This window comes from Hyperolius riggenbachi, chromosome 1, assembly GCF_040937935.1.
Source record: "Hyperolius riggenbachi isolate aHypRig1 chromosome 1, aHypRig1.pri, whole genome shotgun sequence".
Classification (NCBI taxonomy): Eukaryota; Metazoa; Chordata; class Amphibia; order Anura; family Hyperoliidae; genus Hyperolius; species Hyperolius riggenbachi.
In genome coordinates this window covers 445,821,142-445,893,230 of record NC_090646.1, presented here as the reverse complement: position 1 = coordinate 445,893,230, position 72,089 = coordinate 445,821,142, and the positions used below count along the sequence as shown (strand labels likewise).

At 44.8% G+C, this 72,089-nt stretch overlaps 2 protein-coding genes across 2 annotated transcripts; both read left to right on the top strand.

Annotated features, from left to right (window-relative positions):
- Positions 1-3,543: 3,543 nt before the first annotated feature.
- On the top strand, positions 3,544-21,809 carry MLEC (malectin). Its single transcript, XM_068271465.1, has 5 exons — positions 3,544-3,932; positions 17,036-17,214; positions 17,359-17,535; positions 18,579-18,636; positions 21,518-21,809. The coding sequence occupies exons 1-5, from the start codon at positions 3,743-3,745 to the stop codon at positions 21,742-21,744; spliced, it is 831 nt and encodes a 276-aa protein (XP_068127566.1). The 5' UTR covers positions 3,544-3,742; the 3' UTR covers positions 21,745-21,809.
- Positions 21,810-46,205: 24,396 nt separating this feature from the next.
- UNC119B (unc-119 lipid binding chaperone B) lies at positions 46,206-65,026 on the top strand. Its single transcript, XM_068271464.1, has 5 exons — positions 46,206-46,458; positions 46,557-46,667; positions 61,244-61,352; positions 63,296-63,468; positions 64,615-65,026. Exons 1-5 carry the CDS (start codon positions 46,251-46,253, stop codon positions 64,725-64,727), a joined length of 714 nt encoding a protein of 237 aa, XP_068127565.1. The 5' UTR covers positions 46,206-46,250; the 3' UTR covers positions 64,728-65,026.
- Positions 65,027-72,089: the final 7,063 nt, after the last annotated feature.

The following is a 72,089-nucleotide window of genomic DNA, read 5'->3' as shown; positions in this document are numbered from 1 at the left end:
ATAATTACGCAAACCCCACTTTTGCAGTTATTAATTTGTAAAAAAAAAAAAGTGTTTGGAATCATGTATTATTTTCGTTCCACTTCTCATGTGTACACCACTTTGTATTGGCCTTTACGTGGAATTCCATAGTTACATAGTTATTTTGGTTGAAAAAAGACATACGTCCATCGAGTTCAACCAGTACAAAGTACAACTCCAGCCCGTCCCCCACATACCCCTGTTGATCCAGAGGAAGGCGAAAAAACCCCCACAAGGCATGGTCCAATTAGCCCCAAAAGGGAAAAATTCCTTCCTGACTCCAGATGGCAATCAGATAAATCCCTGGATCAACATCATTAGGCATAACCTAGTAATTATAGCCATGGATGTCTTTCAACGCAAGGAAAGCATCTAAGCCCCCTTTAAATGCAGGTATAGAGTTTGCCATAACGACTTCCTGTGGCAATGCATTCCACATCTTAATCACTCTTACTGTAAAGAACCCTTTCCTAAATAAATGGCTAAAACGTTTTTCCTCCATGCACAGATCATGTCCTCTAGTCCTTTGAGAAGGCCTAGGGACAAAAAGCTCATCCGCCAAGCTATTATATTGCCCTCTGATGTATTTATACATGTTAATTAGATCTCCTCTAAGGCGTCTTTTCTCTAGACTAAATAAACCCAGTTTAGCTAACCTTTCCTGGTAAGCGAGACCTTCCATCCCACGTATGAATTTTGTAGCTCGTCTCTGCACCTGCTCTAAAACTGCAATATCTTTTTTGTAATGTGGTGCCCAGAACTGAATTCCATATTCCAGATGTGGCCTTACTAGAGAGTTAAACAGGGGCAATATTATGCTAGCATCTCGAGTTTTTATTTCCCTTTTAATGCATCCCAAAATTTTGTTCGCTTTAGCTGCAGCGGCTTGGCATTGAGTACGATTATTTAACTTGTTGTCGATGAGTACTCCTAAGTCCTTCTCCAAGTTTGATGTCCCCAACTGTATCCCATTTATTTTGTATGGTGCTAGACCATTGGTACGACCAAAATGCATGAATTTACATTTGTCAACATTGAACTTCATCTGCCATGTATGTGCCCATATAGCCATCCTATCCAGATCCTGTTGCAATATGACACCATCTTCCTGAGAGTTGATGATTCTGCACAATTTTGTATCATCTGCAAAAATAGCAACATTGCTCACTACTGCATCTACTAGGTCATTAATAAATAAATTGAAGAGCAGTGGACCCAGTACAGACCCCTGTGGGACCCCACTGCTAACAGTCTCCCATTTTGAGTACGATCCATTGACCACAACTCTTTGTTTTCTGTCCATTAGCCAGTTCCCTATCCATGCACACAAACTCTTCCCCAGTCCTTGCATCCTCAACTTTTGCACCAGACTTCTGTGGGGAACAGTGTCGAAGGCCTTTGCAAACTCCAAGTATATCACATCTACAGCATTCCCAATATCCATATTAGCATTCACTACCTCATAAAAGCTGAGCATGTTAGTCAAACAGGACCTGTCTTTAGTAAACCCATGTTGATGCTGAGAAATAAGATTATTTTCTACTATGAAGTCATGTATAGTATCTCTTAGTAACCCCTCAAATAGTTTGCATACAACTGATGTTAAGCTTACAGGTCTATAATTTCCTGGATCAGATTTTTTGCCCTTCTTAAATAATGGAAAAACGTGGGCTGTACGCCAATCCACTGGGACTCTGCCAGTTGCAAGAGAGTCACAAAAGATAAGATAAAGGGGCTTAGCTATAACTGAACTTAATTCTCTTAGGACCCGAGGATGCATGCCATCCGGGCCAGGTGCCGTCTACTTTTAATTTATTTAGTCTTGCCTTTACTTCTTCCTGCGTTAAGTATTTAATATTACAGTTAGAAGATTGAGACTCTTCTGCCTCTGTAATTTGCAACAGTGCTGTTTCCTTTGTGAAGACAGAAGCAAAGAAAGCATTTAATAACTCTGCCTTACCTTGGTCATCCACCATTGAGTTCCCACCCTCATCCTTTAGGATTCCTATACAGTCAACCTTTCTTTTTTTAGAGTTGATGTACTTGTAAAACTTTTTTGGGTTAGATTTGATATCCCTAGCGATTTGATTTTCAGCTTCGATCTTTGCCAGCCTAATTTCTTTTTTACAATTTGTATTGCACTCCTTATAATTGCTTAGTGCAGCCTCGGTCCCCTCCTGTTTTAGGACCTTATAGGCATTCCTTTGCCTCTTCATTTTATCCCTAACCTTTCTATTCATCCATAGAGGCCTTTTTTTATTCCTAGACATTTTGTTTCCATATGGGATATACATACTACAATATTGATTGAGAATAAGTTTAAAAGCTTGCCATTTCCCTTCAGTGTCCTCCCTTTGTAGTACATTATCCCAGTTCACCAAACTTAGTGCCTGCCTAATTTGATTGAACTTTGCTTTTCTAAAATTCATAGTTTTAGTGGTCCCGCTGCCCCGTGGCCTATCAGTCACCAGATCAAACGTTATCATGTTGTGATCACTATTTCCCAATAAAACTGATTCATGTTTGTGGCAGTAACATGACAAAATGTTGAAAACTTCAAGGGGGCTGAATACTTTTGCAAACCACTGTATATATATTCACATTACAGGGACCTCTCTTGATAATTTTTTTCCATAGGCTCAACCACAAACCAAGCAGCTTGTGGTTGGTCTACTTTTTTGGGTAGATTTTCGAAGCTGCAATGGTTTTCCTATCTTAGGCACTGCTCCTTTCCTCCCATCTGCTGGATACACATTTTGTGAAAGCCTCCTCTCCACCTACTATTTAAATACTGAAAACACATTAGTGTCCTCAGTAGAGATGTGTATTTACATACATATATATGTACATCAGTCCTGAAAGAAGAGATGAGAAAGAAGGAGGGACGATAGCCTTTGCCACAACCTTTGCCAAAAAAAACCCCAAAAAACATTTATCCATTAGCAGGCTGTTAAATTCAGCACGCCCAAAATGCACCCTCTCTTCCCAGTTAGATTAAATACACGGATTCCAATCCACAGGCTGAAGCCATGGCTTGCAGCTGTCAAGGTCCCTCTACTGGAGAAGCACATGGTACACGTGTATGTACACACTCAGGGCCGTCGTCATGGTGACTGGCTTCCTGATTGCCAGCACACAACTTGTCCCACAATGCCTGGCGGGAGGTCGTGCTGGAGCTTTCTGATTGGCTGAGCAGATTGAGAGTTGGGTTCTTGATACTCCTTTAATTTTAGCTCCATACACGGCCAATTCATTACGGCAAGGTGCTATGTCTGTAGCCTGAGTTCTACAAGGCGATAAAGTTTCGGACACGCTGGTTCCACCCGGAAGCTCCATTCACTTCCGTCAGCCAACAACCGGACCAACCGGTTAACTCGACTCAAACTAACTTTCCATCCGTGTCCCGCCCCAGTGCTCAGCATTTCCTATGTATTGGGCATATTTGCTATTTATTACTCAAAGACCAGCCCGCGCTCTCTTTTCCGGCCAATCAGCTGCTGACAAAAGATATCGTGTCACGACGAGCTCCGGGATTGGCTGGAGACCGGCAGCAGCAAGTTTGGACGTCGCTTTGGAGAGAGTGAATGAAATGTGCGGGTTGCTGGTGGCAGGGGCGGGCGGTGTAGCCGCCTGGGTTCGGTGAGAGGAAAGAAGAGGCCGCGCTGTCACTGTCCGGGCTACGCGTTACTCCTGGGTCAGGCGTAAGGTGTCACCCGGAAACATGCCTGTTCCTCTGACATTGCGGGGCCCAAGCGCCGCTATGCTTTTCTCATTGCTGGCTCTGGTCACCGCACAGGCTGCTGGCCTCGGGGACAAGGTGATCTGGGCTGTGAACGCTGGAGGCGATGCCCATGTAGACGTGCACGGCATCCATTACCGGAAGGACCCGCTGGAGGGCAGAGTGGGAAGAGGTGAGTGAAGGAAGGCCGTTGATGGCAGTTCACATCTGGACAGGTAGCTGATTCTTCCCTTTGCATACTTGCACGAGCTGTCAGAGATCAGGCAGCCCCAGCTGTAGAAGTCATCCTGCACAACTGAAGGTGCAGGAGACTTATGAGAGTGAAAATTTGCTTCGAGCTTGCGTGACAGTAGACGTATGGGAACCTGAAGTGAAAGACATATGGTGGCTCACTTTTTTTTTCTTTCCCTTTAAATAATTCCAGCCTGACTGTCATATTGATCTATTGGCATCAATAGATTCTGAAACCAGCATGTGGCTTCAGCCAGAGCACCTGATCCCCATGCTTGTTCATACTCAAAAATATTATGCCTGGTACACACCATGCAATTTCCTGTCAGATAAATGGGTCAAATTGATTATTTCCAACAGGTCCGCTCTGATTTTTGATCAATTCTATACAAAATCGATCAGAAATCAGATTGGACTTGTTGGAAATAATCGATTCAACCGATCTGACAGGAAATTGCAGTGTGTACTGGGCATTAGAGGGACAGGGTCAGCCGGACATCCAGACATGGCCTCAATTCACTAAGGTTAACTCCTGTCTTTAATAACTCTTCAGAGCTGTTTTACAGTTATCACAATTACATCACCATGGCGATAACTGTAAAACAGCTCAGAAGAGTTATTAAAGACAGGAGTTAAAGTTAGTGAATTGAGGCCCATTGGTTGGAGATTTGCACAGTTAAAAAAAAAAAAAATCAACTTTCAGATCCCTCTGGCTTCAAGTTACATTTAATTTTGCTCAAAATTGAAAAACCGTTAGGAAGAGCAGGCCATTTGCTCCCTTGCTGTCCTTCCAGGCCGCCTTGTTCCTTTACTAGCTGGCCTGGTAAACCCACAAGGCGGTTTCAGTCTTTGCATGAGCAGTTCGTCTGCTGTGTGTTCTTCTATGGCGGGGAGCTGCCTGTGCCATAGTACTGCGCATGTGCAGAATGTTCCCGGCCACATGGGCCGTGCGGTCAATTGCGACTTCTCAGAAGTACTGGGTCGTCAAGTGGGGATCAGTGCAGCCCAGGAAGGACGGCGAGGGAGCCAAAACAATGGAACCCTACCACATTAGTCGACCTTGGCAAAACTTGGGTGACAGCTGTATGCACGCCTCTGGCCGAGAACAGTTTACCATTTGTACAAGGGTTTAGTGTGAACGAAGAGCCACATTTAGGGCCAGTTTCTACTAGGGCTTAAATTGTCCCGAGTCTTCAGCGTGTCCCCACAGGTGATTTACACTGGGAGACGCTGCCTATGTGGCCAATGACTTGCCGTCCAGATAGCATGCCATTGCAAATCTGGACAGCATTCTGCAGATTTCTGCAGCATGCACCCGAGTCCCTAGCCATTGCATGGCACAGCTACGCGATCTGGATGCTTGCATGACTTTTAAGTTCTGGCATGCATCCTGCAAGATGCACGCAGACTAGTAGACTAGTGGAAACCAGCTTTGATTAGTATCTTCCTAATATAATTAGCCGTTTGCAAACACTTGGTTCTTGAAGTATTCCAGTTAACTATAGGAACTTACAGATCCCGTAGTGTAAAAAAAACCCAAAAAAACTTGGTTGTGAAATTTGAATAAACAGATGATCTATTAAAAAAAACAAACTGTGTTCGTTAAGGTACAGAAAGCATAGCTGAGCAAATGGGCAGCACGGTGGCGTAGTGGTTAGCTCTCTCGCCTTGCAGCGCTGGGTCCCTGGTTTGAATCCCAGCCAGGGCACTATCTGCAAAGAGTTTGTATGTTCCCCTCGTGTCTGCATGGGTTTCCTCCCACATTTCAAAAACATGAGGATAAGTTAATTGGCTCTCCCTAAAATTTGCCCTAGACTACAGTACTTACACTACATAATATAGACATATGGCAATGGTAGGGATTAGAATGTGAGCTCCTTTGAGGGACAGTTAGTGACACACGCATACGCACGCGGGCGCGCAAACGTATTCGTCCCCCTTGAAGTTTTCCACATTTTGTCATATTACTGCCACAAACATGAATCAATTTTATTGGAATTCCACATGAAAGACCAACACAAAGTGGTGTACACATGAGAAGTGGAACGAAAATCATACATGATTCCAAACATTTTTTACAAATAAATAACTGCAAAGTGGTGTGTGCACAATTATTTGGCCCCCTTTGATCTGAGTGCAGTCAGTTGCCTATAGACATTGCCTGATGAGTGCTAATGACTTAAATAGAGTGCACCTGTGTGTAATCTAATGTCAGTACAAATTCAGCTGCTCTGAGGGCCTCAGAGGTTGTCTAAGAGAATATTGGGAGCGACAACACCGTGAAGTCCAAAGAACACACAAGACAGGTGAGGGATCAAGTTATTGAGAAATTTAAAGCAGGCTAAGGCTACAAAAAGATTTCCAAAGCCTTGAACATCCCATGGAGCACTGTTCAAGCGATCATTCAGAAATGGAAGGAGTATGGCACAACTGTAAACCTACCATGACAAGGCCATCCACCTAAACTCACAGGCCGAACAAGGAGAGCGCTGATCAGAAATGCAGTCAAGTGGCCCATGGTGACTCTGGACGAGCTGCAGAGATCTACAGCTCAGGTGGGAGACTCTGTCCATAAGACAACTATTAGTCATGCACTGTACAAAGTTGGCCTTTATGGAAGAGTGGCAAGAAGAAAGGCATTGTTAACAGAAAGCATAAGAAGTCCCGTTTGCAGTTTGCCACAAGCCATGTGGGGGACACAGCAACCATGTGCAAGAAGGTGCTCTGGTCAGATGAGACCAAAATGGAACATTTTGGCCAAAATGCAAAATGCTATGTGTGGCGGAAAACTAACACTGCACATCACTCTGAACACACCATCCCCACTGTCAAATCTGGTGGTGGCGGCATCATGCTCGGGGGGTGCATCTCTTCAGCAGGGACAGGGAAGCTGGTCAGAGTTGATGGGAAGATGGATGGAGCCAAATACAGGCCAAACTTGGAAGAAAACCTCTTGGAGACTGCAAAAGACTTGAGACTGTGGCGGAGGTTCACCTTCCAGCAGGACAATGACCCTAAACCTAAAGTCAGGGCAACAATGGAATGGTTTAAAAGAAAACATATTTGTGTTAGAATGGCCCAGTCAAAGTCCAGATCTAAATCCAATCGAGAATCTGTGTCAAAATCTGAAAACATCTGTTTACAAATGCTGTCCATCTAATCTGACTGAGCAGGAGCTGTGTTGCAAAGAATGGGCAAGGATTTCAGTCTCTAGATGTGCAAAGCTGGTAGAGACATACCCTAAAAGACTGGCAGCTGTAATTCGAGCTGCACGGTTTTTCGGTTCAAAACCGAAACCGCGGTTCGTGTCAAGACGATCTGGTGATCGTCAGTATCCTCGGTTTTTCTGAGTGCCCGCCCTCTGCCTGCACGCTTGTCTGGTCCGCCTTCCGCTGTGCGCCGATTGGCCAGAGCCGCCAGAAGCGGTGAATATGTATTATGGTTAATGAGCGGGGGGGGGGGGGGGGCGGGTGCACTCGAGCGAGCGGCACACAGCTTTACCAATCGCTGGATAGCGATGGAATAACGGCAGCGGTAGGCGGAGCTGTAAGCTCTGTACAGCTCCGCCTACCGCTGCCGTCATTCTATCGCTATCCAGCGATTGGTAAAGCTGTGTGTGCCGCTCGCTCGAGTGGACCCGCCACTCCGCTCATTAACCATAATACATATTCACTGCTTCTGGCGGCTCTGGCCAATCGGCGCACAGCGGAAGGCGGGCCAGACAAGCGTGCAGGCAGCGGGCGGGCACTCTGAAAACTGCAGATAGTGACGATAACTATATCGTCTTCACGTGAACCATCCCCCCCCCCCTCCCCCCCCCCCCCCCCTTGCTGCCCTCACATGAACCGCTGCCCGGCTCTTAAAAAGGAACTCCAGTGAACACTGCTGACAGGTGATGTAGCTGCTGCATGGTTTTACTGTTGGCAGGTGATGTAGCTGCTGCATGGTTTTTGACAGTTGGAAACAGGTGTAACAGCTATTTCCCACAATGCAGCAAGGTTCAGACAGGAAACTGCCAAGAGTACGTACTTTTCTTGTGGGAGGGGTTTCACCACAATATCAGCCATATAGAGCCCCCCCGATGATCCATTTGTGATGGGTTATCAGCTACTGATTGGGATAAAGTTCAATTCTTGGTCGGAGTTTCTCTTAAAGCAATCGACCGCCCGCAGTATCTGGCTAAACTATACTGGGGGCATAGTGAATTTAGTCCCAAAGCTCGATTTGAAAAAAAAAAATCGTGAAAAAAATCGAAATCGCAATTTTTGAGAGAAAAATCGCAATTTCAATTTTTACCTAAAATCGTGCAGCCCTAGCTGTAATTGCAGCAAAAAGTGGTTCTACAAAGTATTGACTCAAGGGGCCGAATAATTACGCACACCCCACTTTGCAGTTATTTGTAAAAAATTGCTATGCTATGATTAAGGGCCTGAATGGCTCGAAACATGTCAGCTCTCTGATGCTTGTCCTAATGTCTATATGTCCGAATAAAGTTTGGAACCTTGGACTGGTGCGGACCTTCCGTTTTTTCTATTTGTAAAAAATGTTTGGAATGATGTATGACTTTCGAAACACACACACGCACGCGCACACACACACACCGCTACGTAATATGTCAGTGCTATATAAATACTTAATAATAACATGCCATAAATATCTGCATGGAGTTTGTCAACGATGGACAGATAGGACTCATGCCAGAATCCTTCTCCTGGTCTTCAGTTAGCTTTTAATACAATACCATATGCCCACACTTCAGAAGGATCTGGCAACACTGGGGGTCCACCCAACCTTGCTCCTCTGGATTCTGGACTTCCTAACAGTGTATATACACCACAAGAGGTCAGTGCTCACAGCTCTATCAATCTAGCATAAATTAGGTAAAAGCAGTATTTAACCAGTTCGCCTCCTCTATAAATCACATAAAATACAACACAAGAGGTAGCGCTCACAGTAATATCACCATAGAATTCCTATACAGACACAGATCACAGAATCCTAAAAAACAATCAATTTTAAGTCTCTAAATAAAACTGCGTCTCCTTATTGGTTAAATCTTGCTGTCCAGGTGGTCAGAGGAACCTGCTTTTCTTTAAACATGGACCGCCACCAACACCCTTTGTGTGTCACTCACCGCAATGTAAGACCAACAAATTGGTCTATATGCACCTTGGGACAGTTCCCGGGTTGTCCCCCACCTCTCAGGCAGAATGACACCTCTGTTCTTCCTCCACAATGTCCTATAGACCACTCAGTTCTTGCCAAGTTACCTCAATGGAAGAGACTCCACATAGCATAATACCGTTTTAAAATATTTATTGATAAAAATCAGATGCACTCACATATCCACAGCAGATACAGCGCTCAGAGTAATTTATGAACGGGCTCTCTCCCGTAATGGTGGCCGGGTTTGCAGGCTCCAGAACCCGTATGTCTCACTAGACCTCCGCCACGCGCTCGGTGGCCGGTGGATGACGTCCTAGTCTCGCCTCCAGGAGCACCGTTGTGTGCGCGTATCCCACTTCCGCATCAAGCTTCCTAACAAAACAGGTCCCAAATAGTCAAGCAGGGAGTCATCTCCTCAAAACAAAGGTCTACCAACACCACAAGGCTGCGTCCTGTCTCCAATGCTGTTCTCCCTGTACACAAACGACTGCAGATCCACAGTAGACTCTGTCACCACCTCTTTTGGTGCTTAGTCTCCACAGTCTGTTACTGTTAAGGTGGCCATACACTGGTCGATTTGCCATCAGATTCGACCAACAGATAGATCCCTCTCTGATCGAATCTGATCAGAGCGGGATCGTATGGCTGCCTTTACTGCAAACAGATTGTGAACCGATTTCAGCCTGAAACCGTTCACAATCTGTTGTGGTGGTGCTGCTGCCCCCGCCCGCCCGCATACATTACCTGCTCCGCCGGCGCGACTCCAGTCCCCCGGTCACCGCTGCTCTGTCTGCGCTCTGGTCTCCAGGTCCGGCATACCTCACTTCTTCTAGTCCGGCAGGAAGTTTAAACAGTAGAGGGCGCTCTACTGTTTAAACTTCCTGCCGGGCTAGAAGAAGTGAGGCATGCCGGACCTGGAGACCAGAGCGCAGACAGAGCAGCGGTGACCGGGAGACTGGAGTCGCGCCGGCGGAGCAGGTAATGTATGCGGGCTCTATTGGGTCGGTCGTCGGGCACTTGAACGCCGCTAGCGATGCGCTCTTTACCCGCGGGCGATCGACGGTTATTTTCCACACGGCACGATCGACGGGATCGGACGAAATTCGGCGTGTAGCGTGAACGATTGGCAGCAGATTCGATCCCAGTGATCGAATCTGCTGTCGAAACGGGCGCAAATCGGGCCAGTGTATGGCCAGCTTTATTGTCTTATTGTGCTATTGTCTTCATGTCTTGCATTGTATATTGTAAATATGATGTGCTGGGCTATGTATGTGCCAAACCCAATTCCAGGTATGACCCAGTCATGCTTGGCAAAATAAACTACTGATTCTGAAAAACAGAAACCTGAAGTCACATAAAAAAGCTGTATGCTTTAGGCCTCTTTCACACTGAATGCTGAAAAATAACTGCGTTTTAACTGATGGTTGTACCATAGCAGTGCATTGTGAAAAGCTTTAAAGGACCTCTGTCGCGAAAATCTTAAAATTTGAAATATATGTAAACCTATACAATTAAGAAGTATGTTTCTTCCTGAGTAAAATAAGCCATACATTTTCTCCTATGTTCTCTCCTGTCACTTACAGTAGGTAGTAGAAATCTGTCAGAACTGACAGGTTTTGGACTAGCTCATCTCTTCATGGGGGCTTCACAGGAATTTCTTTATTTTCAAAATGCACTTCGTCAATAGCAGTTGCTCCGTCCAACTGCCAAAAAGAAGTGTATGGTGAGCAGGGAGGCTGGGCAGCATCTTTGTATAAATCTTTTTCAGGGAATGTCTTTATAAAGGATAAAAGCCTTGCTGAGAATCCCCTATGGAGAGATGGACTAGCCCAAAACCTGCTGGTAATGTCAGATTTCTACTACTTACTGTAACTTGCCAGCAACATAGCAGAAAGGTAATTTGTCTCATTTTACTCAGGAAGAAACACACTTCTTATTTGTATGTTTTAAGATTTCCGCAACAGTTCCTCTTTAAGTTAAACTGTATATAATGTGAACTGACCCATAAGGAAACACGGACGCTGGACTGCACGTCAGTTGTCTATTAACCCCCTTGCCGGTCCAAGTCCTGCGGCAAGGGGGCAGCAGAGCACTTTTTTTTTTTTTTTTGATCATGTAGCGAGCCCAGGGCTGCTGGTTGCTGTCACCTATAGTAGGTAGTAGAAATCTGACAGAAGCTATAGGTTTTGGACTAGTCCATTTCCTTATAGGGGATTCTCAGCAAGTCTTTTATTCTTTATAAAGATCTTCCATAAAAAGGATTTAAACAATGACGGTGGTCAGCTTCCCTGCTGGCTACACAAGTTTTTTTGGCAGTTGGACAGAGCAACTGCCATTCACAAAGTTTTTTTTTTTTTTTTTTAATAAATCCCTGAGGCAGGGGTCACACTTACCGGCTTTCGTACGCGTTTTCTGCACAGATAAACTGACTTCAACTGAGAACTCATTTTAATCAATGAGCTAGGTCACACTTTAATGCAGAGTTCGCATGCAAAAAAAAACCTGACATCTTGTGCAATTTGTCAGTTTTCTCTATAAATTACATTAGCTGTTGTAAGGTAGAGGTCACACTTGTCTTTCAGTTTTCTGAAAGGTGTAGAAACTGAAAGACAAGTGTGACCCCTGGCTCAGAATCATCTATGAAGAGATGGACTTGTCCAAAACCTGTTACTTCTCTCAGATTTCTACTACTTACTGTAAGTGACAGCAACAAAGGAGAAAATTAATTTATGGCTCATTTTACTTGAAAAAAATTACTTACTTGTATATGCTTGCACATATTTTAAAATTTTTCGCTATAGTCCCCCTTTAAGTTATAACTGACAGCAACTGATCTGTGTTAATGAACCCTAACTCAGTAGGGTGAAGGAAGCCTTTGGATGGTTTAGGCAGGGAACACAGTTGACTGTTTTCGTGCGCGGTTTCTGCACAGAAAAACTGAGAACTCATGTTAATCAATGTGCTAGTGCACACTTACTGTGTTGTTCGCACGCAGAAAAAAAAAACTGACATTCTGCATCCTGATTCTGCACATTTTGTCAGTTTTTTTTTTTTTAATCAATTACATCAGCTGCTGTGAAAAAACGCGCGCATTTTCCTGCATGGAAACACACTTGGTGTGCAGAAAAAGTATGCAGAAAAACGTGCGCGGAAAACTGAAAGTCAAGTGTGTTCCCTGCCTCAGAGACTTCCACCGTCCTCCAAAGCATCTCTGTTCCTGTACTGGGACCGTTTTGCAGTCTTTGACATTAAAGTCAAAGATTGCTTGGGGCTGCGCACCCTTCCGTGTAGGAGCAATGCCTCTCTATGCCTGTGCACAGTATTGTCCACGCCGTTTCATGGAATCACTCCTGCACAGGTTTTGATCTCTGCATGAGGTGCTGCCGTCCGTATGCCTGTTTACACGCTGAGGGGAGCGCGACCACCAAGAGGAAGATGGAGACATCGGAGGTGTAGAGGACATTGAGTAGCCCCTGGAGCAGCCAGAGGCTTTTGCCTACTGAGAGAAGTATGAGGCAGGGATCACACTTGCATCTGCGGGAATCGCACGATTCCCAGCAAGCGTTTTGCCGCACAATTGTGCATTTTAAGGGCGTGTTTTACAGTAGCATTGATTTCAATGAGAAAATGCATGCATTGTATGGGATAGAAGAGCAGGTTGTAGTTTTTTTTTTTTTTTAATTTTATGTTAAATCACAAATGCCTTCTGAAATCACAGCAGCACCATACACTATCCTTACATGCGTTTCTGCATGCAGCAAAATGCTGCAGTTTTTCTCAAGTGGGGCCCCTGCCTCAAACCACTTATTTATTTATTTTTGTGTCTTTTTTTAGGTTGCATTCACAGTACCACTTCGCGAATCTGCGTTATAAAGTCTTATAACGCAGCTTACCGCAGTGCAATGCTATTCCTATAGGCTGTTCACTGTCCGACATTAAGGTCGCGTTGAGAAATGTTGCCTTGTGGTAACTCACTGCTTGCAGTGCGTTGCCTCTAAGCGCAGACGCGTTGAGACTTAACGTCCCATTAAAATGCAACGTCCCACTGTGAATATGCCCTGAGGATTGCTTCAAAGGACTACACACATCTTATTTTCATTGGCCAATTTTACTACTTTTTTGTAGCATGAGCCCCCCCCCCCCCCCCTTACCAGAAACTGGAATTGAAGTTCCTGTCCATGTTAATGATATGATACGTTTGATAGTATGCTCTTAACCTCCCTGGCGGTGCATTTCTGTTTGGAGTTTTGGGTCTAAAAGCAGTACTTTTTTTTTTTTTTTTTTTTTTTCCCCAAGAATTTTAGGCCTCTATAACTCACCAAAATATATCAAAATAAAAGCCTGATAGGCATTCTGCATATAAATAAAAAACTGGAACACAAAATTGTTAAAATAGTAATTTATCAATAAACTGAAAAAATAGCTAAACTGTACAAATAGGGCAGCAGATTATTATACAGTTTGTACACATACCGAATACTCCACCCGCATGTGGTAGATTTTGAAACAGGGAATGGCATAGAGGGTGACAATCACAATCGGGGCAGTAGAAGCATGATTCCTTTCAAACTATATTCCCTTTACTATCAGTCTTGGGCGACAGGCAGAGAGTAGTCAAAATCCAGGCAGAGGTCGGTGCAGGCAGAGAGCAGTCATAATCCAGGCAGAGGTTGGTGCAGGCAGAGGGCAGTCATAATCCAGGCAAGGGTCGGTGCAGGCAGAGAGCAGTCAAAATCCAGGCAAAAATCGGTAACTAAGGTAGAAGCAGTTGGGAACCAGATTGTTAACCTCCTGATCTTTCAAATGAGCTCATCTGCCATGGCAGTCAGGTGACCCGGGGAGAGATCAAACAACAACTTGTGATTAAAGACCAATGAGGAGGAATTAGAAAGGCTAAACTCTCTGTATACATGCAGGCAGCATTTCTCTGTTTACCTTCTGTCTTGTGCAGATCTGGGGGGATCAGACAGGCTAAACTCTTTATATACGTTTCTCTAGGTGCGTACACACGCATTACTAAATGCAAGGACGCGTCTGCCGGACCCTCCTGCTGGGCGGTCTTTAGCCGACAGTATGGGCGTGTGTACGCGCTGTCGGCGGACTGATAAGGCTGAACGATCCGCTCAGCGGGAGGGTGCGGCGGATCCGTCGTTGCATTTAGTAGTGCGTGTGTACGCACCTTCTATGTCTTCCTTCTGCCCTGTGCAAAAGTTCAAGGCCACTTTAATGTTGTTGTTTTTTTATGCAACCTTAATGTATTTGTAGAGTTTAGCCTGTCTAATTTTCCCCTCATTTGTGTCTAATCACAAGTTGTAATTTGATCTCTTCCCTGTGTCACATGACTGCCACGGCAGAGATGACAGATAAGGTCATTTGAAATAACAGGATGTTAATATATCTGCTTCCATGAATCAGGAAATAGAAACAGTTCAGATTTATATTAAGATTTGTATCAGCTGTAACAGATAAATATTTTTCTATCTTTTAGAGCAGAGAGGACATTCTGAGTTACGGTCCATTTTCAGTTTATTTTATTTTTTTTGTGACCTAGTGAATGGAATACAAACTGTTGCCATCTCCGCAGATGACACAATGATGTTGAATTATCAATGTTAAGCAAAATAAGGCCTGATGCAATAACATTCCCTAAATTTGCCTGCACACAGAAGCCAAATGCTTATACACTCTCTCAGTACAATCTGCACTGTTTAACTGCGAGCTGTAAGGCTACTTACACACCAGGACATTGCGTTTAGGGGACGTTATAGGCAGGGCTGTGGAGTCGGAGTCAGAGCAATTTTGGGTGCCTGGAGTCGGGAAAAAATTCACCAACTCCGACTCCTAATGAATTTAAACTGTAATTAAAATAGAAAATGTGATAAAATGTTTTATTTCTCAGATAATAGTCATCATAAATAATTTATCCGTACGGTAATAGCTGTGCTTAGTCCACAAAAATGAAATAAACCAATCAAAATTAGTTACTTGTGCTGCTTCAATAAAGCAGTCCCCGTATTTTAAAAGTCAGATGTACATATCTGATTGTGACTGTATATATGATGTGTACACAGGAAGCTCTTATATATGCTAAATAACATCTATGCTGTAAGAATAAAGCCTGATGTGTAGCCGTGTCACTAATAGAGATGGTCAATGAGATGGAAATAATTCTGCGTTTATTCTGATTTATGCAAATGTACTTTGCTCATGAAATCAAATCATTTGATATGTTGTTAAAATTTGGTTTGGTGACTACGAATTAAATGGTACCCGAGAAGGATGAAAAGAAAAGTTTTATACATATCTGGGGCTTCCTCCAGCCCCCTTCAGGCTAATCAGTCCCTCGCTGTCCACCTCCACCACCTGGATCTTCTGCTATGAGTCCTGGTAATTCAGCCAGTCAGCGCAGTCCGCCGCATGCCAGGAGCGTTCTGCACCTGCGCAATAGTGCTGCGCAGGTGTAGTACGCTCCCGGCGGCGGAGTGTGTGCATGCGCACTACACCAGACTGGCTCAAGTACCTGGACTCATAGCAGAAGATTCAGGTGGCGGAGGACAGCGAGGGACTGATTAGCCTGAAGGGGGCTGGAAGAAGCCCCAGGTATGTATAAAACTTTTTAATTTCATCTGTCTCAGGTTTACTTTGTTACACAGTAGTACTATACTCTACATATGCACTCTCCACAGAGCTGCAGGGAATCCACTGAGAACGTTGTGCACATTGAACACAGAGGTGTTGTCTATCACCCATAAACCTGGTTCAGATTGTGCATGAAGAATGTGTAAGAGGATGAATCTCCTTATTCCCCTGCAGAGTACCTGCACATCACTCTTACATGTACCCACAGTTACATTGCCTAGGGCCTGATAGATGTTCTTTGTTCCGGTCTGTACCTTTTTACAAGTACTCTTACCAAGGACTAGTTTTAGTCTATGACTAAAGGGAATAAATATGGCAGTCTTCATATCCTTCTCACTTCAGTTGTCTTTTAAAATACCTAAGCGTTGACAGTTAAGAGAAGTATTTCATGTTACATACTTTCAATCAACAAGATTGTAATATGCAAATTAGAGGAGTCTGAGTCGGTGGAATCCTAAACTGAGGAGTCGGTGGATTTTTGTACAGACTCCACAGCCCTGGTTATAGGGCACATAACGTGCCCCTAACGCAACGCCTGGTGGTGTTGGAGCAGGACGCTACCAAGAGCCGCGTTACAAGCAGCTCTTGGTGCGCCTGCTCTGTCGCAGCCAATCAGCGGCCGCTCCAAAGAGTAAACACTGCAAGTGCAGTGAATGCCAAGTAGCCATGTGCCTGGCTACGTAGCGGCCTCTCCCCGCCTCCTCTCTGCCCCTATAATTAAAAAAAACCCACCCGTACTGAGCATGTGCAAACAGTCTTACGCGGCTTAGCCGCGTATAAAGTACTGCATGCAGTATGTTGATCTTTACGTGAAGCGTTACTGTGTAACGCAATGTGGGCACTGTGAACAGCCCATTGATTTTTCATTGCTGTGCAGTGGGGGTGCGTTACAGGCTGCTCTAACGTGCGCCTGTAATGTCCCACTGTGAAAACAGCCTAAAATTGTTAAAATATGCCAAATTAACTTGTATCGTATAGTAAAAATATTGCTTGCTGTCCAACCAGACCAGAGCATCCAGAGGCTTCTCTCTACAGAGAGAGAGAGAGAGATTTATTATGATTATTTTGCTTTAAGGCGGATTTGGATGTTTGTGATGGAATATCAGGATACTTTACTTTATGTAAAGGTACATTATTTTGTGTGATTCTAGTTATTTCAGAGTGTTAGACTACCATATTTTGACTTTCTGTGCTCTCTGGGTTACTGAAGTGTAAACCTATTTTTCATTTGTTGTCTAGCATCAGACTATGGATTGAAATTGCCAATTTTGCGATCAAACCCAGAGGATCAAGTTCTATATCAGACTGAACGCTATAACGAAGATAGTTTTGGATATGAAATCCCAATTAGGGAAGAAGGAGAATATGTTCTGGTATTAAAATTTGCAGAGGTCTATTTTGCACAGTCCCAACAAAAGGTAAGAATGCAGTGTTCTCGCTTTCCCCCCTCCCCTTTAAGGTGTGACCATTTACAATTCTCTTATGAGAGCCCAGCAGATGGCATGCGGTCTGAGCAGATGAACACTAGCTGACAGTTTCTTTGTGCTCTTTGGTATCCTCAGGTGTTTGATGTGCGTGTGAATGGCCACACTGTGGTAAAAGACCTGGATATATTTGATCGTGTGGGACACAGTACAGCACATGATGAAATCATTCCCATTGTCATCAGAAAGGGTAAACTGAGCGTACAAGGGGAAGTATCCACTTTTACTGGAAAACTCAACGTCGAGTTTGTGAAGGTAAAAAAAAAATTTGACTTCTTTTTTGTTACTGAATTGTATATGTTAAATACATAAAATATAAATACAGTGTAATAATGGTGAATAAAAGAAGCCCCTTTTTATATAACATGGCTTAATAACATAATACCAATAACTTTTTTTTTTAGGCAAAAAAAAAAAAATCTCACTCACTCACTCACTCACTTACTTACTCACATGCATGTATTCTTGCCAGTATAAATGATTAGTAAAATGCATGTGTTGAAAAATTCCTGAAAAATGCATAAAAAAATATCTTCCTGATATTGATTAACATGCCCCAACTATTTCTGTATTGCTCTACCTAGTATAGATTAGCCTTCCTTGCTTCCTTTTTCATTTGTGCAGTTTAAGGGCTAGTCTGCCTGCACAACAAATTTCAAATCTCCTGACCGTTTTTTTGTGGAATTTAAAGATCACTTCTTTATTGTGATGAAGTGGTGGGAGACTGAAATCTCATCTGTGGTAAGCATTAAATATTGCATAAAGCGAATATCAAAAAAGATATAAATGGTTTCAAAGTTACTGGAAGGCTTAATTCGAAGACTTCTACTTCACTCAAAAGCTTATGGTAAAGATTGCTGATGCCTACTAAAAGTATCAGACTGTCTTGAGCTATACTAAGCTATGCAAGCAATGCATAAGATCTGCTGCATCCACCTGGGCGAGGGTTCTGCATAATAAACAGCTTAGGCTAAGGGCTGGCATACACATTACCGTACATCTTGGCCAGCGATTGGCTAATTAAAATTGAAGGGGTGTACCAGGCTTATGCCTCAGTGAGAGGGCAGGGCTACATACCAATATGCAGAAATATATAGATATACGCAACCAGGATATTTAATGTAAAAGTGGGTATCATGAATAATATGCTGCATTCTACTACATGTCATTACAGTTACTCTTTAAGAAGTACTTTACTAATGCAACATTTCTTGAGAGGTAGATTTTTCAGTCTGTATTTTACAGCCTAGCAGGATTGTGTAACTGCCTTATTATTTTTTTTTATTTTTTTTTTGTAGGGATATTATGATAATCCCAAAGTATGTGCACTGTACCTCATGAAAGGAACGACTGATGGTGAGTTGTGAGCCCTGCTGAAGACATTTGTCTCAATTCACTAAGCTTATCTCCTGTCTTTAATAACGTTTCTGAGCTGTTTCTAATGTTCTCACCTTGGCGATAAGGCATGTAGTATTCACTAAACAATTTACCTCAGGCAAACCTAAACTTAAGGTACATACAGACATCGGATTTTTCCAAACGACCGGTCGTTTGAATGTCAAATCGGGTGTGTGTACAAACGGTCGTTCCGCTGATAAGACTGGATTTGACCGATCCGCCAAGTGGATCCGTCAAAACCAGCATTATCAGCTGAACGACTGTTTGTACATGCCCGATTTGACATCCAAACGACTGGTCGTTCAGACGTTCAAATGACTGGTCATTTGGAAAAATCTGACGTGTGTACGCACCTTAAAGGTAACTCTTCTGTCTTTAAATTAAGCAGAGATCTCTAAACTAAATGTTTCAATCCTTAAAATAACTACAGAATTCTTAAGTTAAAGACAGGCTGTTAATTAACTGCATGTGAAAATACAGAGGAGGTAGCTGTACAACTGTAGTTGTAATGTTCCACACTTATCATGTGCTGGTATGTCCCAAGCGTGTACTACTCTGTACATCCCATTTGCTGCATTGCTCTCCCACTACCCCCAGTAGATGGAAACCTCTGGATGAATCAGAGGCTTCTCCAATCCTCCATCACCCCACCGCAACCCTCTGTGCAGTTGCACCAAGCCCCTCATGCATGGAGGAATAAGGCATGCACAAGCGGCTCTGTGCTACTGCAGTGCCCGCATGATCATATTTGACAAGCCCTTATCGAATATGTTTAGAGGATCAGTGATGAGGATGGGGGAAGACTCTGGATTATTCAGAAGTTTCCCACTACTGAGGTAAGTTTGTAACTCAGAGCATTACTTTTCCTTCATTTAAGCAAATTCTGCATGTATTACCTTCCTACTTCACATGTGGACTTTTCCTCTGGCTTCTTCCTCCACCCTCTCATTCGCTGCACAGCTTCTATTTACACGATCATTCCCTTGGCTAAAACAATAATGGCCTCAATACCAGTCCACTTTTAGTAGTATTTAATCCGTGTTCTCCCCGGAATTTTTTTTTTCCAGCTGGGTGGCAGAAAATGTAGCCTGGGCAGGGAAATACAGGGCTGGCACTTCCATACTGGCACCCTGGGCAATTACCTAGGGCTCCAGAGCCATCTGACAGGGGACACTGGTTCTTTGTGTCTACCATGTGATTTCTCAAACGCACACAGAGAAAAACACAGTAAGGGCTAATTCACACTACAAGAGCTTTTCTAAGCACTATGTGATTTTAAAAGCTCTTGCTAATGTTATTCTATGTGTGTGTTTACACTGGAACACTGTGATTTTTGTAAAAATCCTCCATAGCATTGCATTAGCGAGAGGTGTGTTTTTTTTTTTGTTTTTGTTTTTGTTTGTTTTTTACTTAAAGCTCTATCGCTCAAAAAGCTCTTGTAGTGTGAATCAGCCCTACCACACAGAGAAACACTCTACATGCACACAAACACAGAGAAACACACATAAGGGAACACAAACATACAACACACACAGAAATCCACTACAACAGAAATATACACTACACACATTGCACAGTAGGCTTTTCTCAGACATATAAAAATCTTATCGGTACAGCTATGACACATGGTGGCGGTGGTGCCAGCTAGAACTGCAGTGAATATTAATGAGGAGGCAGAACACACATGCTGACAACTCTACCATTGGTGTCAGCAGCGTGTCTTCTGCTGGCCTTTAGAGGATGCTGCCTGAATTAGGTTTGCAGCATATTTGATAGGAGAGCCAAGACGCAAGACAGTCGGGCGCTTACTAAAATTACCAGGTGCGGATCGCCCGGCTGATAGGGCTTGGGGAGAACACTGATTTAATAATTCCTACACTATTGGTTATTAGCCAAACTTGTTATCCAATGGGAAATCTACAGGGGCTAGACAGATTTCGGCACTGCTAATTAATGCAAAAGATGAATAAAGTCTCTTGCGTAGTCACATACACGGCGTATCAAAACTTATCTAAGGAATAGGAGCACATAACCTTACTGTCCTCCCTGGGCTACCTCTACACTGTGTATGTGACTACGCAAGAGACTTTATTCTTGTAATGAAGATCCCAGCTTTTAACTTGGCTGTAGGGAACGCATTGATAGCTGCATGATTTTTGTGAATGGATTCGCATGAGGATTTGCATGAGTGTGCGGAAGTTCATTTTGACTTTGCTGTTTTGCTTGCCACACCCCTTCCAGCACCTCCCCATTAAATCTGTAAGTGTTTAAATGTCCTAGCTCGAGGTAAGAAGCCTGGATTTTGTTGTATTTGATCCTTTGTGGCTAGGATTTTATCTAGTGCGCTATAGCTTCCCCTATTAGTGAACACACACACACACACACACACACACACCACACCACACCACACCACACCACACCACACCACACCACACCACACCACACACACACACACACACACACACACACCCACCCTTGGTGGTGTGTTCGCATGGTACAAATGTAGGTACCAGCAGCTCCCTTGCAGGATAAGGCATTACGACCTAGTCATTTGAAATATTTGTGTGTACAACATAATTTAAATGACTTATTTTTTCCAAGTTACATCATTTGATGTCACTCCTTTGTGTGTGCTGATTTTAAATCTAGCATGTGTATGGCCTATTTACTTGGATATGAGCAAAACTTTTTACCAGGTAACCTATTGGAGTTCGAAGAATGGCTCTTTATTCCTTTATGCATCTATTGTGCTTCATGCTATAAACTGTATACGCTTGTTGTTCATCTGCTGTTTGGTCAGCACATCCATGACAATTTCTTGTTTCTCTTCTGTAATTAGAGGTGCCAAAACTGCAGCCTCATCCTGGCTTGGAAAAGAAGGAAGAGGAAGAAGATGATGAAGAGGAAGAAGGTCCCAGTACAAAGAGGCAAAGCAACAAGAACCGTGTGCAGTCAGGTCCTCGCACTCCTAACCCATATGCCTCAGACAACAGCAGCCTCATGTTTCCAATCCTGGTGGCCTTTGGAGTGTTTATCCCCACACTCTTCTGCCTGTGCCGGCTATAGAAGGCTGGATGCCGATCTTTTTTTTTTTTTTTTTTTTTTTTTTTCTAGTTTGCTTTGTTTTTGTTTCCCCCCCCCCCCCCCCCCCCCAGTAATGATGAAGCAGAAAATGTCCTCTAAAATGAGGAGATAGGCGACCATAAACAAGCAGCAGGTTATTTTACAACATTATGATGACTCTGTATTTCATGGATATGGAGCAGCTGCAGCTATTTTGATGCTAGATGAATCTGCCAAACATTTGGGCATATGGTCCTGAGTGGGTTTTAATTGTTTAACACAATCTTAATGAACTGGAATCAGACTAATTAAGAGTTGTTTGGACTATTTTCACTGAGGTGAAAGAGCCCGCTGAACTATGGCTATACACGGTACAGCCTAGAAGATGCGCATGGAGCTTTTCAGGGTAACGTTTCTACTTACTTTACATTTCTTTGTGGGTTCAATTTTCTAGACCACCAGACATTGTCAGACTCTCTCCTGCCCTGATGTATGTGTGTGTTTGTGTGTGGAGGCAGGGATTTATTCCATTCTCTTCGTCCATGCTGTTAGTTTGTGATACCTTCACCACACAAGCTAGGACTGTGAGCTATGTCTTCCTCCTATACCATAAAATGGAGAATATTTGCTTTGATGAGAACGTATTTTGGTATCTGTATTTTTGATACCTACAATTTCACGATCATGAAGTGACTCATTAAGAATAGTATTGTTTCACAAACTCTAAGAGTGACCACAGGCTGGTGTGTGCAAAACGTGTTTTGTGTTCTTGAATAGGCCAGCTAAAATATTTTGACTACCTTCACACGACAGCCACTGGCTGTTTCAGTATCTGTGAGTTTATTAAGTTCCAGATTTCTTTTCCTGATGCCCTTTAAATGCCATGCTGCTGGAATACAATCCGGGAAACTGGTTTGTACAATGAAGATTACACCAGAACCTGCAGTTCTTTGTATAAACCCTCTGCAGTACTCTCCAAGAGTGCAGTTCATTTGATCTACCAGACTGCCAGTGTTCCAGATGACTGGGAATTTCCTCGCCCAAAGCTTTTTTTGAGGGCACTATTTTCATTGCTGCCTTAATTTTTTTTTTTTTTTTTTTTTTAGGTTTATTTTTTTTACTTTTTACTCATTGCCTTTTTTTTTCCCTCTTGACCTCTTTTTATGTGCTGAAGTGTTCAGAGCTATCTGGCTTGATTTTGAACCTATGTTTGAGATCTCAAAGGTTAATTACTTCTTTGGGAGAGTGTTTTTATCATAAGGATTTGATTCATAACACGTGCCAGGGTACTAAGCCATCTAGTGATTGCTAAGCAATATTTAATTAACATTGTAATGAAGGAACACTCAAGTTCATCTAAAAGCCTCTCATCTGGTACTAAAGTGCTAGAATTGGCCTATAGCCTTCAGGAGGCTGCTCATTTTATATTGTTTGCTATGATCATGCAATCCTTCAGGTTACTCATCGGTTTAGCACCAGAACTGTGGATTGTGGCAGAATGTGGATTTAAATGTCAGCCCTTCCTGATCCTTTGGATTCTGGGATACCTCTTATTGATACAGAGCCCTCTGGGGAAAATGAGTCATTTACGTATGCTGCCAAGTGATGTAGAAATTAGTCTGGGCTCCATCCATAAAATACTGCTTGATTTTTCTTTACCATTGTTATCACTCGTCTATTGGTGACCGTGCATGGAATGATCAATGAAATAGTTTGAACTAGCACAATTTGAATGACTAGCACCAGCCCATTCCACAGATCAGCACAGATTCATCTTTCTGGGATGGCTGATCAGTAAAAAAGGCCATTCAGATGTTCTTTATGTGATCAAAGTCAAAATTGTTTTCATTTATTCATTCTGCTTTGATCTGTCTTATTGTTTTGGATATATATTTCTATGTATGAGCACCATTCTTTCTACCCTACTATATTATCAGGTAGTATTTGATGCTGTATGGAGCAGCAGAATTATTTTCAGAATTATTTTGTTTTCGTTTTTACTTGCTTGATAATGGGATTGATACAGTTGGTACTATCTGTTTGTTCTGATGACTTGAATTTTATGATGGTACGGTTTATGGGCGGGGTCAGAGACCAGTAAAAGCAAAATTTCCAGTCTGACCAGTGTTGAATGTAGCACATTGGAACCCACATTCCGTGGCTTCAAAATTTATTTTCTTCATACTGTGTAGGAGATTAAAATGTACTTTGTGGTCACTGGTCACTTTTTTATTCAATGTACCAAATAAAGAAAATGGTATGGTTTCTGGGCTCCATATTATCCCATATTGATTTTCAGTTTGCGTCTTTTTTTTTTTGTTCCTCCTTTTTTCTTTCTTTCTTTCTCTTTTTTTTTTTTTCTCTTTTCCTCTAGAGGTGGGGATATAGCTCAGCTTTGAAACTGTTTTTCTTGCAATATCAAATAAAAAATGTTTTATTGCCTTTTTAATTGTTGTTTTTCTATGTTGACCAATGTGAATGCTTATATTTTCTTTTTGCAGAGCAGTTTAGGGCACCAGACAGATGCATGTGAAATTGACACCAGCAATTCCAGTGTAGACTTTGGATTTCAGCCACACTGCTTATTTTTCATAGGGCATGGGCACACTGTGATATGTTGCCATGCTGATTTCAGCAACACATTAGTGTATAATGTGCAAGGACATCCGGCCGTGCAAAGCTAGTGCTGTCTAATGGCCCTGCATTCTGACAACACACTGCTGTAGGCATTTCAGTGCACAGCAGAACACTGTCCCATTCAATGTAATAGGGGTCAGCACTGCAATAAAGAGTAACATGGGTGTTTTGTGTTCCAGTAATACACACGGGTACCTGTGTTGCTTAGCAGTGACTCTGAATGGGGTTTTGGATAACTGGTAGTGCTTGCTGGTTTCCACCACTAGACACATTTTGCTTTATTTCAACTACTTTACTTTCTCCTGCCTTTCTTTAAAGGTCTGTACACCTGCTCTACAGAAGTTACCCTGATCAAGCAACCAATGTTGTGTAAACTACTTGACCAAAACAAACTCTCTTTTCCAAGGACCTTTTCCATGCACCACTATTGTAAATTACCAACTTATTTAAATACTGTGCTTGGAAGTGACCATGCGTACATTCTGTAGAACAAAGTATAAATGACATTGAACACATTTGGCTAAAAATGCCTGATATCGGTTGTCTGACTACAGACTTTTATTTTTTTTTCATTTACAGGATTGTCACGCTATATGGCAAAATTTATCACTTGTGGGTTGCTTCAAATACTTTAGATGAGCATGTGTATGAGGATTAATTCTCCCGCCCACATCTCTACATATTGCAAGAAACAAAGGCAAACAATTTTTCAGATGCTCACATTGACTGGTGTAAGAACTACAGTATGTCCAGCTCTGTGCAACTACTAGAGATCAAATCTGAGTAGATGCAAATTTCCTATTAATGTTATATAAATTCATCCAGCTTGGAATTGGACCAATCATAATCCGCTAAAGCAGTGGCCCAGTCCCAAGCTGCATAAATGTAATGCAAATGGTTTATTTTTAGCTTGAAATTCTTAGCATTGCCTTGACCATCTCATGAAACACAGTAGGTTTTTCCACAGTCTCCACTCAGAACAGGGTAATGTTGCAAACTTTGCTTTCAGCTTCCTGTCAGTTCTAGAATTCTTGCTCACAATTGCGTTGGGAAGCTCATTTTGTAGTTTAATCTTAATAAAGTGGACCTGAACTCTTTCACTGGACAAAAGGAAAACTGAGAAATGCACTCTGTATGTATTTGGAAAGTTTAGCATGCCTATTTCCTCCTCATTTGTGTCTAATCACTAGTTGTAATTTGATCCCTCCCCTGTGTCACATGACTGCCTATGGCAGATGGGTAAGCAGATAAGTCCTTTTGAAAGCACCGGCTGTAAACAATATGTCTGCTTCCATGAATCAGGAAGTGGAAACTGTGCAGATTTGTATCAGCTGTAACAAAGAACTGTTCTTTGTTTTAAAGGACAACTGAAGGAAGAGGGATATGGATGCTGCCATATGTATTTCCTTTTAGGCTGCTTACACACTAAGACGTTACAGGCGCACGTTAGTGCGCCTGTAACGCTCCCCCAACACACAGCAATGTAACACAAGTGGGCTGTTCACACAGCCCACGTTGCGTTACATGTAACGCTGCACGTTCTGCCGAAAGTGCAGCATGCTACGGCGTTAGAGCGGCTATAGCCGCGTTAGACTGTTTGCACATGCGCAGTGGGGGGAGAGAGGAGGCGGGGAGATGCTGCTACAGTAGCCGCGCACATGGCTACTTAATATTCACTGCACTGGCGGCAGCTGATTGGCCGGCGGGTCCACGTGATGCGGAGTGTCTCGCTCCGCACCACGTGGTCCCGCCGGCCAATCAGCGACACTCTGGGAGACCTTATACGGATAGAGTCGCCTAACGCGGCTCACTCTACCGTCCTCTCCCGCACCACCATATGTTGCATTAGGTGCACGTGATGCGACCTTAACGTAGCACCTAATGCAACGTCTTGGAGTGCAAGTAGCCTTAAACAACACCAATTGCCTGGCTAGCTTGCTGATCCTCTGTCTGTAATACTTTATAACCACAGACCCAGAACAAGCATGCCGCAGATCAGGTGTTTTGGACATCGTCAGATCTGACAAAATGAGCTGCATGCTTGTTTCTGGTGTTATTCATACACTACTGCAGCCAAATAGATCAGCAGGGCTGCCAGGCAACTGATTTTGTTTATAAGGAAATAAATAGGTCAGCCTCTGTATACCTCTCACTTCAGTTGTCCTTTTAAAGGTTATTATGCTGTTGTGTATCTTTTAGAGGGGACATTCTGAGTTCAGGTCTGCTTTAAAAACACTAGGCCAGCACTGATCTAAAGTACGATCATTAACATTTTGAGAAATTTTCATTTAACCTCTTGACGACCAGCTAACGCCGATTGGCGTAAACTGGTCGTCTGCGGGTTACCATGGAAACGGCCGCTCGATCGAGCGGCCTTTCCATGTCAGTTCACGGAGGGTGTCTCCGTGAACAGCCGGAGAGCCGCCGATAGCGGCTCGCCGGCAAAATGTAAACAGGCGGGGAAGAAATCCCCGCTGTTTACATGATACGGCGCTGCTACGCAGCAGCGCCGTAAGGCAGATCGGCGATCCCCGGCCTCTGATTGGCCGGGGATCGCCGGCATATGATAGGCTGAAGCCTATCCCACAATGCGCAGGACGGATATGCAGCCCAGCAAGGGAGAGGGAGGTAAGGGGAGGGAGGGAGCGCACAAAACACTGCGGAGGGGGGCTTTGAGGAGCCCCCCCGCTACCCACTAATGGCCGGCGGCGATCAGACCCCCCCAGCAGGACATCCCCCTAGTGGGGAAAAAAGGGGGGTAGTCTGATCGCCCTGCTGCACTCCTGATCGGTGCTGCGGGCTGTAGAGCCCACGCAGCACCGATCAGTGAAAATTCCCGTGGTCAGCAAGTGGTTAAAATACAGAACACTGATACTCCTAAACCATGCCTAATAAGTGAGAACACTAACCTCGCACCCCTTTCCCTTAATCCTGTAAGTGCTTAGAATTAACCTTCCACTACTTATCATACATATTATACATATTATTGGCTTTAGTCCCAATATTTAAACCTCTCCTGCGTCAGCCATTAAATTCTTTCAGGCCAAGAGCCTACATGCAATTCATTGCTGCACTGACCATATATACTTCAAAGCCAAGCACCCAAACCAGTTACATTAGATCCACTTGCATTCAGTTAGACCGGTATGACATACACGGGTTGATTTACAGTGTGATATCTCAAGCCAATTGATTCCTCTCTGGTCACAAAGTGATTGATGTCCTATGCACGCTCTTTGGAAATGGGTGGATGCCTGAGGGCTCTTTCACATTAGCCAACTCGTGCAGGAGACGTTCTCCTGCACGCGTTGACTAGCCTGCGGCTGTCGTTGGGAATCTGCGGTGCGACGCTGAGTAGCGGCGGTACTATTAATTAACCTGACAGGAAAAGGCCGATTCCCGAGGAGAAACGGCTCCCGGGTGCGTCGTACCGCAATGCATCGAAACGCAGCGTCGGGTGTGAAAGGTAAAATGAAAGTTTATGGACTTTCCTTTTACCTTGGTTAACGCAAAGTATAGATTTTGTGTTAAAACGCTGAAAAAGGGCTCTGGTGTGAAAGAGCCTTGAAGGCTGAAGCTCTTGCTACGCATACTCTGCATTAACTCTGGCAGTAAATACTGCACTTGTCTGAAGAGCAGTGCTGCCTTATGAGTCCTGCCTTTGCCTTGAAGATAACAGAAGATCACATGCTTTAGGCCATACTGCTGTCAGGTGGCCACCAAATACTGCTGTCTCCAGGGGTGGTGTGTAGTAGTGAGTCCACCAAAAGCTGCAGTGTTAAATTGTTGCTTTTTTTTTTTCTTCTTTCTTTAAAGCCTGTACAACGCTTAAAGGGAACATAAACTGAGAAGGATATGGATTCCCCCCCCCCCTTTAAGGCCTTTTTCACACAGAAATGTTGCGTTAGAGGGGACGTTAAGGTCGCATACGTTCCCCTAACGCAACGCATGGTGGTGCTAAACACGGACACTACATAGAGTGCCATTTTTCGTTCGATACTGGTAGAACGAAAACGGCGCATGCGTCCAAAGACTGTGGAGACCACGTGATCGGAACACTCCGCATCAGTGGTCCCGCCAGCCAATCGCCGCACAAAGCAGCCGCTCCAGGAAGTAAACACTGCATGTCACACACTGCAGTGAATATTAATTAGCCATGTGGCTAGGGACAATAGCGGACTCTCCCCTCCTCCTCTGCTGCACTGAGCATGTGCAAACAGTCTAACGCGGCTAAAACCGCATATAACGCACAGCATGCTGCACTCTCTTTGAACGTACAGCGTTACACTGTAACGCAACGTGGGCACTGGGGACAGCCCATTGATTTTTCATTACTGTGAGTTGGGCTGCATTACAGGCTGCTCTAACGTGCGCCTGTAAAATCCCACTGTGAAAGCAGCCTTAAAATACTAGTTGCCTGAATCTCCTACTGATCCTGTGTCTCTAATTCTTTAGCCACAGCCCCTCAACAAGCATGCAGATCAGGTGCTCTGACTGAAGTCAGACTGGATTAGCTGCATGCTTGTTTCAGGTGTGTGATTCAGGCACTACTGCAGCCAAAGAGATCAGCAGGACTGCCAAGCAACTGGTATTGTTTAAAAGGAAACATCCATATCCCTCTCAGTTAAAGGGACACTGTAGGGGGGGTCGGGGGAAAATGAGTTGAAGTTACCCAGGGCTTTTAATGGTCCCCCACAGACATCCTGTGCCCGCGCAGCCACTCCCCAATGCTCCGGCCCCGCCTCTTGTTAACTTCTGGAATTTCAGACTTTAAAGTCTGAAAACCATTGCGCCTGCGTTGCCGTGTCCTCACTTCCGCTGATGGCACCAGGATCGTACTGCGCACGCCCAGTATGGTCTGTGCCTGCGCTCCTGGTGACATAAGTGGAAGCGAGGACACGGCAACGCAGGCGCAGTGCTTTTCAGACTTTAAAGTCTGAAATTCCAGACGTGAACCGGAGGCGGGGTCGGAGCATCGGTGAGTGGCTGCGCGGGCACAGGATGTCTGCAGGGGACCGTTAGAAGCCCCGGGTAACTTCAACTCATTTTCCCCCGACCCCCCCCCCCCCCCCCACAGTATCCCTTTAAGTGTACCCAAACCGACGTGACATGAGAAAAACAGGTGTATGCAGGGGGCAAAACATTGATAACAAGGCTGTTATACTGGTTTTATTTTGCAGTCTGAAAGAGTTAATTTTCTTGCATGGAAGTGACAGCTTCTGTCTTCTCAGTACTAAACATGGCTTATAAGAAAATCACAGCTGTGGGCTGTGATTGCTCCCCCAATGTTTATTTACTTATCTTTTAAATATTTATTTTTTCAATAAATTTAGTTGTTTTTTTTTTTTTTTACCACTCCCTCCCTCTCCCCACCAGCCAATCATTGTGATCGGCTGTCATAGGCTTCAGCCAATTGGCGTGGAGTGGTCCTGGGGCTGCTGCTGCTGCGTTCACGCCAATCGGTGTGCAGCAGTCAGCAAGAAGTTAAGGAAAACCTTAACCATGTGCTTACCATAGGAAAATAATTTCAGTTGGTAATCATGTGAAATTTTTTTTTTTGTATTTCATCTGGGAGAACATTTTATCTGTAAGTAAACTAACTTCAGTTCTTATGCTAAAGAATGCAGTAAGTATAGTATTATAAATAGTCAACTCATCCCAAAATAACTTAATAGCTCTCTTCTACCTACTCCCACCTGTCTGCACACATAGGTACGTGTTGCCTAGTTGCTCACAGTACCCGTTGTGCAGTTTCTTCACAATGATGCTACTCCCTCTGTTAGCTTTATGGTGCTGTGGGCAGTAGTTTGGCTGCTGGATGATGATGTGCCATAGGGCAGGGGTCCCCAACCACTGGGCCGCGGCCCACTGCCGGTCCTTTGGCAGTTTCCAGCTGGGCCACGGCGGGTCTGTCATCTCCCCTCCGATGTTATCGAAGATGCTGGATGAAGGAGAGCGGCGCCTGGGGGGGAATCCGGAAGCGGCCGCCGCTCATAAGGTAACAGGACAGGAGCGGCGGCCGCACGGGGGGGGGGGGGGGGGGAGATGATAGACTGGGCACTTTACTAGCTATAGCTGGGCACTATACTAGCCATGCTGGGGCACTACCTACCCATACTGGGGCACTATACTAGCCATACTGGGGCACTACCTACCCATACTGGACAATATATTAGCCATACTGGGGCACTATGCTAGCCATACTGGGGCAACTAAACTCCCTATACTGGGGCAACTATGCTAGCTATGCCGTCGCACCCCAGCCACCCCCCCCCCCCGTAACCCGCTGCGCACGACACTGTCTACTAGGTCGCGCGTGCAACCGCCGCCCCCGAGGACCCCCCCCCGGGCTGTCCAATGTACCAGTGCGAAAGCACTGTGAGGCCTCTGTAGTGACCTATGGCTCCCTCTGGCTGCTAGATGGTGCACAGCATTCATTTCACTGGAAACGTCATCCACTCTGTAATACTGAAGTGTATAAAGAGGCCTGTGGAGGATGCAGCAGCCCTTGAAGTGCACAGTCTGACAAGATTTGGTGTGGGCTAGCTGCATCTCCCCAAAAATGGCTTATGAAAAGTTATACTTTTCCTTTAGAAAACCATTTAAGTTGAAAATATGAATTTACTTTAATAAGTAAAAAAAAATAAATCTCTACTTCTGTCCTACCTTTAGGGCATAGGTATGCTAAGTGGTGTTCCTAAAATGGGTCCCCTCTTGCCAAACATTTTGCTACCCTGTAATGTAATAGATTAAAAATATAACGATCAATGATGTATGTGATATGTATTTTTTATGAAAGTAAAGTTACATGTTAAGATAAATACTAAAGAAAATTGACTTATTTTACATCTTTATGATACTGAACTTTCCCACAATGCTTTGTACAGAACATTGAACTGCCCACATCGCTTTTCCCGAACTGGTGTTCGTCTGAAGGTTTTTTTTTTTAATTGCATCATAGGGCCATTCTTAGTACAGAAAACGAAAACCTATATTCTGTATGTGGATGAAGCCCTTTTTGGGAATTAAAGGGAACCTGAAGGGAGAGGTATATGGAGGCTGCCATATTTATTTCCTTTTAAGCAATACCAGTTGCCTAGCTATCCTGTTGATCCTCTGCCTCTAATGCTAGGCATACACGGTTTGATTTTGCCGCTCTATTCCGTAGGCGATTCTCTTATCTTATGCTCGTTTCTCTTATCTTTTTGCATAGTCTTCAATGTGGAATTGAGCGGCGAAACGATCGGGCCGGAAATCGGACGTGGTGGAAATTATCTATCGAGCCATCTAAATGGCTCAGAATCGAGCCGGGTATTCCCAGCATAATACTTTTAGCGATAGACCCTGGACAAGCATGCTGCAGATCAGGTGTTTCTGACAATGGCCTCAATTCACTAAGCTTATCTCCTGTCTTTAATAATGTTTCTAGAGTTATCACCACGGTGATAGGGCATGTAGTACTCAGGAAACATTTTACCTCAGGCAAACCTAAAGTTAACTCTTCTGTCTTTTTAAGTTAAGGTGAGATCTCTAAAGTTAACTCTTCAAGCCTTAAAATAATTCCAGAATTCTAAAGTTAAAGACAGTGGGCCACATGCAGTTCACTTTTTCTCCTGCGTTTTTTTCTAGGAGAAAAATTTGTCATCTTCAATTTAAATAACCCTTTTAGAACTTTGCAATGGAAAAAGTACCATCAAAATTATTTAGAGTATTTGCTTGCTGGAGGTGTAAAAGGTATTTTATTTACATGTTGTGAAAATACCGCCTAGGAGAAAACTCAGGTGAAAAAGTGAATTGCATATGGCCCAGTTTGTCAATTACCTGCATGTGAAAATAACTACAGAGGAGGTAACTTAAGGACTGAAGAGATAAGATAACTTTCTCACTGTGAAAACTTATAGGTGCCCATACACTTACACGACTTCCTGCCGATAGACAGCAGATTTGATCACTGTGATCGAATCTGCTATGAAATCGATGCGCAAACGCTGACTGATTTCTGTCCGAAATCGATCGATCCTGTTCATCTGTCTGCGTGGAAAATTTTGCTTGATCGCTGGCGGGTCGGGAGTGCGTCGATAGCGGCGTTCGAATGTCCAATGACCGACACTAGCGGCAATACATTACCTGTTCCGCCGGCGGCTGTCCCCGCGGTCCTTTCTCAGTGCTGGGCTCCGGCTGGCTTCACTTCCTGTCGGGGGAAGTTTAAATAGAGCGCTCTCTACTGTTTAAACTTCCTCTGACAGGAAGTAAAGTGAAGCTGAAGCCCAGAGCAGAAAAGAGACAGCGGAGACCGGGGGCTAGCGCTGGCTGGATCAAGTAATGTATGCTGGGGGTGGCGGCAGCTCCACAGATTGTAAATCGATTCAAAATCTGTTTGCAGTGTAGGCAGCCAATAGATCCCTCTTTGATCAGATTCGAGCACAGAGGGATTTATCTGCTGGTCGATCTGGTGGCAATCGACCAGTGTATGGCTTGCTTAACCCTCCAGCCGCGCAGGAGGATTTCTCAGGCCCTTCTGGGCCGATTTGCATAATTCTTTAAACGGGATTTCCTGATTGCAGATTGCCGGAGGCGCTCGGAGCGGGTGAGGGGATGCCGCTGCCCTAGGATCGCTACATGATTTAAAAAAATTAAAAAATGCTGCACTGCCCCCTGGCGGTTTTTAATAGACCGCCAGGAGGGTTAACTCTACACCTTAAAGAGAACCAGATATAAAAAAGAAAAAGATTTTATACATACCTGGGGCTTCCTCCAGCCCCATAGGCCTGGATCACTCCCCCGCCGCCGTCCTCTGCTTCCTGGATCCGCGGGTACCGGGTCCCGTACTTTCAGCCAGTCGGCGGAAGCACGCGGCTAATTGGCTGCATCACAGAGGCTCCCGGCATACCCTTACGCGTGCGGCTGCATACTTTGCAGCCGCACGCGTCAGGATATGGAGGGAGCCCCTGATCATGCGGACAATTGGCCGCGTCCGCCGGAAGTGACGGGACCCGGTAGCGGCGGATCCAGGAAGCAGAGGATGGCGGCGTGGGAGCGATCCAGGCTTATGGGGCTGGAGGAAGCCCCAGGTATGTATGAAACCTTTTTCTTTTTTTTCAAGTCTCCTCCCTCTCTGGTTCCCTTTTAATAAGGTAATTTTTTTTTTTTATAGGTTTATAAGGTTTTTGTTTTTTTTCCCTTTCTCTAGCCTTATTATTTCCAGCATGATCTTAGTGAATTGAGGCTATTGTCAGATCTGACAAGATTAGCTGCATGCTTGTTTCTGGTGGAATTCAGACACTACTGCAGCCAAATGGATCCGCAGGGCTCCCAACAACTGGTATTGTTTAAAGAGAACCCGAGGTGGGTTTGAAGAATGTTATCTGCAAACAGAGGCTGGATCTGCCTATACAGCCCAGCCTCTGTTGCTATCCCAAACCCTCCTAAGGTCCCCCTGCACTCTGCAATCCCTCATAAATCACAGCCACGCTGCTGACAAACAGCTTGTCAGAGCTGGCTGTGTTTATCTTTATAGTGTCAGTCTGCTGCTCTCCCCGCCTCCTGCAAAACTCCGGTCCCCGCCTGCATCCCTTCCCTCCTTGCTGATTGGAGGGAAGGGATGGGGGCAGGGACCGGAGCTATGCAGGAGGCGGGGGAGCAGCCGAGACTGACATAACAGATGTAAACACAGCCTCATAGCACGGCTGTGATTTATGGGGGATTGCAGAGTGCAGGGGGATCTTAGGGGGGTTTGGGATAGCAACAGAGGCTGGGCTGTATAGGCAGATCCAGCCTCTGTATGCAGATAACATTCTTTAAACACACCTCGGGTTCTCTTTAAAAGAAAATAAATAATGCAGCCTCTATAACCTTCTTAATTCAGGTGTACTTTAATTTAAACCTAGGATGGAGATGGTCAGTAAAATGCTAATTTATTTCCAGTTGATGGGGATTTATGTAGCTTGGGACATGCAATTCCAAGAGCATAAAGCACTCTTTAGGGCTCTTTCACATTAGGGCAGATTTTCTGCGTTTCAACGCAAAGGGTAAAGTTTGCGTTACCCAAGGTGAAATGAAAGTCCATAGACTTTCATTTTAGCTTTCACATATAACGCAGCCTTTTTGTGCGTTGCGTTACACTGCACCCAGGCGCAGTTTTTCGGCCGACGCTAGCTTTATGCGTTACAATGTTAGTCAATGTAAAACGCACACTATGCGCGTTTTTAATCCGTTAACGCAGGCAATCAGTCCCAGAATGCAACAGAGGAACAATGTAGAAAGTTGAAAACTCAAAAAAAAAAAATTACCTGCGTTTTTCTATGTGCTGTAACGCATTGAAAACGGATTAAAAACGCACACTCACTGCAGTGCAACGCATATCAAAACGCATTAAAACGCATACAACAAAACGTATGCTTTGAGCGTTCTCCAACGCAAGCTCTGATGTGAAAGAGCCCTGAGCGTTATTTTTTTTTTTTCCTCCACATTCTCAGAACCAGTGTAACAGAATCTGCTCTATGATGTATTCTGCAAGACAAACAGCTGGTCAAAGTGTAATTTCACTGATGGACTAAGGACTCCTTATGAAATAATGCAACACTTAAAGGACTTCCGAGGCGAACAGTTTAATCCATCTTTACTTACCTGGGGCTTCTTCCCACCCCTAGAAGTCATTTGGGTCCCTCGCCACAGCTTTGGTCCTCTTTGGTTTGGCTGCGTGTAATGCTAGGAACAAACCATTCAAATTTTCTGGCATATTTACCTGCCAGATTGATTATTTCCAACATGTCCGATCTGAATTTCGATAGATTTTTTTTTGTTTTTTTTGCTTGCTTTTATAATTGTTGTTTTGTTTATCGTTTTCTGATTAACGATTAAAATATTGATAACATGAAAAATTGATTGAAATTCAGATCGGATATGTTGGAAATAATCGATCTAGCGAGGGACCCAAGGAGCTGGAAGAAACCCCAGGTAAGTAAAGATATATTAAGCTGTTTGCCTCGGGAGTCCTATCAGTCTATGTTGGCACTTTATGCATGCAAGATTGGAGCCGTCTGCTTCCTTCATCACGCTCCAGTAGCTCGTAGCATTTGGTGCATGTGCAGTTGCAATGTTTACAAACTGCAAACGTAGCGCACTACTGGGAACCGGAACTTGAACGAGGAGGTGGGCGACCCTAGGCTGCGGCGCATGGCGCTTTCAGAGGGGTACAGCTGCTAAGTGATCAGGACCGAATGACAGCATGGGACCTAAAGGACTACATGGGGATAGAAAAAGCCCCAGGTAAGGTAAACTGTGAAAATGTTTTCTACTTTAGATTTCCTTAAAATGACACCTTAAGGGCTCGATCACATGGACACTGAACCGGCGTTAACAATCGTGGCACTTATAACTCAAGCGCTGTCCATTCAAATGAATGGACAGTGCTTGGTACCTTCGTTTGTGCACACGCTGTGCATGATCCCATTGTTTCCTGTCATCTCCTATCTCATATCCATGTAGCTTCCAGGATTGCTTTCGTGTCTCCCTATGGTGGTCAAGAAGAAGCAATGCATTCGCCAGTCGAATCCTCTCCAGGAGGTGGCCGTGCATGAGTGACTCTGGACTGGGCATATGCGAGTTTTGAACCACGCATACCCAGTAAAAGGAATATTTTGTGCACAAGTGCTTTCTTTAACTGGGTGTGTGTGGTTTGGAACTCATGCATGTCCACTTCAGAATAGCTTATTTACAATCCGGTAAAATTCTGGGACACTGGGAGAAGAAAAAGACTCTTAGCAAATGAGAAATGGAAGGTTTCCTAAAGGCAACAAGCAGGCCAAACAGGACACTGAACTGTCAGAGCAAAAAAGGCCAGGCCCAACATTTCATGTACAACCAGCCTCTATCTGTTTCTGGACCTTTATCTATTGAACCCTGGAAGGTCTTTGAAACCTCAACAAGTTGCAACTTAACTTGTAATTTACTCTATTTCAAATAGAACCTGGTTGTTAGTTACATCCTCAATAAAAATGATCATCGAACATCAGGCCTCTTTTCCACGGGCTGTTGATAGGCATTGAACTGCCTCTCAAACTCTCACAACTGCTTGCTGCTGCCTGGTAACTGCTGGCTGAGCACACAGTTCAACTGCCCATGGAAAAGAGGCCTAAGGGCCTATTCACACTAGGGCGATTAGCGGCCCTTTACTGCTATTTTGGCAATAGTGCAATGGTAACTATATGGCAGTGATCTCATTGCCCTGATCGCGGGCATTTCGCGATTAGCGGCATTTGCAAACATGCTGCATGCAACATTTTGTAGCAATCCTGGAGCGATTGCAGTACAGTGCTTAAAAATGCACTGAACGCAATTTTCGGGAGTGTACAGTGATTTTACTGCGCTAATTGCAGTAAAATCACTCTCGCAAAACGGAACTGAGCACTTCTGTTTTGCTGATTTCAAGTGTGAATGGGCCCTTAGAGACCAAATTACTTATCCCAATCATATGCAATTAAAAAATGAGCTATCTGGTTACACACTTTGGGAAACGTTACCAGAAGATATCACGAATATTTATATTCCAGTTTTTTTTAAGGAATCGTCAGGCAAAAAAAAAAAAAAGTTTTTACTTACCTGGGGCTTCTACCAGCCCCATGCAGCCATCCTGTGCCCTCGTAGTCGCTCACTGCTGCTCCGGGCCCCCGCCGCCAGCTAGTTTCGTTTTTGCCAATTTCGGGGTCGGCGGGCCGCCACGTATACATTTACACACATTTCTGCTGATGCTTGAAGCTATCGTGGACATTGACATACATTTTTACACGTTAGTGGTGCAACGCGTAAAAATGTATGTGTTAAATGTCCATGATAGCTTCATGCACCAGCGGGAATGCGTGCAAATGTACGCGTGGCGGCCCGCCGACCCCGAAATTGGCAAAAAAGAAACGGGCTGGTAGAAGCCCCAGGTAAGTGAAATTTTTTTTTTTTTTTTTTTTTTTTTTGCCTGACTATTACTGATCAGTTTTTTTTTAATACTATATATTTTTTTTCCAAAGTGTGTTACTAAATAGCTATTTTCTTTTATTGCGTGGCATTGAAATGAATGTTGTTTTGATGGTACCATTCGATTAATTATTTGGTCTCATAAAGAGGAACTGAACTGAAAATGACAATGAATAAAATTGCTTATTGTTTATAACATTCATTAAAAAATTATTTAGTCAGTGTTTGAACATTGTAAAATCTTTCCTGTCTCTGATTTACATTGTGAAATATATCACTGTTGGTGACATCTTTAGTTCTTACAGGTGATCCGTGCAGACTGCATTTCTGAGAGTTCTATGCACAGAGGTAGCTATTGCTTGGCAGTTGGAAAAAGCAGTTATTTCCCACAATGCAATGAAGTTTACAGACAGCAAACTGTCAGGACCATGGTCATGATATCACACTGTGGAATGGGTTTCACCACAATCACACTGTGGGAGGGGTTTCACCATCAGCCATAGAGATGTCCCTGGTGATCTATTTAAAGGAACACTACTGCAGCCAAATACATCAGCAGGGCTCCCAACAACTGGTATTGTTTAACAGGAAATAAATAATGCAGCCTCTATAACCTTCTCAGTTCAGGTGTACTTTAATTTAAACCCAGGATGGAGATGGTCAGTAAAATGCTAATTTATATCCAGTTGATGCAAATTTTGCATTACTTATTTACTATGGGGATTTTTCCTTATGCCTCCATGTCATCACATTGGGTAGTGGCTCCGCCCCCCTACCCCACAGGACCAGTAGATATTTAAGTAGAATTGAAGGAGGTGCTCGCTGTCTGTCTTTTTTCTCTGTCCTCACCTCATAGGATCCAGAGGCTGCGTTTGCTGCAGCTATATTTTATTTTACACCTACCTGACTGTTTCCTGCAGTCTCCACACATCTGCCTCCCATGTGTGAAGGTCCCCTGTAAAGTCTATAAATTGGGCTCGTGTGGGACGTCCCCCGTTCTGCTGATCTTGGGGGGACTCGGAATCTCTGCCGCCTATACCATCTGTGGCTAAATGCCACAATATTCCCTATGGCTGGCTACCCTACCTGTTTTTTTTTAAGCCCTTTGGCTTTCCGGGCGGGTGTCCTTCCTTTCTTTCTTTCCCTCGGCGTGGCGTGCGTTCCAGCAGCCATCTGGAGCGCAGTGTGGTCGGGGGGGAGGGAAGTGCTTGCTGCCAGGCCGCTTCTGTGGGGCGGAGACATTCTCCGAACTTCCTTCCGTGCGCGTCATAGGAGAGCAAGCGTGGATTGCGTCCAGTGGAACGCATGGTCGCGTCCAGTTGACGCCTCCTCCGACGTCATGCGTAGTGTCTTCCGCTTCCGCGTGACTCAGGCCGGAAACGCTCTATTAAAGCTCAGTGTAGCGGCGTCTTCGCCGCTATACGACGTGGTAGCCGGACGTGCCGCTCCTACTCTCCTGTGGTCGCCTCCAGCACCCGGAATATTACTTTCTACAAAATATTCAGGTAACTAATACAAATGGTCAGCGGCTCTTCGGTTCTTCTGCCTTTAAGCTGTTTCGTCTTCTTCTCACTGCCTCTCATCTTTATCTTCAGCTGACGTTGCCAGCTATTTCTATGGACACCCGTTTGCCCGCCAGAGATCAGCGTCATGTTGATAGGTAGGTGTCACGCAGGTAAGTGTATCTTCTACCTGGGAGTGCTCCATTACACATAGTCATAATGTGACTGTATATTTTTCAGCCCGAAAAGAAGTAAGAAGAAGAAGAAGTCTTCAAGCAAGAAATCTTCTTCCCATCATCACTCGTCCAAAAAACACCGCTCCAGAAGTCGTTCTCCACGGCGAAGTTCAGAAAGACAACGATCCGCCAGACGTGAGAATAGATCCCCGAGACGAGAACGATCTCCAAAAAGACCACACCAGCTTGGTTGCTGGGCATGTGGCAAACAATGCATGCAGGGAAAACTTGTATGTGCGAAATGCTTTTCAGACATGCCATCGACTTCGGAGCAATCCTCCCTGGATGTCACGGGCCTCATTAGGCAAGCAGTACAAGAATCAATGGACTCATATATTGCCCAACTACCTCCAAATCAAAGTGTAACCCAGGACGTTCAACCAGGAGCAGCGGCAATGGAGGATTGTTCAATGGAGGATGTCGCAACCGGATTCGACTTCTCACTTGTGCAACCCTATGTTAAAGCCGTTAAAGAAGCAATCGAATGGGAGTCAGGGGACGAACTGACCGCCCAAGACGAAGCTTCTAAACAAAAGAAAAGATACTACAAGGGGACTGCCAACGCTAAGGAAACCTTTTCGTTTATGGCGGAGATTGAAGAGGTCATAAAGGAAGAATGGCAGAAGTTGGAGAAAAAAACACCTCTTGCAAACAGATTACAGAAAATGTACCCATTGAATGAGGCTGAAATAAAATCCCTGGACAACGCCCCAGTAGTGGACGCATCGATCATACGTCTAGCAAAACACATGACTCTCCCGTTAGACGATGCCATATCCTTCAGAGATGTCATGCAACGAAAAGCGGATTTAGACTTAAGGAAAGTTTACTTAGCAGCAGGCGGAGCTTGTAAACCAGCAGTTGCCCTAGCATCGGTGGGAAAAGCCATTCGTGTCTGGACGGACAACATTGAAACCGCATTGAATTCTGGGGCAGATAAGGACTCTATAATCTCGTCCTTAGAAGATCTGAAGATTTCGGGAGACTTTATAGGAGAGGCCTTATTTGACGTGGTTAGAAGCGCATCTCGTGCAATGCTCTACTCTGTTACGGCAAAGCGCGCTCTTTGGCTGAAATCATGGTCGGCTGACACCAACTCACGCCTAGCATGGTGCAAGATACCCTTCGATGGGAAAAGCCTCTTCGGAGAAAGAATGGATGATGCTATTAAGAAAGTCAGTGGAGGCAAGTCGGGACTTATCCCTCAGGATAGACGACCTCCTAGACAAGTACAACCGATGTCATCCTTTCAAGGCCAATCAAGATATAGGAACGCGAGATCTTATAGGCCGGGGAAAAATACCAAAAGGAACTGGCACAGTACCCAGTCGTCATTCAACAAAGGAGCAAAACCAAAGACCACCGAACCTTCACCGAATCAGAAGAAATCCTTTTGACAGTTACAGTGTCCAGGATGTCCCTGTAGGCGCCAGATTGAAAACTTTCAGCGAGATCTGGAGAGCCGAAATAAACTCACCCTGGGTGATAAGAACTGTTTCCGAAGAACATTCCTGGGCATTCAAAACCTTCCCAGAAGATACTATGGTCCCTACAAAAGTTCCAAAGTCTCAGGAGAAAAGGAACATCTTATACTCATACATAGAAGAATTGCTGATCAAGCAGGCAATATCTCTGGTACCTTCAGGACAGCAAGGTCAAGGTTTCTACTCTCCCCTATTCTTAGTAAAGAAAAAGTCGGGAAAACTACGGCCAGTTCTGGACTTGAAAAACCTAAACCAACACATACTGCTGGAAAACTTCAAGATGGAATCTCTCCAGACAATCTCGCTGGCAATCAACAAAGGAGACTGGATGATTTCAATCGATCTGGAAGATGCATATCTTCATATCCCAATCCAGGAGGATATGCAACGCTTCCTAAGATTCAATATAGATCATCATCACTTCCAGTTTCGATGTCTCCCTTTCGGCATATCCACCGCCCCAAGGACGTTCACGAAGGTTTTGGTAGCGCTGGTAGCCCTTCTCAGATCGCAGGGGTTGCGCTTATACCACTACCTAGACGATCTTCTCCTAATAGCCTCCGACCAGTCACGTCTACTTCAACACAGTACAGTCCTCCTGCAGACACTAACGAGATTTTGATGGATTATCAATCAAGCGAAGAGTCAACTCACACCTTCTCAAGACTTAAGCAGGCCATACACTGGCCCGATTTGCGCCCGTTTCGACAGCAGATTCGATCACTGGGATCGAATCTGCTGTCAATCGTTCACGCTACACGCCGAATTTCGATCCATTTCGTCCGATCCCGTCGATCGTGCCGTGCGGAAAATAACCGTCGATCGCCCGCGGGTAAAGAGCGCATCGCTAGCGGCGTTCGAGTGCCCGACGACCGACGCAATAGAGCCCGCATACATTACCTGCTCCGCCGGCGCGACTGCAGTCTCCCGTTCACCGCTGCTCTGTCTGCGCTCTGGTCTCCAGGTCCGGCATGCCTCACTTCTTCTAGCCCGGCAGGAAGTTTAAACAGTAGAGCGCCCTCTACTGTTTAAACTTCCTGCCGGGCTAGAAGAAGTGAGGCATGCCGGACCTGGAGACCAGAGCGCAGACAGAGCAGCGGTGACCGGGGGACTGGAGTCGCGCCGGCGGAGCAGGTAATGTATGCGGGCGGGCGGGGGCAGCAGCAGCAGCACCACCACAACAGATTGTGAACGGTTTCAGGCTGAAATCGGTTCACAATCTGTTTGCTGTAAAGGTGGCCATACGATCCCTCTCTGATCAGATTCGATCAGAGAGGGATCTATCTGTTGGTCGAATCTGATGGCAAATCGACCAGTGTATGGCCACCTTTAGTCTATTTGGGGGCTCGATTCCAGACCCAAATCAACACGATTTCAATTCCTCCGGAGAAGATACAGACAATCCACAACAGAATTCTGAATATGGTAATGGCCGACACATGTTCAGCGAGATTATGCCTCAGCCTTATAGGAACATTGACAGCGACCATCCCTATGCTACCATGGGCGCACTACCACACCAGAACCTTCCAGTTGGGCTTCTTGTCCCAATGGGACAAAGTGAATATGAATCAGAAAATTCTGATTTTGCCTATAATGAAGAGCAGTCTTCAGTGGTGGTTAGTGAAGGACAATATACAGTCCCAGATCAGTTTATCACCGGAAGCCCCGGTAATCATAACGACAGACGCCAGCAAACAAGGGTGGGGCGCGACTTGTCTAGGATTAGTAGCCCAGGGCCGCTGGGATCGGGAGACATCCGGGAAATCTTTGAATTTCAAGGAACTGAAGGCTGCACTGATGGCGATGCGTCATTTTCAGACCAATATTGTCAATCAGAATTGCCTGCTGAGGCTCGACAACAAGACAGCTGTCTCTTATATCCAGAATCAAGGAGGGACACGAAGCCGGTCATTATGGACTTTAACAGATTAGATCCTTCGCTGGGCGGAGAAGAACGTAATCTCTTTGAAAGCGGTTTATATACCGGGATCTTCCAATGTAGAGGCGGACTACCTGAGTCGCAGTCGGGTGGACAACAACGAGTGGTCACTCGACCCTTCCATCTTCAAACTGTTATGCCAACGTTGGCAGAAACCAGAGATAGACTTGTTTGCTTCCAGTCAGAACAGGAAGTGCGACAGATTCCTGTCCAGGTATCCCTGCAACAACACGAAGGCACTAGACGCCATATCATCCCCATGGCATTTCAAGATCGGATATGCCTTCCCTCCAATTCCACTGATTTACAAACTCTTGAAGAGACTATGCCGGGAACCAGTAACCATAATAGCAGTCATTCCGGATTGGCCACGTCGTCCATGGTACCCACTGCTTCGTCAACTGGCGGTGGAGGAACCTTTCTACCTTCCCTGCTACCGGAATCTTCTCTCTCAAGGGCCGATTGTACACCCCAATCCTGCTCGATTTACCTTAGCGGCATGGAGGTTGAACGGAGGAAGCTGGAAAAGTTAGGACATACACCACAAGTTATTGCTACTTTACTTCAAGCCAGAAGACCTTCAACCAACACGGCTTATTACAGAATTTGGAACAAATTCACAAGCTTCGCGGAATTATCTGCCTTCAATCCTTTGAATCCACAACCTAACCAAGTATTGGCTTTCTTGCAAACCGGATTGGACAAAAACCTAAGCTATAACGCAATCAAAGTACAAGTATCGGCCATATCGGCGCTCACTGATTATCGATGGGCTTTGCACCCATTAGTGAAGCAGTTTCTGCTGGCAGCAATCAAGCTGAAGCCACCAAGAAAGGTCTTATTTCCCAAATGGGACTTACCACTGGTGTTGAATCATCTTTCAAATGAGCCCTTTGAGCCGATAGAAACCTGTTCTCTATGGAATCTTACGCTAAAAACTACATTCCTAGTAGCGATAACCTCAGCCCGAAGAGTGTCGGAGATTCAGGCCTTGTCGTGCAAAGAACCTTTCATCACCTTTTTTCATGACAGGGTGTAATTAAGACCAAGGGAATCCTTCTTGCCAAAGGTTGCTACAAGTTATCACATAAATCAGGAATGGTCATTACCTTCTTTTCATAACGATGATAACGCAACCCTACACTCTCTCGATGTTTCGAGATCTCTATCTTCATATATTAAAGCAACTGAAGAGATCAGGAAAACGGATCAGCTTTTCGTTGTTCCTGCCGGCTACCGGAAGGGACAGCCAGCCTCTTCCAGAACGATAGCCTCCTGGCTAGTAAAAGTCATTCAGACAGCTTATCGGGCTATCAGCTTAGATCCACCCGACGGAATTAGGGCACATTCCACAAGAAGCATAGCATATCCACTTCCTAGGCTGCCTTTGCAAGTGTCTCCGCTCCAAAGATTTGTCAAGCGGCCAATTGGTCGACGATAAATACTTTTATTTATTTCACATTATAAAGTGGATGTTTCTGCAACAACTTCGGTTGAATTTGGGAGAGCTGTTATCTCCTCTTCTGTTTCAAGTGTTAAATAAATTTATTTTTCTGCAGCAAACTAAGTTGCTCCCTCCCTTATTTATAATAGTTAGATCCCAATGTGATGACATGGAGGCATAGGGAAAGCGGAAAATTGTATACTCACCTATCGGTAATTTTCCTTTCCTGATGCATCCATGTCAGCACATGGATCCCACCCATTATTCGGTGAGTCCTAATATATACAAAAGACAGCGAGCACCTCCTTCAATTCTACTTAAATATCTACTGGTCCTGTGGGGTAGGGGGGCGGAGCCACTACCCAATGTGCTGACATGGATGCATCAGGAAAGGAAAATTACCGATAGGTGAGTATACAATTTTCCGCTATGTAGCTCGGGACATACTGAGTCCTGCAATTCCAAGAGCACAAAGCACTCTTTAGCGTTATTTTTTTTCTCCACATTCTCAGAGCCAGTGTAACAGAATCTGCTCTATGATGTATTCTGCAAGACAAACAGCTGGTCAGAGTGTAATTTCACTGATGGACTCCTTATGAAATAATGCAACTCTTAAAGGACTCCCGAGGCGAACAGTTTAATCCATCTTTACTTACCTGGGGCTTCTTCCCACCCCTAGAAGTCATTTGGGTCCCTCGCCACAGCTTTTTTTTAAAAATAAAAATACGTGTTTTTTTTTTTAAACTACTGTAACCCCCCCTCCCTCCCCCCCCCCTCCCCCTCCGGCAGCCAATCCCTGTGATCAAACAGCCGATCACCTCTGTGCTTCAGGAGGGGACAGCTGTGTCACACGGCTGTCCGCAGTACTGTACGTGTAATTAGACAGCGGTTACGCCATCTAACAGTCTCCCAAGTGGCCGCACGGAGACTGAAGGTGGAGCTCCGCTCCGCCCACCAAGCAGGAGATGCGTGCACACCCTGCGCGCGATCTCCTGCAAAACTGAGCTCCAGGACTTTACGCCTCCTGGGGCTCTTTACGGCGGACCTCGGGCTGCCGCCGCGGCCACGCCCATCGGCGTGACGCGGTCGGCTAGTAGTTAAAGGTAGCCATACATCTGAAGATTATGGCCAGATTCGACAAAGAGACAAATTTATCTCTAAAGGTGCGTGTCAGACCCTCCCGCTGGGCAGACGTTCAGGCGACAGTAGCGCGTGTGTACGCGCTGTCGGCAGACTGATAAGGCTGTTTCTGAATGATCCGCTGAGCGGATCGTTCAGTAACAGCCTTATCAGTCTGCCGACAGTGCGTACACACACGCTACTGTCGCTGAACGTCCGCCCAGTGAAAGGGTGTGACGGACCCGTCGTTGGCGGAACTAGTGCGTATGTACGCACCTTAATCAAAACCGTGTGTGTGTGTGCGCATTTATACATTACCTGTCCCCATCGTTGGCAGAAGTAGTGCGTATGTACGCACTTTAATCAGAACCGTGTGTGTGCAGTTATAAATTACCTGTCCTGTGTCAGCCTCCGCGTGGTGTCCATCGGTCATCCGTCCATCTTCAGTGGCGGACGTCAGATGCTATGCACTGCATGTGAGTGATAGAACCCGAAGAGACAGACGGACACCATGTGGAGGCTGACGCAGGACAGATAATGTATAAATGCACACGGGGTGGACTGGCACATTTATACATTGGGGGCAGTGGCAAGAGTTTTGCTGCTCATTCCCAAATCGGTCGCCACAATCTACTAATGCCTTAAATTGGTCGCATCATTGGTCGGATCTGCATTGGGTGGGACCAATTTTCAACCATTTTGATAATCGAATTGGTTAGTCGATTGGCTGCCAAAATTGCCTTAACAGTTAAGATGCAACCAATCAGAATTCTGTTTAATTTGACAGCTAAAATCTGATTGGTTACTTCGGGCAAATGATTCCCTTTTGCTCCAGTTTTCTTGTACCTGTACGTTTAGTGGTCTGTGGGTTATTTGAATGTACCTCAAGCAGGTACCAAACAGTATTTGCGACAAATACAGGCGACGAGCTGAAGGTAGCAAAAGAGGCATAAGAGTGTGAAAAAGTTCTAGTCTCGGACTCTCGTGTCTCAACTTAGTATCTACTTTATTATTGCTTCTGGGCATGGACCCCGCCTCTCACCATTACTGGCTGTGTAGCTATTAGACACGCCCATCGTCTCTAAAATACGCTCATTATGTTACTAGGTAACAATTGTCCCGCCCACTCTCCATAGTTACCGTATTAGCGGAGGTGGCAGCAGCCATCTTCTTGTAGAAATGAGCGGGTCGAACCGAGAAGCAGCCAGGGAAGAGCGTAAGAAGGCAGGGGGTGGAGTGATCAACCGGCTGAAAGGCCGGCGTGTGCAGGCTCGGGAGGAGAGCGATGCGGAGCAGCGGGCGGTGACTCCAGTCACTGAACAGGAACTGCTGGGCCTGAAGGAGCTGAGAGCGGAGCATGTCCTAGGCCTGAGCCGGGTCACAGAGAGTGAGTAGGGGACTTCCTGCTGCGCTGACTGACTGTCCCGAGGAGACAGCTGTGTGCATCTGCTGATTATCTGTCTCTCTCTCTCACACACACATTAGATTATTTGTGTAAGCCGGAAGAAAATGTATACGGAATTGACTTCACTCGCTTCAAGATCCGGGATCTGGAGACTGGCAGCGTACTTTTTGAAATTTCCAAACCTTGCTCAGGTATGACGTGTAAAGGTGGAATGTTGTGCTCGAGCTTCTATTTGCAGGCACAGCCTGGCGTCTATCACTTTTATGCTACTGCATATCACAATAACAATGATGATCATAACTCAGTTGCTAGTGCACAGCTATAGGTTTATGGTCTCTAATATGTTCTGATTGTGGTGTGGTAAGATTACTTATTTAGTTGTGTACAACTGCATACCTCCCAACTTTTTGAGATGAGAAAAAGGGACACTTAAGCCACGCCCCTGGTCATGCCCCCACCACGTCCCTAGTCACACATACCATAAAGATTTCATAATAAAAATGTCAATTTATAATTCAAACCACACAGGTCCTTTCTATCCTGGTTAACTTTCCTTCATAGTAACATTTTAAAATTTTGTATTATATCAATTTAAAGGATGGGACTAAAGTTTAGAGTCAATTAAACACATTTTTACTATAGAAAAATGGTACTTATCCGTTAGCCGGGCGCATCCGGCAGGTGGCGCTAATTACTATTCCCCCTCCAGGCTGACATGGATAGTAGGGAAAAAGGTAACTCTGGTGGAGTTTTGTCGCCACCTGCCGGATGCGCCCGGCTAACGAATAAGTACCAGAAAAATATATATTTACATAGAAAGAGGGACAAAGTACAATACAATAACATTTGTAAAGCACTTTTCTCCCATAGGACTCAAAGCGCATAGTTGTGTCCCAGATTAATACAGGGTTGCAGGCTGGATTGTGTTACAGAGGAGATAGTCAGATGTTCATGAATGCCAGACTAAAGAGGTAGGTTTTCAGTTTAGACTTAAATGCTTCCAGGGATGGAGCTGTCCTGATTTGGTGTGGCAGGGAGTTCCAAAATGTAGAGGCAGCATGACAAAAGGCTCTGTCTCCAAAGGTTTTGAGGTGGACTCTGGGGGTGACCATGGTGTTACGTCCTTTTGATCTAAGATTGTGGGGTGTGTGATGCAGTTGCAACAAGTCCTTCAGGTATCCAGGGCCCAGATTGTGCAAGGATTTGAATGTCAGTAAGCCAATCTTGAACAGAATTCTCCATTTTATCGGTAGGCAGTGGAGTGAGCTCAGGGTTGGTATTATGTGGCAATGGCGGGGTTGGCTCGTTAACAGCCTTGCGGCGGTATTCTGTACTAATTGCAGGCGGCGTAAGTCTTTCTTATGCAGGCCTGTGTAGAGGGCGTTGCAGTAGTCTAACCTTGATGTGACTAAGGCATGGACTAGGGTTGGAAGATCCTCTGAAGGAATTAGGTGTTTAATCTTTGCAATATTCCTTAAATGAAGGAATGTTTTTCACAACAGCTGAGATTTGATTCCTGAAGTTTAATTTCCCATCAATCAGTACTCCCAGGCTGCGCACACAGTCTGAGTTTTTTTCAGGTCTGAGTTCCCTATCCTTAGCAGAGTTGGTTGAGACTGGGGCTGCTTTGCTGTTGAGCCCTGGCCCTCGATAACAAGAACCTCAGTTTTGTCAGCATTAAGTTTTAGCCAATTAATATTCATCCACTCCTGAAGCTCAGCTAAGCATGAGTTTATTTGTGGAGTAGGGTCTGTGATGCCAGGTTTGAATGACAAATATAGCTGGGTGTCATCAGCATAGCAATGATATGTCAGGCCATGTTTTTGTATGATTTCTCCAAGTGGCAGCATGTATATGGTGAAAAGTAAAGGGGATAATATTGCGCCCTGAGGTACACCGTATTTTAGTGATACAGGGTTGGAGAGGAAGGGCCCTAAGGCTACCCTTTGTGTTCTGCCAGCCTGGAAGGAGTTGAACCACTGGAGAACAATGCCATCTATGCCACAGTACTCTTGTAGCCTGTTGAGCAAGATTTCATGATCGACTGTGTCAAAAGCCGCTGAGAGGTCAAGCAAAATTAGGATGGAACATTGACCCTTGTCTCTTGCAATGAGCAGATCATTGCAAATCTGGGTGAAGGCTGTTTCACAGCTGTGATATTTCCTGAAGCCAGATTGAAGAGGGTCAAGGATGTTGTTTCTGGAGAGCCTGGCTTCAAGTTGGAGGTAGACAGCCTTTTCAATAACTTTTCCAAGAAAGGGGAGGTTAGAGACAGGTCTGTAGCTGTTTAGAGCATCTGGGTCTAAGGATGGTTTCTTGAGTAGTGGCCTGACGATTGCTTCTTTCAGAGTAGAGGGAAACCACCCTTCTTATAAGGCACCGTTGACTATTTTGTGGAATACCGGTGTAAATAGTTCAGGGGATTTCAACATGAACTTAGTGGGGCCAGATTGCAGGTAGTCTGGCGAAGGTTTGAGAGGATATCCAAGATGTCTTTTTCAGTGATTACCTTAAAAACAAACCATGGTGGTAGGCTATTTTTACATCTGTTATATGGCTCTGCATGGGTTTCTGGGGCTGTGAATTGAATGGCAGATCGTATGAAGGAAACTTTGTCTGAGAAGTGGGCAAATTTTTCGCACAGTTCCTGTGAAGGTCTGATGCTGGATTTCCTGCAAGATGGATTGCAGAGACTGTCAACCGTGCGGAAGAGTTGGGCAGGTCTGTTGGCTGCATTTGCAATTTTGTGAGACAGGAATAAGGACTTCTTTTTGTGAATCGCCATTTTTGATATTTTTTCAGGTGAGCAATTAGGGCAAGTTTGTCATCAGGGGACTGGTGTTTGTGCCACCTTCGTTCCAGTTTGCGTCCCTGTTTCTTTAGTTCCCTTATAGAGTTGTCAAACCAACGAGCGTGATGTAATGGTGAGGAACGTTTAATCTTTAAGGGAGCTATGGCGTCAAAAGCGGCTGAGACATTGTGGTTATATTTAAGGACCATGGATTCAAGGCCTAAGTTGTGATCTGTCAGTCCGCCTAGATTGAGGCTGTTCTGAAGGTGTTGGGGTGTCAAACCTTTCAAGGAACGATATTTTATTAGTTCTTTCACTTGGTGTTTTGTAGCCGGTGCTGTAAAGGAGAAGTGGACAGTGTGTGGTGGTCTGACCAAACTACTGGATCAATTTCAACATTGGATATTTGGAGTTCTGAATGGAAAATGAGGTCCAAAGTGTGTCCTTTTTTGTGGGTAGGGAGGTTGACGGCTTGAGAGAAGCCAAGTTCATTCATGGAGAGAAGTAGCTTAGATCCTAATTGGGAAGAGTGTGTGAGTGTGTATCGACCCATGCGTTTAAAGTCTCCCAGAATTATCCACCTAGGGTGTTTCAGTGTTATGCAAGATACAAGTTCTGCTATTTCCTTGAGAAAAGCTGAGCCGCCATCAGGGGGTCGGTAGACAAGCAGTATGTTTATTTTTTTCCCAGCTGAGAGTTCGGCTGCCAGACATTCAAAAGAGTGGGTGGGGGGTACAGCGAGGGGTTTAATATTCAAACTGGATTTGAAGCACAGAGCTAATCCCACCTCCCTTGCGGTTTTGTCTTTCGCAGTGTAAAACTGAGTAATTGTCTGGTACCGCAGCCGCAAGAGTGGGTCCTGAGTTCTGATCCAACCATGTCTCTGTAATTAAAGCTAGATCTGAAGCCTCTATTAGATCATGAATAACTGCTGTTTTGTTGTTTATGAGGTGTTAACATCTTAGTAAGGGGGCTTTTAGGACCATTGTAGTACACACTCCAATCAGTTCTGGGTCACCATGAGCTTGCTGGTTAGTCTGTGCCTCTCGGATTCACAAGCCCTACTCCATAGAGCCAAATTAATCCATGCCATGCACTGATGAGGATCAAACAATCCGAAACAGTCTGTATGCATGTTGGATCATTATGTCTCTGTACAAATTCACAAGCTGACACATCATTGCATTCCATCGGTTCTGGAGGTGTGTTTAGCTTCTAAGGGTACAATGGTTAATTTGCATATATTCAGCAGTGTTGCTCTGTGAGACATCTCAAGCTCACTCCAACCTGAATTATCGCAAATTCTTTCTGTTTTAGGAAAGCAAACTTTGTTGTTTATGGACCTGGCATTGCAGAGTACTGCTTTAATGTTGTTTGAGGCCTGTGTTCCTAGCTCCTGGCTGGGGGTTGTAATCATGTGTGGCAGCTGTCTCTGTTATCTGGGGCCTTTACTGATACAGCTGATTTGGAGATATGTGAGGATTGCTTTGGCTTGGAGTTATTGGTGCCTGCACCTCTTCCTCTTTAACCTCCTTGCCGGTCTAAAAAATCCGGCAAGGAGGCAGCGCCGCACATTTTTTAAATTTTTTTTTTTATTATTTTTTTTTTTTTTAAATCATTTTGGCTCGCTACATGATAGCTGCTAAGCGGCGGCATCCCCCCACCCACTCCGATCGCCTTCGGCGATCAGAGTATGCAGGGAATCCCGTTGAGAACGGGATTTCCTGCAGGGCTTCCCCGGTCGCCATGGCGACGGGGCGGGATGACGTCATGGACGTCGGGACGTCATAGGGAATCCCGATCCACCCCTCAACGCTGCCTGGCACTGATTGGCCAGGCAGCGCAGGGCTCTGGGGCGGGGGGGAGCGACTCGGCGCGGCGGATCGGCGGCGAGCGGCGGCGATCGGAAGTTACAAGCAGCTAGCAAAGTGCTAGCTGCTTGTAACAAAAAAAAAATTATGCAAATCGGCCCAGCGGGGCCTGAGATATCCTCCTGCGCAGGTTACCCCGATTTTAGAGGGGTAATCAAAGCAGACTCTATTTGTAATGGCCCATACTCACGGGCAACTTTTTGGGCCTGTCGCCAGCACACGTGAGCGTGTGGGCGACAGGCCGGCGACAGCTCCTCGCCAGGTCCCTCCGCGTACACACGCGGAAGAGGGACCAGCGGCGCGACGGAAGCTGCCGCCGACGTTCAACCACCACCCCCCCACCCCCACAGTACGCGGACTAGCGACAGCAACCTCCATTCCGTCGCGCCGCTGGTCCCTCTTCCGCGTGTGTACGCGGAGGGACCTGGCGAGGAGCTGTCGCCCACACGCTCACGTGTGCTGGCGACAGGCACAAACAGTTGCCTGTGAGTATGGGCCATAAGAGTTTCTTGGGAACAGAGGTTGCAATAAAGATAAGCATCTCAGCTGAGTATTTTAATGGTGACATTTGGACAGCTGATAGACATCCTGCTGAGATCAAAGGGAAGGGGTCTTTTGCAAGCTGTACTTCTCAGAAAAAAGATGTTCCAGTTGAAACAAATTAAAAAACAGTTCCTTGTTTCAATTTAAAAAGTTTGGAATAAATGTAGAAAGAGCGATAGTCATGTAACCTACAAAGCTCACAAGGTGTTTTTGCCATTTCCGTTCCTTACAGAAAGGATCGAGCTGAGGGTTGAAGAAAATCCTGAAAGAGGGACAGGGCTCCCAAAAAGGGACTGTCCCTCCGAAAGAGGGACAGTTGGGAGCTATGCAACTGTGTTGCAAGAGTGTCCTAAAAAACCTAGGGCAGTACAGCCAATTCAAGATATTGGCTTCTGAAACTCCATAGTGCAGCTGTCAATTCATAACTCCAAGTAATTATTCAGAAGTAGTCAGGAATGTATGTGACCTGGCGGGAGCACCTCCATGCTGGCAGGTCATGGGGTAGCCCTTATCAAGAGATGGAAGCACACAGGAAGGAGTGTGCCAGCTGGATAGGCAAGTGTGACTTTGCTCTGTTGTGCTAATGCTCTGCAGGGGAACTAGGGAGAGCAGTAACGGAGACACCTGGGGGAGTGTTGATATTGATGATTTTTTTTTTTTTTTTTTTTTAATCGCTTTCATGCTGAAATCTATTAAATTGATGTGCATTATGTGGCAGCAATTTATCCTCTGATCAGATATCGATACGAGAGGGATCGATTTTATTTAATTTTTTTTGGGCATGTTAAGGTGGCCATACACTTATAGATTTGCAGCAGATTGGACCATCAGATAGATTTGTCAGATGCCTGTCAAGGTGAATCTGACAGGAATCTATCTGATGTGTGCCACACACTAGCAACAGATTTCCAATAGATTTCAGAATGAAATCTATCTAAATGCGTTATTGGACCATTAGATCCAATGCAACTCTATAGGCCATCGATCTGCTGCTAGCAGCAGATCAACCTAGATCTTCCATCCTGTCAGATCAAATCCATCGAAATCGGCCACAATCGATCGATACATTTGAAATAATCTATTTCTGATCGATTCTATAGAATCGATGGATGAAATCTTCCAGTGTATGGGCCCCTTTAGGAGATTCTGCCAGTGCATTGCAGGCTTTACACTGTGCCTTCCCCCACACTCAAAAGTGGAACTGATTTATTTAGACTTTAGCAGCAAAAACATGAGAAGTGGAACAGATGCTCCAAGAACCCACCTAAAGGAGGCCGCACACCATCCAATATTTTTTTTTTTTATCTGTTCAATTTAAAAATTGCAATCAATTTTTCTGACTGATGGTAACATTTCAAAAATACGACCAATGTACCACATACCTGTGTTCAATTTTGCCTCAATTATGATAAAAATGATTGGAAACTGAGAAAATTGCTAGGGTGTGTATATTCACCCTCCTGGCGGTCTATTAAAAACCTCCAGGGGGCAGCGCAGCCGTTTTTTAAAATTCATGTAGCGAGCCTAGGGCTCGCTACATGATAGCTGCTATGCAGCGGCATCCCCCTACCCTCTTCGATCGCCTCCGGCGATCAGGAAATCCCGTTCAAAGAACGGGATTTCCTGGTGGGCTTCCCCCGTCGCCATGACGACGGGGCGGGATGACGTCATGGAGTCCCGATCCACCCCTCAGCGCTGCCTGGCACTGATAGGCCAGGCAGGGGGGGCTCTGCAGCGATGCGGATAGCGGCGAATCGGCGCAGGGCGGCGCCGATCGGTGTGCTCACGCAGCTAGCAGAGTGCTAGCTGCGTGCAGCAAAAATAAAATTACGCAAATCGGCCCAGCAGGGCCTGAGATAACCTCCTGCGCGGCTTACCACGAACATTACCGCCAGGAAGGGTAAATTGACATTCTAACACACCATAAAATCTTTAGAAAGATTGAAGAAAAATATCTGGCATTCCGGATCAATAAAAATCAAAGAAAACTGGAAATCCGATCTGAGTTTTCAGTCGACTGACACAAAAAGCAGTCGAATTTTTCAGTTGCATTACAAAAAAAAACAAAAAAAAGATTTGGATTTTTCAGTCGCATGACAAAAAAAGCTTTCTTTTATTTTTTTCCCAGGAGATCCGATCGTTTTTATTGAATTGCCGTAAAATCGGATCATTTTATTGTGTGTGTGTGCGGCCACCTTGGCGGTTAATTTTTTTTTTTTTTTTTACCAAATGGGCAAAAATCCTTCTTTTTTTTTTTTGTTTTTGTTTTTTTTGTTTCATGTAAAGCTACCAGAGTGGTAGCTACATGAAACACCACTAGAGGGCGCATGTGTCCCTCTAGTGCGATCGTTGCCGGCACGAATAGCAAACGGGAGCGCGTATATAACGCGTTCCCCTGTTTGGCTTCTCCTGTCGCCATGGCGACGATCGGGATGACGTCATGGACGTCAGCCGACGTCCTGACATCAGGCGCACCCGATCCAGCCCATAGCGCTGCCCGGAACTCATTGGTCCGGGCAGGGCTCTGACGGGGGCCCTCTTTCGCCGCTGCGTGCGGGCGATCGCCGCAGAGCGGCGGCGATCAAGCTGTGCGCGCGGCTAGCAAAGTGCTGGCTGCGCGCACAGCACTTTGAATGGGGCGAATCGCCCCAGTAGAGCCGGAGAAATCCTCCTGCGCGGCATAGCCCGAGCTCTGCTCGGGCTTACCGCCAGGGAGGTGAAAGAGAATCTGAAGCCAGATTAAAAATGGCTTTTTAGCTTGTATTCAGCAGGAGCATGTTTGCCCCTGCTAAAACGCCGCTATCCCAGGGCATAACGAGGGGTCTTTACCCCCCAAATCCCCCCCCCCCCCCCCCTGCAGAATCCACGATTTTCTTGGTCGTGGTTTTTGCTGCCCCTGTGCGCTTCCGTGCGAGGCAGGGCTATGAGCTGCAGCCCTGCCTCACACGCGTCTGTCCGCGGCGGATCTCCGCCTCTCCCCCGCCCCTCAGCGAAGGAAGACAGAGGGGCGGGGGAGAGGCGGAGATCCGCCGCTGACAGATGCTTGTGAGGCAGGGCTGCAGCTCATAGCCCTGCCTCGCACGGAAGCTCACAGGGACAGCAAAATCCACGACCAAAAAGTCGTGGATTTTGCAGGGGGGATTTGGGGGGTAAATTATGCTGCGGGATAGCGACGTTTTAGCAGGGGCAAACATGTCCCTGCTGAATACAAGCTAAAAAGCCATTTTTAATATGGCTTCAGATTCTCTTTAAGTTTTAGTTTTTTTAACTGAACCAAAGATTCTTGTTTGCTGTGGTGAGGAAATACCCCACTGTCGGTCCAATTTTCCATGCAATTGCCTTGATAAATTAGCCCAATTGCTTTGTCTTGCTCACTAGACATAGAGAATAAACTTGGATTCTTATGGCTATTTACAAAGATTGTGGGAAGGGGAAGGTGCAGGACTGGCAGAAATTAGTGAGGCCCAGTGCACACTAAAAAACGCTAGCAGATCGTCAAAACGCTAGCGGTTTTGGGAGCAGAGAGCCGATTATTTGCCGGGTGCACACCGAGCGGATTTTGTATGAGATCTGCCGGCCGCATCCGCGTGGCTAATGTATCTCTATGGGCTGGTGCACATCGGCGGTTTGAGGTTTTAAGCAAACCGCAAACGTGCAGCAAGAGGCACGTTTGCGGCTTGCTAAAAACCTCAAACCGCCGGTGTTCACCAGCCCATAGAGATACATTAGCCATGCTGATTTTTTGAGGCGGATTCGGCTGGCGGATCTGCCCGGTGTGCGCTGGGCCTGACACAGCATGATGATTGACAGAGACTGTTCATGCATTATGACTGATAACAAATGGGGACCACATTGTGATGTTTTTGCAGTAAGTGGGCCACCCTTCCAAACTGCAATCTTCTCCCATTTATGGACCTGATCGATCAATGGTGTCACTCAGCTATATTGTTTACCCTTTAACCCTAAAGAGAACCTGAAGTAAGATGAATATGGAAGTTTCCATCTTCATTCACTGATAAACAATGCCAGTTGTCATACTGAGCTTATAGGACAACTGAAGTGAGAGGTATATGGATGCTGCCATATGTTTTCCTTTTTAAACAATAAGGCCCCGTTCACATCACAAACGCGGATGGCCATGCGTGCGGAACGCGTGCGGACCGCAACGCGTACGAACGCACGCCATCCGCGTTTGTGTGCGTTGCGTGGCTGATCCCATCACTGAAAAGTGAATGGGACAGCCATGCGTTTTTACAAAAAATGCATGCAGCATGCGTTCCCGGACCGAACAGGTCCGGAACGCATGCAGTGTGAACATCAGACATTGCACTGTATGCAATGTCTGATGTCGTGCGTGTCGGCCACCTGCACGCGTTTCCAAAACGCGGCTGGAAACGCGTGCAGTGTGAACGGGGCCTAAGAGTTATCTGGCACTCCTGCTGATCTATTTGGCTGCAGTAGTGTCTGAATAACACCAGAAACCAGCATGCAGCTAATCTTGTCAGTTCTGACATTGGCCTCAATTCACTAAGATGATGCTGGAGATAAGGCAAGAGAAACCGTAGCTCCACACAGTGAGAGTTATCTTCTCTCTTCATTCCTTAAAGGGAACCTTAACTGAGAGTGATATGGATGTTTCCTGTTAAATAATACCAGTTGCCTGGCAGTCCAGCTGATCTCTGTGACATCAAAAGTGGCTGAATCACACCCTGAAACAAGCATGCAGCTAATCCAGTCTGACTTCAGTCAGAGCACCTGATCTGCATGCTTGTTCAGGGACTGTGGCTAAAAGTATTAGAGACACAGGATCAGCAGGCGATTCAGGCAACTGGTATTATTTTAAAAGGAAAAATCCATATCCTTCTCAGTTTAGGTTCCCTTTAACCTCCTTGGCGGTAACCCCGTGTGTGACATGGGGTAAGCCGCCGGAGGGTGCCGCTCAGGCCCTGCTGGGCCGATTTACATTTTTTTTTTTTTTTGCTGGACGCAGCTAGCACTTTGCTAGCTGCGCCAGCACACCGATCGCCGCTATCCGTTGCGGCACGCCCCCCCCAGACCCCGTGCGCTGCCTGGCCAATCAGTGCCAGGCAGCGCCGAGGGGTGGATCGGGACTCCCAATGACGTCACCCCCGCCCCTTTGCCATGGCGACGGGGGAAGCCCTCCAAGAAATCCTGTTCTTTGAACGGGATTACCTGATCGGAGATCGCCAAAGGTGATCGAAGCGGGCGGGGGGATGCCGCTGAGCAGCAGCTATCATGTAGCGAGCCCTGGGCTCGCTACATGATTAAAAAAAAAAAAAAAAACTGCTGTGCTGCCTCCTGGCGGAATGTTTCATACCGCCAGGAGGGTTAAAGGGATACTGTAGGGGGGTCAGGGGAAAATGAGTTGAACTTACCCGGGGCTTCTAACGGTCCCCCGCAGACATCCTGTGTTGGCGCAGCCACTCACCGATGCTCCGGCCCCGCCTCCGGTTCACTTCTGGAATTTCAGACTTTAAGTCTGAAAACCACTGTGCCTGCGTTGCTGTGTCCTCGATCCCACTGATGTCATCAAGAGCGCACAGCGCAGGCCCAGTATGGTCTGTGTCTGCGCAGTACACTCCTGGTGACATCAGCGGGAGCGAGGACACGGGCGTGCAGGCGCAGTGGTTTTCTGACTTTAAAGTCAGAAATTCCAGAAGTGAACTGGAGGCGGGGCCGGAGCATCGGTGAGTGGCTGCGCCAACACAGGATGTCTGCGGGGGACCATTAGAAGCCCCGGGTAAGTTCAGCTCCTTTTCCTCCGACCCTTCCCCCCCCCCCCCCCCCCCCCCCCCTCCTACAGTATCCCTTTAAGCTACCTACTCTGTAGTTATTTTCACACACAGTTAATTAAAGTCTTTTACTTTAGAATACTGGAGTTATTTTAAAAATTGGAAGACTTAACTTAAAGAGAACCTGTACTGAGTAAAAATATTTAAAATAAACACATGAGGTAACTTCAAATGAACATTACATAGTTACCTTGCCATCAGTTCCTCTCAGAAGCTCACCATTTTCTTCTGACAATGATCCCTTCCAGTTCTGACAATATTTTTGTCAGATCTGAAATATATCAGTTGCTGTCAGTAAAATATCGGTTGCTGTCAGTTATAGATGAGGAAAACTGATGTCCCAGGTAATGTCCATTTTTCCCTATGGCTCAAGTGGGCGATGTTACAGTTTAACTGTGTGCTGACCAGGAAGCTGTTTTGGGTAATGGCCATTTTCAAAATGGAGGACGGAAAATTTCCTTGATCACAGTGAACAAACAGGACGCGGGAGAGGAGAAAGACACTGAGGAGTAGACTACATGGAAGGTAAGTATGACTTGTGTATGCATATTTTGACTTTTAATTTTCAGTTCAGGTTTTCTTTAACGACAGAAGAGTTAACGTTAGGTTTCCCTGAGGTAAAATGTTTCCTGAATACTACATGCCTTATCACCATGGTGATTTCTCTAGAAACGTTATTAAAGACAGGAGATAAGCTTAGTGAATTGAGGCCAATGTTAGATGCACCTGATCTACTGCATGCTTGTTCAGAGTCTATGGCTAAAAGCATTAGAGGCAGAGTATTAGTAGGACAGCCAGGTAACTGGTATTGCCTAAAAGGAAATGCCTTCATATCCCTCTCCCGTCATTTGTCCTTTAAAGGAGTTCGGAGGTGAGCTAAGTATATGGTTGTTTTTTTGTTTTTCTTACTTACTTACTTGAGGCTTCTTCCAGCCCCTAGTAGTGTCTGTGTCCCTTGCTGCAGTTGTGGTCTTCTTCAGTGTTCCGCTGTCGGGCTACAATGGTCTCTGTGTGTACATGCGCTGAAGCCGCCGTTCGATCCATTATAGCGTGACTGAGGACACAGGAGAAGACCACAGCTGCGGCGAGGGACACAGACTCTTCCAGGGGCTGGAAGAAGCCCCAGAATAGTAAAAAAAAAAAACTTTCATCTCTGAACTCCTTTTAAGTGTGCCCATACATTACTCAATATTGTGGCCCGTATGACCTTACGATTTGATATCGAATTAAGAGAATCGTTGTCACAACATAGCCGCCCGACTGGCGGTAATCGGCTGAATGATTCAATCAGGAATGGTGGAAACCTCTCTATCCACTGGTTGGACTCTTACTTCTGGGGTGCAGTTCACACACCTGCAACAAGCATGCAGCCAATGAAGTCCAAGGTACACACTTTTTCAATTATGATTGGCCAATCACTTGCCAATTTTACCACCTCCATGTATTAAGAGGGCTTACCTACACAATCTGCTCATAGTATTCAATATCTGTTGACTCTTAAGCTTTGTACACACGACGGCCTTTACAAGCTACCAGTCGTCAGACCCGCCTGCGGGGCGGTGGTTCTGACGACAGTTTGCCGGTGTGTACAGTCTGTCGTCAGTCTGATAAGGCTGGTTTTGACTGATCCACTCGGTGGGCCGGTCAAAAACAGCCATATCGGCCTGACAGACTGTACACATCGGCAAAATGTCGTCAAAACGACCGCCCCACGGGCGGGTCTGACGACTGGTAGCTTGTAAAGGCTGACGTGTGTATGTAGCTTCATACTACATGGAGGTGGTAAAATTGGTCAGTCAGGCCAATTATAATTGTGTGTACCAGGCTTAAGCATCTGATCTGCATGCTTACTCTGGGCCAGTGACTTCAAAAAATAGAGGCAGAGCATCAGCACAGAAGTTGGGCAACTAGCATTGTTTATAGGGGAATGAAGGTGAAAGCCTTATGTATTCCTCACACTTGAACAACTTACAAAATACATTAGTATATTAAAAACATCTGCGTTATTCTAAACTAAGGAGTTGCAGCTGAAGGACTTATGGCTGCTGAACTGTCAGTTCAGTCTTTAACTTGTCTTGGAGAAAATAGGATGGTTCTGATAAACATGCACATGCGCGCGCACACAAACACGTATTTTGTGTGTGTGTGTGTGTGTGTGTGTGTGTGTGTGTGTGTGTGTGTGTGTGTGTGTGTGTGTGTCCTGTTCTCTCCCTCCCTACCAAGCAGCTGCAGTCACTCACTATCCATGCATATGGCTCCCCTCTTCCCCCCCAAATGTCCCGCTGACTGAAACTGCACTTCACTCCTTTGGATAAGATGTCTCCTGCCCTGCTCGTCCCTTCAGTTTTCCCCTCCTGTCCTATCTCTCCCTCCCTGCCAAGCAGCTGCAGTCACTCACGATCTATCCCTTTGGCAGCGCTGGGGTCTACAGTGACTGCATTCTTTTGTGTAGTAAGGTCTTCACTTGATGATGTCATCAAGGGGGGGGGGGGGGGGGTCCTTAAAGAAAAAGTTACAGGAAAATGCCATCACTGTAGATCCTTGTGACAGGAGGGGAAAACTGAAGGGACGAGCAGGGCAGGAGATATCTTCTGCAAAGGAGTGGAGCGCAGTCTCAATCAGCAGGGTATTCAGGGGTAGCTATATGCAGCTTATGAGCAGCGGCCTCTAGGATTAGTGGGGAGAGAACAGTTGCTAGGGTCTGGCAGTGCAGGGGCCCCTCAGAGACTATCTCTTCTTGACAGTGTTCAGCAAGCTGCTTGCTGTACTGCCCAACCCTTTGCAATTAGGACCATACCCCTTTAAGTCACATGGGGAATAAACCGACCACTCTTCCTGTTGTACTCTCCTCCTATAATCTGGCAGCTTTGACATAGAGTCTGAAAAAAATGGCTGTTTGTTTCTTGTGAGTTGTTAAAAAGAAAATGCAGAATTGAGTGATCTTTTGAGGTGTGTGTGTGTGTGTGTGTGTGTGTGTGTGTGTGTGTGTGTGTGTGTGTGTGTGTGTGTGTGTGTGTGTGTGTGTGTGTGTGTGTGTGTGTGTGTGTGTGCTACAGTTAGTAATATACATGTACGATATTATGTGAAACCTTATCGATTAATACCTCTGCATCTTTGCTATGATACTCAGACTCCTGACTTGTATGGAGAGCAAAATACAAATACTGTTTTTTTTGTTTTTTTTTCCCTTAGGTGTTTTTTCTTCTTCTTATTTTATATTATTATTATTATTATTATTATATTTTTTTTTTTTTTTTTTTTTTTTTTTTTTTTTGTAATACCAACAGATTCAGTAAAAATACAAATACTGCTAATATCAATTTAATAAATAATGGTAACGTAAAAACTGGCTATAGTTACAAGCTTTTGTTAATTAGGGATGGTCAATGAGATGCAAATACTTCTGAGTTGATCCAGGATTATGCAAATGTTTTATGCAAGCTTGTACAGTTTTGAAATGTAACCAATAACCTTTTTACTTACTTTAGTGGTATTTTGATTAGTCCTCTTTTAAAGCTGTATACTGTACATTTATGTGCAAAATTTGCACAATACTACATCAACTCGGGATTATTTGCATTTCATCGACCATTGCTATGCTCTTAGGACACCCATTTTAGAATGCATCAGTAGGAGCCTAATTCCCTTCCCTGTTCTGTCTAAAAACTTAAAAAAAAAAAAACTTTTCTGGTAGGAGTTATGTTGACAAAGTAAAAGAGCACATTTTCTATATGGTGTGTTTTTTACAGAGCCTGACGAAGAAGAACCAGAGAGTGGACAGGTAGACAGCAGCGCAGGGCGCTTTGTGCGTTATCAGTTTACACCTGCATTTCTAAGGCTTCGCAAAGTTGGTGCCACGTAAGTGCTTATCACTCATGCAAGGTGCTTGGGTATATAAATTACAATGTCAGTAAGGGAGCATACACACTATCAATTTTGATTGGCCAATTTTACCACCGCCATGTAATATGAGGGCTTACCTACACAATCTGTTCATAGGATTCAAAATCTGTTGACCCTCATACAACATGGAAGTGGTAAGTTGTCTAATCAAAGTTGGATGTGTGTACGCATCCTTAAAGCCCTGTACAAACAGGGGATCTCTGTCGCCCAAAGGATCCTGTGCCTATCCCTGCCAGACAACAGAGCATTGCTGTTGCTATACAGATGAGTCATCAGCCTCCTGGTTTGTGATGAGTCTGTAGCTAAGGGGGGGGGAGGGGGGCTGAGGAACAGCAATCAGTGTGCGATGGAGCACAATGTGATTGTGCCATGCTCAACCCTTTGGGATCGTTAAAGATTCGGCGTGCCTGTTCTTTAGCAGACGTCATGCAGCCGCTGGTCTGACTCATGATTCTTAGCCATGGTGGTCGTTATCATCCGTCATGGCTGAGTTCAGACCAGTTTTGTGTACGCAGCTTTAGCCTGGTACATGCATCCAATTTTGATCAGCCAATTTTACCACTTCCATGTAGTGGGAAAGTTATCCTGCGCAATCCATCCACAGTATTAAAGATCTGTCGGCCCTCATATTTGATTTCTTTAACCAATCAAAATCAAGTGTGTGTATGTGTGTATATACACTCTTAAGGCAGGAGTCGGGAACCCTTTTTTGGCTCAGAGCCATAAACTCCACATTTTAAAATGTAATTCTGTGAGAGCCATACAATGTTTCAAACTGATGCAGTGCACATGCACAGCAGAGGGCTGTCCCTGTTGCCATGGTGATGTGTATACAGTTGATCCTCCGGGTAGCGGAAGTGTCAGACACGTCTTCGGCTTCTCTGGGTTTCAGCAACATCAGCAACTTGGGGGTTGATTCACTTTGTAGGTTGCGATCCCCACACTTTGGCCCAATAGGCTGCTTGACAAGTGACAGATTGGGTCAATCAAAGTGCGGGGATGTCGTCCTGCAAAGTCACTGGACCTGGACAGGGTCCAGGGTAGGACAATGGGAGCGGCCGTTAGTTTTGGGGGGAGTGCAAGTAAGTTAGTGCATGCTACAATTTTACTTGTGCTGTCACACTAAGCGGTGTAGCTTAGTGAATCAACCCCTAACTGTGAGCCAGATGTAGCCATCAAAAGAGCCACATCTGGCTCCTGAGCCATAGGTTCCATACCCCTGCTCTAAGGTGTGGCATAATACAACTGAAGATTTGCCTGGAATCTGTAAAGGTGCTCATACATCTAGCGATGTATAGAAGGAGCTCTCTGATCATGCAATAGTGACATATCGCTGCTGCGGTCATGTTAGTGAATTATCGTGGCATACGTCGCTATTGGGCGGCATTTTCAAGGATCAGCTGTTGCTAAGGAATGCACACTACGCTGCCAGTAGCGCACGTAGTGTGCCTGTAGGATAATTGAGTCGAGCTACTTTCATTAATGCACATAAGATTTAACTTGCGCTGTTTCAATGCATTAACCATAATGAATCAGGCCCATCCTTACAGGAAATCTGCTTTGTAAACCCAGCAATTATGTACAAAGTGCAAAACTTTGTGCATTGCAAATTGATATATTCCACAAAGTCTGCATTTAAAAACGTGAGACTGAATGAGGGCTGTAACAAATGAGATTTCCTGTAAAGAAGGTGTAACTTTACTGACTCTTTGTGAGTATGGTGTAACACCTGCTGAAGATCCTGTGATAGATTTCTTTTTAATGTTTCTTCAATATGTATTGGTTTGCAACTGCTGCCTAGTATACAGTTCCTGCTCAAATTTTAGCCCTTCTGCCCAGGCACTACTTTGTACTATAAGCAATATATGGTATTTTATACTTTATTTTTATTTTGTTAGGGTGGAGTTTACTGTAGGGGATAAACCTGTGAAGAGTTTCCGGATGATCGAGCGACATTACTTCCGTGACCGAATCCTTAAAACGTTCGATTTTGACTTTGGATTTTGTATTCCAAATAGCTGTAATACATGTGAGCACATGTATGAATTCCCACAATTGTCAGAGGAGCTGAGTAAGTAATTGTCTGTTTCATATCATGGGAACATACTGTTTTAGCGATTTAAATACTTATTCATGTATATTGCACTGTTCTACACAGCACACAAAACCATTCATATTACAGTTGCTCAAGGGGCACACAGTCTATCTATTATATTCTAGGGTGAATTTTAGGGAGAATCTAATTAAAGTTGACTCTACTGTATTTTGTCTACCAACCTCTTTCACGCCACACGTTTGGGTGTTTTAGGGCAAATAAGGAGAAGGTCCACTCCATTTAAAAATTTGCTTTATGCTTCCTGAAAAGTGAGTACATTAAATGGAATTTCCCCATGCTTGCCGATTATGTCCTTAAGGCCCGGTGCTAAAAAAATGGTTATTACCGGATCAGAAGGGAACAAATCCAATGTTAACCTATGGGTCCGTAATGTACTATCTGTTTAAGCACAGTATAACTGTGTGTATATTGGGGTTGACCTGCTAGAATCCTAAAATGAGGATAAAATAAATAATGCAAGGTTCTAACGCATACTTTTATAGTCTAGTACCTGATATTATTTATTTGTTTACACATTATGCACACACTTAAAGAGACTCTGAAGTCTCCCGAAAATGAGTTTTTTTTAAAGTAAAAACCTCATTAACATTATTGCCCCTCTTTAAAACGCCGCAGAATCGCGGCTGACAACCCCCTCAATCACCCCAAACTCATGGGGGCACATCGCGGGGCTCCTTCCACATAGAGGCAGCTCTGCCTCTATGTGCGTCAATCAGCCCGGATCGCCGCCTCTCCCCCGCCCCTCTCAGCCTTCCTTCACTGAGAGGGGCGGGGGAGAGGCGGAGATACGTGCTGATTGACTCGCATAGAGGCGGCAGCACAATCCATGACCAACAAAGTCCTGGATTTTGCCTGCTGTGTAAGGGGTGAGTTGGGGTGATTGAGGGGGGCTTTCAGCCACGGTTCTGTGGCGTTTTAAGAGGGGCAATAATGTTAAGGAGGTTTTTAAAGTAAAAACCTTATTTTCGGGAGACTTCAGAGTCTCTTTAACCATAACTACACTAACATTTAATATATTCTATGGTGTGTTTGTTTTTCCCTTTTTTGCACACATGCTGTCTTTATTAAAAAAAATAAAAAATGTTGTTTTTCTCTTTGCAGTTCGAATGATGGTTGACAACCCATATGAAACAAGATCTGATAGCTTTTACTTTGTAGATAACAAGCTCATCATGCATAATAAGGCAGACTATGCCTACAATGGAGGACAATAATGATGGAATTCCAAACTGATACATCTACATTCCCAGACAGGAGCAGAGGATTATTGGAGCTATGTGTAGTCAAACCTTTGCTCGACCAATCAGGAACCAACGTCTTCATTTATATTTAAAACAAAACCCACAAAAAGTGCTGTCATTAGAAACTGACTTTGTACAAAGAGAGTATTTATTTTTTGTAATATACACTGATCTTTTGGTCTTAACAGTTAAATGGCTTTCTGAGCTCTTAAGGAATCTAGAGGTGTTAAGTTGCTGTTACAGTTAAATATATATATTTTTTAGCAAGAGAATACCTGAGTATAGTTTGCATAAATGATAACTTGATGTATTTTGTGCAATACAATTGTTTCCTTGAACAGAACCCTGTTTAGTCACACAGCCACAACATGTATATTTACTGTAGGGTTTCTGATCTCTGACACAGTTATTTAACGTCCTTTGTCAAATCACACTTAAATGGGGCACATTTTTTTACATGCAGTTCTATATTCCAGGGCCTTTCTAGTTAAAGGGACACTGTAGGGGGGTCAGGGAAAATGAGTTGAAGTTACCCGGGGCTTCTAATGGTCCCCCAGAGACATCCTGTGCCCACGCAGCACTCCCCAATGCTCCAGCCCCACCTCTCGTTCACTTCTGGAATTTCAGACTTTAAAGTCTGAAACCACTGCGCCTGCGTTGCCGTGTCCTCACTCCCGCTGGTGGCACCAGGAGCGTACTGCGCAGGCCCAGTATGGTCTGTGTGTGCGCAGTATGCTCCTGGTGACATCAGGGGAAGAGAGGACATGCAACGCAGGCACAGTGGTTTTTTTAGACTTTAAAGTCTGAAATTCCAGAAATAAACCGGGGGCAGGGCCGGAGCATCGGTGGGTGGCTGCACGGGCACAGGATGTCTGCGGGGGACCATTAGAAGCCCGGGGTAACTTCAACTCCCCCCCACAGTATCCCTTTAAAGGGAACCCGAGGTGAGAGGGATATGGAGGCTGCCATATTTAATTTATTTTTAAATAATACCAGTTGTCTGTCAGTCCTCCTGATCATATGTCTCTAATGCTTTTAACCATAGACCCTGAAAAAGCATGCAGCAGATCAGGTTCTTTGTCTCTGATTTATATTGCTTTTCAGGAAGGGGGTGGGGGAGGGAATGGACCTTATATTGAAATGCCGTCTTAATCTATTGTCCCTGCACATTGCTGCAATTCTGAAATCTGCTGTGTTTAAGACCACTAAAGAAAAACTAGCCAATTTTTTGTATTTCTAGGATTTTTTTTTTTTTTTTTTTTTTTTTTTTTTTTGTACCAAGAATTCCTGACTCCTAGTATAGGTTTCAGTTGTGTATATCCCCATCCCTTCAGTCTCCTGCTACATGCCTCATTCATAAAGTTGCAGTAAGGACTTGTTGGCTGGCCTTTTTACCTCCTTTTTTTTTTTTTTTTTTGTTGTTTGTTTTGTCTTTTTTCACCTGTAAGGATATTTTTTTAATTTTTAAAAGTTATGTTGTTTGGCTTGCCTGTTAAATTACCATTGTCCAACACAACCCCACCCCCTCTAATATGTATATAATTTTTTTTTTTTTTACTTTAGCTGTTAAAAGGATATTGAACAGCTTCCTAAAACACTAAATGTACTTACCTGGGGCTTCCTCCAGCACACCGTAGCTTGCGAGGTCACCTGGCGTCATCCTGGCTCCTCTCTAGGTCTTGCAGGCACGTCCGTTATTCAGCGGGTTCAGCCTGAAGTCGCCGGTACGAGTCCTGTCCCCTCCCCCGACTGGCGTGAGAGTCCTGCACATGTGTGGTTCCAACCGTGCGACCGAGAGAGGAGCCAGGAGGATGCCAGGGGACCTCGTGGGCTGGAGGCAGCCCATGTAGTGCAAATTGTGTTTTAAGAAGCTGCTTAGTATCCCTTTAAAGGCATTCAGCTTAGAAATTAAAGCAGACCAGTATGAAACTGCATACATTTCACTCACCCATAGAAGAATAGACAGGAACTTTAAAAAAAAGCTTACCAGTAATTGAATGAAAAGAATGATTCTGTTTTGACACATTCATAGATTAGGAAAACTTTCAATGTTGGAGTAGTCCCAGAAATGCTAATGTTCTTAATATTCACTGCAGAATGCTTAGACTATAGCTATTCCAGTATTCTATGGAATTCGATGTGCTCCTTATCTGATCCTGAGGCAGAAAATAAATCTATGTAAGAGAGATGCTATATGGACCCAGAATAATGGGCACAAGGCTAGATTGTCAGTTATGGAAAATACTCATTCAATTTGAGATTTTGCTTACTGCAGTAGTACTTCCTACTGGTAAAATCTAGTATTGCATGAGTTCAGCTAGTAGTGCATAATAAAGGTCAAAAGCAGATGGGAAAAGTTAGTGGACCCAAATTAAAAATGCCAGATTTCCGAATAAAATCTATTTTCTAAATTATAATAGCAGCCTTTTCTCAGCTGCATGATGACAAATAATAAATATTTACATTTATTGGAGGAACCCCTCCCTTCCTATCATATTCCTGGGACAGAATCCGGCTGTCTGGTAGAGTAAGCAGTGTCTGGCAAAGGAGGAATTGCTAATGCTGCCACCCAGGGATGCAGCTAAGGTTTTTGTGGCCCCAAGCGGACTATGGCGAAAAATGGGAGTGGCTATCCTGCATAAGTGGGCGTGGCCATGACATGTGGGTGGGGCGGGGCTGTTTGCAGGGAAAAATGGATGTGGGGGTGATTGAGGAGCGCGCGCCGAAAGATGGGCGTGGCCATGACATTGTATGGGCGGAGCTTAACCGTAGCACAGCAAATATAGCCAACTATGACCATTAAATAATAAATGCAGCAACAGTTACCCCAGACACCAGAAAATAAAAACGCAATGTGTGCAACATTTCAGCAGAAAACAAACACAATGTGGTGCAACATTTCAACAGAAACAAACAGAACTTGGGCCACATTTTCAGCAGATATCAAACGCAATTAGGGCACATTTTTTAGCAGATATCAAACGCAATTAGGGCACATTTTCAGCAGAAATCAAACGCAATTAGGGCACATTTTCAGCAGATAAACACAATTAGGGCTGCAAAAAGAAAAGAATTTACTCACCTGGCACTGCAGAAGTCTTCTCTCCCCGTCTCCTCTCCTGGCCGGCTCCTCAGGCGCGCAGTTCCCACGGAGCTCTCTCCCTCCCTCCAATCTCCCGCGCTGATTGAATGCAGGGCTACGGGAAGATGGCCACCCGAAGCCCTGTACTGGAGACATAAATAGTCTCCAGAGTAGAGTTGGGCGAACTGTTAGCGCAACTGCAGCCGAACTGTTCGGCTGCCCAACCTGTCATGTGGCTGTGGCTCTTACTACTTCCGGGTCGCAATGACCCGGAGTAGTACGTCTGCGCTGGCCCGGCGGAGCGCGTCCTAGATCGCGCTCCCGTTGCCGGGCACTCTCTGCGCATGTGTGTGACGTCATGAGTGACGTCACACACATGCGCAGAGAGTGCCCGGCAACGGGAGCGCGATCTAGGACGCGCTCCGCCGGGCCAGCGCAGACTTACTACTCCGGGTCATTGCGAGCCGGAAGTAGTAAGAGCCACAGCCACATGACAGGTTGGGCAGCCGAACAGTTCGGCTGCAGTTGCGCTAACAGTTCGCCCAACTCTACTCCAGAGCAAGGCTTCGCGGCAGCCATCTTCCCGTAGCCCTGCTCTGCCAGCCCCGCGGGGCTGCGGGAAAACAGTGACGTCACGGAGCGCCGAGGCCCCAAGCGGTTCTCTCTGCCTTTTCATACCCCTCACTGATAAGTAATTACAGCCATAAAACACTTCCCTGGTGGTAAATGGCTTCTGGAAGCAGGTAAGAGATCGAAAGGATCAATAATTCATAGATTTGAGCTCTAGCATACTTCAATGCATGTGTCATTGAGCAGAGACAATGACCACAGTAAAACCTAAAAACTGGATTTAGATATAAAATAAAACTCTGGGATATGTTAAAAAAAAAGTAATTTTTAGGAGAAGTGGGATAGGTACAATTGTTTGTTTTTTGTTTTTTTTCTTTTTGTTTTTTTTCCTCATTTAGTTTTTCACCTCGGATGTCCTTTTAAAGGCCTCTTTTTACATGGGAGGCTGAACTGCATGCTTCTGGTCAGTGAAGCCTCCGATCTTCTGGCCACTGAGCACATTCCAACATGCATTTTAAATGGGCACTAGGGAGAAAATGATGTTGTTCCATTATCCCCACCATTTATTTATTATGGACAGCATAACTTTCACCATACTTTGTGTAGTAAAAGAAAAAATCTTTCAACACCTCTCTACCTCCCTACACATCTGAGCTGTGTCATTAGTGATACGACTCCGATGGAATGGCTCTCTGCTTACAGAGGAACTCCAGCCTAAACAAACATACTGTCATTAAGTTACATTAGTTATGTTAATTAAAATAGGTAATATAATCTCTTACACCCATTGTTTTAAAAGAACAGGCAAATGTTTGATTTCATGATGGCAGACATCTTTTTGGTTGAAAGGAGGTGACGGTGCACGAGACACAGTTCCATCTGTCCTGTGTCCTGAGCACCTCTCCCAGTTGCTAGGCAACATGATTAACAACTTAGGAAATCCATCATGCTCTGCACAGCATCAGGGGGAAAAAAAGCACTGCCTTAGCTAAAAATGCTGCTTTGGTAAGAAAAACAAAGTTCTTATGCTGTAAAACTGTTAAAGAAACACCAAGCCTTTTCAGATCTGCAGAGTAGATTTTTAGTCCGGAGGTTCACTTTAATGTTGAATACATAATGTGTTTTGTTTTGTTTTCCGCTCAATTCTCCACTCAATCGATTTTTGCCGCTCGATTTGTTTTCCTTTTTTTTCCATTCACTTCTATGAGAAATCGAGTGGTTAAACAATTGAACGTGAGATCGGACATGTCGGAAATTATCTATTGAACAATCTATCTGTGGGAAAAACGCATGGTGTATTCCCAGCATAACTGCCGCTGACACTCTAGCTGAATTACAACACGTACAGCTCAGATGTTACAGACAGAGCTGTACTATGTAACTAGCTAAGTCAATAAATGGGCTGCTACGGTAAGTACAGTAACTAATTAGCAGCCTGTTTATTAAGCTAGTTACATAGTTACAGCTCTGTCTGCAGCTTCTGAGCTGCCTGTGTTGTAAATCGGCTGTAGAGAGTGTCAGCAGCAGTGAAAGTGGATCCAAGGTGAACTTTTACTCATTGCATAATTGTGTTCCTTTCCTATTGTTTATAGGGCATTTCTCAAGCCAAATTCTTTCTTGTTTTAATACTCTAATTCCCTATAAACTAAATAAACCATGGCCACAGGTTTTCAGAGAGCCTTGGCAGTAGCAAGGGCTCATGGGAGCTCTGTCTGGGCAGGGGGAGGAGGAGGTGTTACTAGCCATTGATTTCAGAGGGAGGAGGGGGGATTAGGTTTTTTTTTCACAGTCTGAGGGCTGGTGCACACCGAGCGGCTTTTTCAGCGTTTCTGCAACCGCTTGCGGCTGCGGATCCGCTTGGTCAATGTATCTCAATGGGGTGGTGCACACCAGAGCAGGAGACGTTTTGCAGAAACGAAAAATGCCGGGGTGAGGCATTTTTTGGATGTTAAGTATAGGAAAAACGCAAACCGCTCTGAAAAAACGCCTGTTCAGAGTGTTTTTGTTACAGAAGCTGTTCAGTAACAGCTTTACTGTAACAATATATGAAATCTACTATACTGAAATCCGCTGCAGCAATCCGCAAAACGCCATAGAAAAATAACAAAAAGCGTTTCAAAATCTGCTAGCATTTTGTGGATCTGCTAGCGGGTTTTGGTGTGCACCGGGCCTTAGTGCTGATGGTGCAGATAAGCTTGCCTCTATGTAATGTTTACAAACCACATGGCTGCTGTCATTGTATCACAGGAAGAAATAATCATTTTCTATTAAATGTGTTTGCAGCTAGATTTGCTGTGTAAACTATCTAAACTTTAGATAAGCTATATAGACAAGTTACTTGTTATAGTTCGTTTTTCATCTCGGATCCGCTTTAAGCAGAGAAGCCAGTCCGCCGGATTCTTATCACTAATGACGCAGCTCAGATGTGTAGAGAGGTAGAGATGTGTTGAGATATATATATATATCTATCTATCTATCTATCTATCTATCTATCTATATATATATATATATATATATATATATATATATATATATCTCTATCAATTTTTTCTTTACACAAACTCTATGGTGAAAGTTATGCTGTGGGGATAATGGCATAGCATCATTTTCGCCGTAGTACCCCTTTAATGCAGGTGAATGGCAGTTTCCTCACACGTGCCAGTGTTTGACATATGGCACATATGCAATTCACTTTTTCTCCTGAGTTTTCTCCTAGGAGATAATTTTTCATTTTAAATTTAAAATTACTTTTTAGCACTAAGCCAATGAAAAAGTACCAAAAAGTAGTTTTAAAAAGTGCTATCAAAATTATTTTGAGTATTTTCTTGCTTGCCGGTGGTTTAAATGACATTTTATTGACAAGTTTGAAAATATCACCTAGGAGAAAACTCAGGAGAAAAAGTGAATTGCATATGGGCCCAGGTGCAGTTACCCATCCCAAAGAAAACCAATTGCATTTAAGTGCAATCATGCTCAGATGCAAAAGATGTATTGCTCATACTGAGTGCTAGCAAGTGCAGTGCTTTCAGCCTCACTTATGCTTTAGGACAGTGCAAACAGGCAGAATGGAAGGGAAGACAGTGGCTGGTATTGAAGGGCTTGTCTCCACTCATCATTCTTCCTGTGCATCAGATTTTCTGCATGAGTTGTCTGACACTTTTGCATTGCAGTCAAATGTTTTTCTGCATGTGAAAATGCATTCAACTAGCCCATTGATTAAACATTGGTTGCAGTTTTCCTGTGGAGAAAACGCACAGAAAAACTGACTAGTGGAGACAGGCCCTGATTGTTCATCTGCACAGATAGATGGTTTATCTTGGGACTTGAAATGTTGTTCAGGTATGAGCTGTCAAGGAGGTGCTTTGAATACTCTTAAATCATCAAATCTGCTGGCTACATATTCAGTTTTGGCTTTAAATCTTCCAAGAAACTTTAACATTTAGCTACTGATAATGAAAATACTTTGCACAAGCTATTCTGCTCCTAGGATATGTGAAATAAACAGCAGAACCCTTTTCCCCTACAGTTAAGCCATGTTTGCAGCTGTGGCCCTTGCCTTCATAACCCTAGCTTGTCCACCTTTTACTTGTTCACTCTGTAAATCCTCATGCTGCTTAGAATACTGTCTGAACATCAGGAACTCGGATTACGCTGCAGCATTGCTGGGGATGGACATGCTTTGT

Coding starts and splice junctions, on each gene's coding strand:
- MLEC (XM_068271465.1), top strand. CDS start 3,743: ATGCCTGTTCCTCTGACATTGCGGGGCCCAAGCGCCGCTATGCTTTTC. Junction 17,215..17,358: donor TTGCACAGTCCCAACAAAAG/GTAAGAATGCAG, acceptor TGGTATCCTCAG/GTGTTTGATGTGCGTGTGAA. Junction 18,637..21,517: donor CATGAAAGGAACGACTGATG/GTGAGTTGTGAG, acceptor TTCTGTAATTAG/AGGTGCCAAAACTGCAGCCT.
- UNC119B (XM_068271464.1), top strand. CDS start 46,251: ATGAGCGGGTCGAACCGAGAAGCAGCCAGGGAAGAGCGTAAGAAGGCA. Junction 46,459..46,556: donor CCTGAGCCGGGTCACAGAGA/GTGAGTAGGGGA, acceptor CACACACATTAG/ATTATTTGTGTAAGCCGGAA. Junction 46,668..61,243: donor AATTTCCAAACCTTGCTCAG/GTATGACGTGTA, acceptor TGTTTTTTACAG/AGCCTGACGAAGAAGAACCA.